The following is a 72089-nucleotide window of genomic DNA, read 5'->3' as shown; positions in this document are numbered from 1 at the left end:
TCTTTCTCTCTCAAACTTCTCTGTAAAGAACTATGTCACTGGAAATAGTCTCAAATCCCTACTTTAGTTTCCTATGGGAAAGAAATTCAGTTAGCAATAGAGGAATGATTATTTCACAATAAATGCATTTGGTTCTGATTTTCATGTTGTTATATATACTTGTACAGTAAACCCCTCTTTATGTGTCATTGATCTTATCTAATCATATGTTCATTCTGAAACTGTTCAAAATTATGTCAGGACAAAATTGTTCCTTAGTTGTCAGGCTTTCTTTCTCCCAAGCCAATCAGTAGGGGTGGAATTATTGCCCTCTTGCAATCACATAACTGCTACATAATAAGAGTCATTTAGAAAGCTCTTGGGGGACTGCCTCATGTGAGTTTCACTCGATGTACACCCTGAGACAAACTGCAAGAGTGAAGAAGCAAAATGGGGGTGGGAGGAGTGGGGGGAGAAAAATTCGATAGCAGGCAAAGTTCCCACCATGGCCTTCCAGCATACTCCTACAGGGGAACTCAGCCATGTAAATAACATATGAGGTAAGAACTAGATTTTCCTGCCTCACTGGCATCTTTAAGCTTCATAATTGGGCACTCCATGGATATAGGTGGTCAAGGGGCTCCAGTCACCTGAGAGTAGCCCCTCAGAAATGGTGAAAGGACTGGAAGAGATGCCGGTGAGACGCCAGCAGTATCTAAAACAGAATGGCAAGCTCAGGGTCTGCTGGTAGGCTACAAAATGCTATTTTATCTAATATGTCAACATCTCCAAACATTTATACAAAGAGGGAGGAAACACTAGGAGAAGAGGCAGTAATGATCCCTGAATTTAAAAAATACTGTGCAAAATGAAATTCAATAGAAAACTTCTCTGCAGGTCTTTTATGAGCTTCCACTAAGCCTATGAACATTGTGAGTCAAACCACAAAACTCTTTTTATTAGGGTATCTCTTGGGAACATTCTATGAGATACAGTTTGGGAAAGGATCTACAGAACAAGCGGCTGTTAAAGTTTTAATATGACATAATCAGATCAGGATTTAATGTATGAAGGGATTTATCAGTATAAGAGAGATAAGAAACATTGAGATCACTTTGCATCCTGCAATAGCTAAAAGAAAAATGTAATGAAATCATGAAATAATTAAGTAATGTAGAAAACATAGGAAGAAGTATCCTGGGATTACTTTTATCTGTTTTTATTGAGATATAAGTAACATGCAGCACAGTATAAATGTAACTAGACTTGCATATATTGTGGAATGCTTACTACTTCTCCAGTGCTTATGACAACAACATCATATCATATTATATCATATCATGTAGATACATTCATCAATGTCATGTAGTTACAAAAATAATTTTCTTCTTATCTAGCGCACTCCTAGGATCTAACAATTTAACAACTGTCAAATATATCATACAGCAGTGATAACTGTAGTCACCATGACATACATTATACCCCTAAAATTAAATTATCTTATTATTAGAACTTTTTACCTTTAACCAGCTACATTTGATCTCCCTACATACACCCCTAATTCTAAAAACCACCAGTCTCATCTCTTAAAAAAATAGTAGTAGGCACGATAGAATACTACTCAGCTATCAAAAAGAAACTTTTGCCATTTGCTGCAACATGGATGGTATATATACACACAAATGTGATATATAGATAGATAGATAGATATGAATATGTATGATATTTTATGTAGAGTCTATATATATATATGTATGCATTATATATATATGAGATGTTTTGAGAAAGTTTCTTAAGAACAAATTGTTGTTAAAATTTTTAGCTTTCAACATGACATAATCAGGTCAGGTAAAGACCTACTATATATTATATATATCATGATATACATGTGTAGTATATATATATCTCACATTTCTTTTATCCTTTCATCCATTGACAGACATTTAGTTTGTTTTCATGTCTTAGTTATTACAAATAATTCTGCAATGAGCATTGTGTTCAAATAATCTCTTCAAGATACTGATTTCCACTCCTTCAGATATATACCCAATACTGACATTGTTGTATTATATGAAATTGAAATATCTTGCAGTTAGAATTGTCATGACTAAAAGAAAAATGAGATAGTAAAGACATGAGAGATTCTGATGTCTGTGACTCAAGTGACTCTATAAACAATGAAGCCATAATCATGATAGAGAATTTATGAAGAAGATTACTTGGGAGGTAAAGTTAAAGTTTGAAAACTACATAAAAATTTGTGGTAGACAGCTGAAGCTAGAGGCATGGAGTTGGGATCCACAAGCCCTGGAATGTGTATTAGTCTACTCAGTCTTTCATTGCAAAGTACTAAAGACTAGGAGGCTTGAACAACAGACATTTATTTTATCGCACTTCTGGAAGCTGAAAATCCACGATCAAATTGTCGGTAGGTTTGGTTCCTCATTCGGCCTCTCTCCTCAGCTTGTAGAGGGCATCTACCTTCTTGCTGTGTGCTCACATGTAGTCAATTAATGTTTTCTGGCATATTAAAGATAGCTGTAAACTTTTAGATCACTCTTCCATTTGAATTTGGACTACCCTGTGATTTTGTTGCTGTGCTCAGAATAGATGAAATGATGCTATGTCAATTCAGAACTTACCCTGAAAAGGTCTGGTACATTCCACCTCCATCTCTTGGTAACTTGACCTGCTTTGTGAGAAAGCTAACTTATATGCGTGGAAATCCTGAGACTACTTGGGAAAAGAGAGGGACTCAGCCGAGTCTAACCTTCACATTGACTCCAGCAGGATAGTGAGTATAGGAGTGAAGACATCCTGGACACTAGTAATCTCTGAGTACTATTTGGTATAGTAGCCACTGGCCACATGTGACTACTGAGCGTTCAAAATGTCATTAGCCCAAATAGAGGTGTGCTATAAGAATAAAATATATTAGGTTTTAAAATATATATGAAATAATTATCTTAATATTTTATATTGATTTTATGTTTAAGTGACAGTACTTTAGATATATCATATCAAACAGTATATACTACTAAAATAGTTTCTACTATTTATTATTTCAATGTGGTTATTGGAACACTTAACTTATAATTGAATATAATTGAACAGCACTGCTCTAGACCATCCCACCCATCTAACAAAATCCTCTAAGAGGCCCTAGAAGATTAACCACTCAGATGAGTTTTTCCTAAATTCTCTACCTACAAAATCTGTAAGATATAATAAAGTCACTGTTGCCTTAAGCTACTGCATTTTGAGTGACTTGTTACATATTAATTAATGACAAAGTATAATGCAGAAAAAATGGTAAGTAACTTAGTAATTAAACTTAACATTTTTAGAATTTAGAAGGAAGAAATGTTGTTGGTCTTAGTAACATTTTCACCTTTATATTTGATGCATTTTAACTTAATGCTTTACTTTTTCTTCAAACTAATTATTTGTAGCACCATGAAAACTCTATTTAAATAACTTAAAGTTTTATTTTTGAAAAAACAGCTAATAATTCCTTTAATTAATAAAGAACACACATACATAAAGGAATAAAATATAGACAGTTACAAGCAATTTTTTTTAATTTTTTTGTATTTATTTATACAAGAGCTGGGATATAGGTCAGAGGCATGGGAGGATGAGAAATTCACCAGAGACAGAGCGGGGAGCAGAACAGGCAAATGGACCAAAGACACTGCTGAGGGGAGCAGTGGGCGAGGCAGGGGAGGTCTGCCACGCCATGTGGGTTTCTCCCTGGCTGACCTGGAATCGGACCCACGCTGCAGAGGCTGCGGACAGCTTCACAGTGTGGCGCTCAACCCGTTGTGCCACTGGGGAGGCCCTACAAGCAATATTTTATTTAAATACCTCTAAGTGAACAAAGCAGGAAATCCCATTGCTAATTTATTGATTTCAGTATCTGTATTAATATTTGCCACAATCAACTGACATATCAATAGTAATCATTGTCTGTGATTCTTAAGTCAGAAAGACTGATATTTAAAAGCCAGCCATAGCGTTTTGTAACTAGGCGTTACTAGACAAGTCATGTAAGTTCTATGAAACTTAGTTTTCTAGACTGTACAATAAGAATTACTACATTAATTAGAGATTGAGTTTATTATGAGAATTAAATGAGCAAATGTATGTAAAGGACTAATCTCAGATTCTGGCACACACTAACACTCTGCAAGTGGGAGCTCACATGATGATACACATAGATAATCTGTATGAAATTCTAAGTATTATATATTAGTTATGGTGCAATTATGAGATCTCTAGTTATTATGAAAATGTCATAAATTTGACCTGTTGCTAATCTCTTAAATGAGCAGATGGAGCAGCATGCATAATCCTCCTAGTGCTCAGTAGTTGCAGAGTGAACACAGCATCCCACTGGACATGTAAAGATTAAGTTACTTAGCTATGCAGATTCCTTTCTCTCATATTCCCTTCCTCCTCCTGCCCCCCCCCCCAGATGTTTGGCAACTTGCCAAAACCATCCAAGTCCTTCTGGACTGGGAAAAAAATGAATATAGAGGAAGAGGAAGCAGTTTTAGTGATAGCACCACAGGGAACAAGCCAATAAAAAAGCAGGAAACTCAGCACAAGTCTGATTTATGTCACTGTTTCCCCAGCAATCAACCTCATTCTCCTAAAACCTCAACAGGCGCTCACGCGCGCACACACACACACTCATTGCACAGTCATGCACACACATGTCTACTCCCATTAGCTTTCTTTTCCTGTTCTCACTTTTCAAGGTCAAGCATTTTGTGAAATCCCCTTTTTATTTCATTTTCCTTCCTGTCTCTCTGAAAGAGCTTCATGAGGGAGTTTGGAAGGAGTTTCCTGAGGGCTCATGGATATGGGAATGTGAAATCTTACACCACATCATTTCCCTGATGGTCACTGCCTTTCTACCAGTAAACAATGATCAAGCCTCTGTTTGAGTCGCTATTGGGAGGGAGAGAAATAAAGAGAGAGGGGAGAGGACAAGAAGAAAGGAAACCAACTTAAAAGCAAAACATTAACATGGCCTTCCCTTTTTCAATAGCTGGGGGCAATCATAACAGCTTTTTTTGTTTGGTTTGGTGTCTGCCCAGAGATAGAACAATGCTGAGCAGGTTCTCTGAGTGGGAACGCAGGAGAAGCAAGTTGAGAATGAGGACTTTGGAACTTGAAAGGGCAGGCTTGTTTGGCATCCAAAAGTAGTTTTTATTAGAAATGGAGGCATTTCCTCTAAGAAATTATGTCTTCATTATATTTTCATGACACCTCAAAAGTAAACCAAAGGATGTGGTGTAAACTGCCCTTTGAAAGGAAAGAACAAATTGTTTACATCAAATCTTTTCCTGAAGTGCATCGTTGACGGCTGCACACAGGTCATCAATGTTGTCCAAGTCCCCCTACCCCCAGGGCCTTGGGACAAGGGCACATTCATTCAGTAGCCCCAGTGTGTGACTGTCCTCATGCTGTGTGTCCCTGCACAATGATGAAAGCCGCAGTCACAGCATCTGTCCTAATAAGTCCCTAGCGCAGCCAGCAGAGGACACTCACAGGAAAGCAAGGCCATCTATGCAAGAGTTTGTTCTCAACAATGACATGAGTGATGTCACAAGACCATATATGCAAAGTGAAACACACGAACAAACTCTCACCATAGATAATATAGCCAGAAAAGTTTTTGTGGAAGAAGGGGAATTTTTTTAAAAAAAATATTTATTTATTTATTTAGTTAGTTAGTTTTATTTATGCATACAAGAACTGGGGTGTAGGCCAGAGGTACAGGGGGTGAGAGGGTTAACCAGAGAGAGTGGGGAGCAGAACAGGTGGATCTACTGAGATATACTACTGAGGGGAGCAGCTGAGGAGACAGGAGAGGTCTGCTGTACCATGCGGGTCAGCTCCTTGGCTTGGGGGAGTAATAACATATTGGTGATAGTGCTGAGACTTTACCCCTAAGAGACCAGGGAGGCTGGAAAAGGGAATATTTTAAGCCAAGAAAAAAAATGTAAAGTAAATCTTTGTGTGCAGCTGTTGAGCCCCATAGATGTAAAATCTGTGTTGTTTTTTATTTTTTAAAGTATACTTTTTGAGTAGGAGACCAAGTTGGAGTCACAACTAATTAGTTCTTCATTGTGTTTTCTGTTGCCCTATAAGATGTTAGTTCTATTACCACAAAAGAATAACAGTAAATTATAATGTACTATTGTTCAAATGCAGCAGATTCTCAAATGATGTCAATTCAATCAATGTTGCTTCATTATAACATTGATGAGAAAAAAAGCAAGCAAGCCAATGTTGAGCAAGAGGACTTATTTGAGCACCAACATTCATTACAGTTTCATTGGCTTGAAGTAACAATTCTCAAGGACACATCGGTGACATTAAGTGAAGACATTCTATTATTATTTTTTTAATCAGGTGTACCTGGCCTGTGTGTCCAGCAGTGTGCCTGGAGAAGCACTTTGCACTTTATGCAAAATCAGTAACTCAATTAGTCATCTGCTTATGAGTGAACTATGAGTGCATAATAGGTTCCTAACAAAGGGTCACTGCATAAGTGAATAACTTGGATATACTTGTATTATAGCAGCTACTGCACTACTATAGACAAAATACTTTTTCTCTGGAAAGTGTGATCATTTCTCCTTGGGCGAGTAGCCTCTGTTCTCATGTTCTTTGGACACAGCAGCACCAGGTAAGTACCACTTCAGCACCTGCAAGTTTGCCTGATGAGAGTCAATCTACAAACCCAAGGAAGGCAGTGGAGCTAAAATGTTAGAGCAACTTGAAGCAGCAGATTTGTCATTTATAGCGTGATTTTCAGACACATTGCTAATTATGTCAAAAAAAAAAGCTGAAATTTGCTTGTTTAACTGATTTAAGTATAGAATAAACCAAACAGCACCCTTTTGGTGTTCAGCATGAGCTGATCAGAAATACAGTTGTGGAAAAGAAAAGTCACCTGGGCAAAACATATTAGGTACCCTGGCAAAGGATTTGATCTGTCTAGGCTAAGTGACAGATTTATCCACAATGGAGCAATCACTCTTCAATGACCTAATGCCAATTAATACTCAAATCATGTGATTCCCCCTGCACTGATCAGCCTATGGAGCACACTTTAAGTTAGTTTTGGGGTCCCCTATCAAAAATCTATAGCTGAAGGAGCAGCAAAGCAGAGAACCTGAATATCCAGTATCCTTGGCAATGGGCTTCACCATCTCCTGAACTTGTTTGATGTGAATTTGTTTTTTTTTTAAAGATTTATTTATTTATACAAGCACTGGGGAAAAGGCCAGAGGCACAGGGGGGTGAGAGAATTCACCAGAGACAGAGCAGGGAGCAGAACAGGCAGAAGGACCGAAAGCACTGCTGAGGGGAGCAACGGGCGAGACAGGAGAGGTCTGCTGTGCCATGTGGGAATCTTCCTGCCTGGCCAGGAATCGAACCGGCACTGCAGAGGCTATGGACAGCTTCATAGCACTGCACTCAACCCACTGCACTACTGGGAGGCACCAATGTGAATTTGTTTGGAGAAATGGATCCACCATGTCTGTGCTGATGAAATAAACAAGGATGTTTTTAAAAAAAAATAAAAATAATTAAACCAATCAGCAAATATGAGTATTGGATCATAGAGCCAGCAATTTGCATGGCTTACCAGGGGGCAGACAACATCCTCTGGGATTCAAACAATTTATACTTACAAGCCAAATTAAAATGATAACTAGCTAATTATTGAAAAATGACTGCAGATATAGGACTCCTGGGCTCAATGGAGTATAATATTTAGAAACAAAACTTTAATTCTAGACAACTTAAAAATTGTGCCCCAGTTTTCTAATTTCTAAATGGGGTTACTTAAATTGCTGTGCTAATGACTTGTGAGGATTAATGACTCAATTTCTGTAATTCAGCTCAAATAAGGGCCTGGCTTACATGTTTTCTATTATTATCACTTTTTCTTTTATTTAGAAAAGAAAGTAACCAATATATACATAATAGGTTTTAAGGAAAACTTTAAGATATATGATTCTGGGATTATAAATTTAAATTCATAAATAGATATAATAAGGAAAAAACTAAGTTGCTAAAATTTTCTGTTCTCTTTGGAATTCAAAATTTTTTCCAAATGTTGTGATATGTGAAGGATTTTCTATGTAATAATACGTTTGCCATGATAAAAAGTTCTCACATTAGTCATTTGATTATGGATTAACTTCAAATGTAGTAGTTTCAAATACATTTAAGATGTAAGCCATTAGTCTCATACCAATCAGATTTATTTTTCAAGAAGGAAAATGTATGTTTTATTCTTAAATCTATTGACTAATATAGATTTAAAAAATTAAACATGTAATTGCAAGTTGCACTGCTTTTCTGTTCTTCCATTTCAAAGTATCAAGAGGGCTAAAACTGACAATGAAATCAAAATAAACCATAAAGAAAGTTCTTAATTAGATTCTTTTTCCCACATTGAAATCCAAGGGAGAAAGTCATATTCAGAGTTGAGTAGCTTGTAATAGAAATTATCTCTGTGAGAGAAAAAAAGTTGGCAGGATTATCACCTGGTAATGAAATGAAATGAAAGAAAGTGAATCTCATTGATAAGCAGTAAATAGGTATGTTATTAGAATAAGAGGGGAGGGGAAAGGACAGCAGTCTTAGCAGATACAAGCAGGATTAATGAAGCCTTACAGCAGCAAGAGAAAAAAAGGAGAAAAAGCAAACATTCATAAACAGGAGTCAATCAATTCTAACCAGAGAAACTTGAAAGCATCACACAGTGGGGCGAGAACTCCAGTGCTCTGCACCCTCCTCCCGTCATACCTCTTGTGTATTTGTGCATTGGATAATTAAGGTTGTAGGTGCAGTCAACTCTAAAAAGAAATAGATGAAGGGAATTAAATATTTGAAACTCTTGCTCATTCTTCATTCCTTCCAAACATTTTGTATAGCATGGAATAGAAGTCTGGATCCTGCCCCAGAATGTAAATAAATAGATAATGTTACAGGTTTAAATACAGTATATTCCTTCATGAATAAAAGAATAAAGATGATATTAATCTTTTATTTTTTCTTTTTGAACTTTATATTAATTTGTGTTTAGACAAAAAGATATTCAATAGAGCTTTTCATGTTCCTGTAAACTGCAGTGTCCAGATCCATAATATACTGTAAATACCTAATATTCAGTAGGTGTGGGAAAATGGTTTTGCCATAACCAAGAAGATACCTTATGTCTTCCTGAAATTCATACACACACACACACACACACACACACACACTCTAGCAACTGAATGTTGATACCATGTGACACTGAGTCTTAGCCAGCATATACCCCTACTGCATCCTGTGGGTTCAGTTACTCTTTGCTTTGGTCTGAGGTGATCTACTTGTGATATGGAATGAAGCATTTCCCTCCACCTGTCAACTTTTTTTTTAAAGATTTATTTATTTATTTATACAAGTGCTGGGTACAGTCAGGAGCTCAGGAGGGTGAGAGAATTCACCAGAGCCAGAGCAGAGAGCAGAACAGGCAGACTGACGAAGAAGTACGTTGCTGAGGGGAGCAGTGGGCGGCAGGAGAGGTCTGCGTGCCATGTGGGACCCTTGCCCGGGTGGCCGGGGATGGAACCGGCACTGCAGAAGCTGTGGGCAGCTTCGCAGCCCAGGGCTCAACCGCTGCGCCACCGGGGAGGCCCATACCTGTCAACTTTTCTATAACCCTCATTTCCTGATTTCTCTGGTGCAGCCAAAATTGTTGGGGAATAGCTCTGACAAACCATTTGTGTACTGGTATGCTCTTAGAGAAGATCTTCCCGGTGCAAAAATTCATAAGGGGGAATGAAATAGGGACCCCAGCCTAAGCTCAAGTCATTGCAATGGCCCTGCCATCTGAGCAGTAGGGCATGAGGGCTATGTTGACCCCAGAAACCTTAGCCTGCCACCTGTGGGCAGCCCCTCCCCCAGTCCCAGTGACTGTAGTCTACTGGCAGGTGCACACCATTCTGAAATTGGTGGACATTTCGCTGCCTGAGGCCTACTAAATCTAGGCCACAGGTTACTGGATAGCTCACCCCAAATGGTGTCCCCAGTGTCCAGTAGTCCAAAACAAAGGCTGATGCAAGATGATACTGTCATGTTAACAAGACCCTGGAGCTGATGGCATACCATTAAGCAGTGGACCAAGACCAAGTCACTGGCCCCAGCTTGCACTGCCTGCAGGAAGCTCCCAGACTACTCCAACAGTGACTGTTATCTGTGATGAGCATTGTTGTTTTCCCTGCCTCACTACCTCAGGGCATGCAACCCCACCCAGGCTGTAGCAGCAAGGAGCCAGTCCCAGGGGCTCCAAGAGTGAAGGCAAATCTCAAGACCCATGGCTCCTGTTTTGGGGCCACTGGGAGTACCACTGGGCCGCAATGAGGCAGTTCCAGTGATGCAGCTTCCGGAAGCCACAGGGAAGAAGGCCAACAGCATATTAGGCTAATTTTGTGGCTTTCAGTGGGCAACATGCCCTGTGGTCACTGGTACCCATGTCCCAACACTGCTACAGGACCCCGAGCATTATTACAACCTCACCCCGGAGAGGTGCCGGGTGCAGTGTCTCTGGTCCACTCAGGCTGGCTCTAGCCATGGCCCCACTGAGAGGTTGGCTCTAGCAGTGTCTCCCCAGAGCCCACCAGTCCATAAGCCTACCCTGACTGAGTGCAGGTCCATCCTAGAATGGAATTATGACTATGGCCAGGCACCAGGGTTTTGCCTTTTGAATCTGGAGCTAGGGTCATGAATAGACAAATCAGGTTTGAACTCAATGGACCAATGATGTTTGAATTCACCAGTTACATTCAAGGTGGTGAGTTCATTATGTGGATTGAAAATGGAGTGAGTGGATTGGTGCTTAGCCAGCACCAATCAAACAGTTAGGATTGAAAAATGGTCCAATCAGACTAGTAAGGTGGGGACCCTAACGAGGCTACAAGCAGGGCATTAGACAGCTTGAGTGATTCAGCAGATGGCCACCAAAGAAGAAGGATTCAGCAGACTGCCTCTGAAGAGAAGAGCATGAACATTCAGCAGACAGCTTGCAAAAAAAAAATGAATCAAGCAGACAATTTCTCTGTGATTCAGGATTTAGCAGACCACAGCATACCCTGAGACCTTCACAGACTTCACAGACCTTCACAGACTGCAGACCTTTGCAGACTCTGAGCCCTTTGCAGATTTCCAGACCTCTATGGACCTTTGCAAAAACCAGCCACTGCACCTGCCTCCAGTCCAACCTCTGACATTGACTGACAAGAGCTCCATTAGCCTGCCTTGGTGTCTCAAATTTCTTATGCTATTGGCTTATGCCACTCACTCACAAAGAGAGGTAATACTGGTGACTCTGACACCACTTCCTTTTGACTGGTGCTAACAGCACTGCTGACAAGTGATTGGCACTCTGTGTCCAGTCATCTTTGAGATTTGTCCACTGCTTCTGATTGTCCAGCACTGTCCAGTCTGTCATCTGGTGCTGTCCAGCCCAGCCTTCAGATTGTTGCTGAGGGTTGCTACAATGTCACCTCAGCAAACCAACCTGTGAGCATGTCCAGCTGCCACTATGTCTTGGTCTTGGTCTACTGCTTAATGGTATGCCACCAGCTCTAGTGTCCTGTTGACATGATAGCACCATCTTGCATCGGCCTTTGTTTTGGTCTACTGGACACTACAGACACTATCTGGGGTGAGATATCCAGCTACTTGTGCCCTTAGAAACCCTTTCCTTTTCTCTAAATCTCCAGTTTGTTAAATAAACCCTGTTGTTGGGCTTCCCTGGTGGGGCAGGTGGTTGAGCACTGCACTGTGAAGCTGTCTACAGCCTCTGCAGTGCCGGTTCGATCCCCGCCAGCCTTGGAGCAACCCACATGGCAAGCAGACCTCTCCTGTCTCTCCCGCTGCTCCCCTCAACAGTGTATTTTATCAGTCTGCCTGTTCTGTTCCCCGTTCTGTCTCTGGTGAATCCTCTCACCCCCTGCATCTCTGGCCTATACCCCAGTTCTTTTATGGATGAATAGATAAATCTTTAAAAAAGTAATAAAAATAAAAATAAACCCTGTTGTTTTTGCACCCTAAGCCTGAATGATCTTGCAATTGTCAGTGCACATATGAGAATCCATTGACAGTGACTTGTCCACCTTCTTGGCACTGTTTTAAAGTAAGTTAATAAGTGTTCCTGGAAGAATACTCACTAAGCTGTTTAAACCAGGCATGCTTTGAGTGTAAACCTCTGAATAGCTCCAGATACACAGGAAAAGGCCTAGAAGACTCAATGCAAAACAAGCATGAGGTCATCTTCAAATGCTTTACTTCTAAAAGAGGAAGTATATCTTTTTCTATCTTTAAATGTGCTATACACAAAGCACTATTATCTATAGTGCCATACTATTTATTTTAAACACACAACACACACAAAAACACACACAAATATTTTGCCTATCTAAATATACATCTTGGTCAAAAATATAAGAAATTGAGCTAACCTTTCTTTTTAGCAAATTACATCCTCTGGCTTTCTATGACTAAGTCTGAGAGAGATCATATTGCCATCTCACAAGGCAGCTTTTGCCCTTTGCATGCCAGCATACCGGGTGGTATGTGCTGTGTGTACAGAAGGAACTCCTTTGATGCCATGAATACTAATCTCTGTTCTGGCTTCAACATCGCTCTTCTGGCCCTGGTAGAACTCCATGCCATATGGTGTGCTGCTCCCCTGGGCTCTGAGTATGGGGTTATGGCTATGGCCAGGGAAAATGTTAACAGGCATTGCATGGTGATGACAAGTTTACAGAGGCATGGTGTTTAGAATGTGATAGTGACAGATGGTTGTCTAAAGGACTCTGAAGGAAACAAAGGATATCCTTATCCCCCTGGCTCCCTGATGTCTTCCCCTGAGGGTCTTTGTGAATGCCTTTTTTTCTTACTCCTTCATTACCCACTTTTAATCTGACATCGCTTTGGGTTTTTTTTTCCCCCACAATTCCCTTTGCTAGTACTGCACTATTTATTACAATGCCCACTAGCTACTTGTGGCTATTTCAATTTCAATCAATTAAAATAAAACAAAATTTAACTTCAGCTCAGTCACACTAACTATATTTTAAGGGTTTAAGAGTCACATGTGGCTAATAGTGACTGTAGGGGACAACAGAAATTCATGCTGTTTACAAATAAAACTATTTCTCAAGCTTCAATCATAATCCACACTATAATCAACAGGGTCTTGTTTCTTATAATGACATTCTGTCTCTTCAATCTATAGCCTCTGTCTTTCTTCATTCCCACCCACATCCTGCACTGATTAATCCAGTCTACAAACATTTTCTCAACCTTTGAATTGTTGCTATTCAAAGAATTCCTGTTTCAATACATTGCAGTATCACTCAAGACCAAGTTCATGGGCAACGGTTCAAGAAGTTTTAGCTATGCTTCAAGGATCATGATATTGGGGCAGATAATAATTAAAATATAATAATTGAAGAGATCGTTTCATAGCAAGATAGAGAGGTCATAAGTATTCAACATTTAATAAGGAATCGACTACATTTAGATTCTGCAATATTAAATTATCTTTAAGGTTAAAATCCTTTTAATTTCCTTTGAATAATTATTGGAGCACTGCCATTCCAGGAAGGAGCAAATATACACACAAATAATAGCCAGTGTTAATTGGATGTATAATAGAAGTCAGACATTAGTAACCACAAGATTATCTCTTTTAAATTCACAGCGATCTCCACTTCATAACAAGAAACTAATGCTCAGGGAAACAACAGAGCTAAATGACAAACACAGCTTTTAAAAACACAACCTTCTTATGCAGGAGCTCAGGTCCCTAAGTACTATGTAATTTTTTTGTTTCTATGAAGTGCACTTGGTTTTTCCAGTTATGTTACATGTTGTCTCCTTTAATATTCCTAGCAGACTCATGAAATAGTCTGTACCTCACAATAGTTCCTAACAGTACCTGCTGAGCAAAAAAAAAGTGTATTTTATTATTCTTCCAACTTGCAAAAGAGCTAACTGAAATTCAGGAAGTTACATGTCCAGAGTCATAGAACAATTAGCCAGAAGTGTTGAAATTTAACTTAAATATTCTGATTTCACTAGTGTTGACACCTACTTTCATTATTCTCAAAAGCAAATGGATAAATATATAAAAATAATAGGTGCTTTTGCTGTTTTTTTTCCCTAAAGTCTACAAAGATTTCTGGTTTTAGAGAAGATAGTAAGCTGCACAAGCTGCTGACTTCTCCTAATCCACTCTGGAGAAACCACAAAAACGAAAGGGTCAATTAATCTCTGAATGCAACATAAAACCATGGGGACTGCTTAGTGAAAGAGAAAATTTGACTTCTTTTTGGAAGAGAAATGGTGACTTAGTCAAAGTCGATTGCCAAAAAGGCCCTGCCCCTCAAACTCAAAACCTTCTATGAGAGAGAGCAAGCTGGGATTTAAAACAGTGACTTTTCCAAGCCCCATATCATCTGCCTTTGGTAACAGAGAATTGCTAGGGGGATGAGATGGGAAAGGGGAAGGACAATGGAAAGGGGAAAAATAACATTAGGAAATATAGCCACCTGGGCCTCCTTGACAGTGCAAGGCCTCCTTCATAGGGGTTAAGACGCAACCTATGAATCTAGTCGCAGCCACTGCAGCACGAGTTCAATCCCCGGCCAGGGAACTATGAACATGGCGCAGCAGATGTCTCCTGATTCACCCGCTGCTCCCCTCAACAGTGTATTTCAGTAGATCTGCCTGTTCTGTTCCCCACTCTGTCTCTGATGAATCCTCTCACACCCCCCCACCTCTGGTCTTTACTCCAGTTCTTGTATGTGTATATATATATATATCTATATATATATATATATATCAATAAATCTTAAAAAAAGAAAACTAACCACCAACAAGAAACTAAATTATCAAGTATTACAGAATTATTTAACAACATGTAGTAGGAATTTCAAGTAAATGTAAATAAATAGATTCAGTGATTTTTCAAAAAAGATACTAGAAAAAAGAGACAACCCACCTGAAGTAATACATCATTTTGCTGGAGTTCCTGAGTGTGAAAAATGTTACTATTGAAACAAAGAACATAATATATAGTTAAATAACAGAGAAAATAGGACACACCATGCTGGAATATACACTTAAGGAACTCGCAGGACTAGTATCAGAAAAAGATTGTTGGAAAGAATGAGAGAAATGTCAAGAGATAAGGCAGAAGTGAAAGTGTCCATAGGTGTCTAATAGAAGCTGCAGAAGAAATGAACAAAAAGGGGTGAGGTGTAGAAGAAATATGTCCTTAAAATTTCCCAGACTTGAATAAACACTGCTGAACAGGATAGATAATAAGCTTCAACTGTAGACACATTGAAGTAATAGTTAAGAAAATCAATGATAATTTTATATAAATATTTTATTTTATGTTATTTATTTTTTTTATAGAGGCATGTTTTATTTATTTATTTGTTTGTTTGTTTATACATGCACTGGGTACAGTCAGAAGCGCAGGAGGGTGAGAGAATTCACCAGAGCCAGAGCAGGGAGCACAGCAGGCAGAAGGACCGAAGTACACTGCTGAGGGGAGCAGCGGGCGGCAGGAGAGGTCTGCGCGCCATGTGGGACCCTCCTCCGGTGGCCGGGGAGCAGCCGGGGATCATCGAACCGGCGCGGCAGAGGCTGCGGGCAGCTTCGCAACCCAGCGCTCAACCGCTGCGCCACCGGGGAAGCCCTATATAAATATTTTAGAAAAGAAAAAGATATTGGGCCTACTTGGTGGTCTAGGGGTTAAGTCTCAGTGGTTATCACCTGGTTAACAGCCTGAGTTCCATTCCTGGCCAGGAAGCTAACCCACATATGGCACAGCAGACCTCCCCTGCCTCACCTCTTGCTTCCCTTAGCCGTGTATTTTAGTAAATCCACCTGTTCTGCTCTCTATTCTGTCTCTGGTGAATCCTCTCACCTCTCCCCACACACCTCTGGCCTGCAGCCCAGTACTTCTATGCATAAAAAGAATTAAAAAGAAAGAAAAAGGAGATCACTTCCAAGAAATATACTATTTCACAAAATACAACTGATAAAAATTTCAATCAAATCTTCTGGAAAGTAACTGTCTAATATGCCTTTTCTTTTGTAAAATATTTTAGAAAATCAAGTTACTAATAATAAAGCAATTGAAAAAGTCACAGATGAGAACAGGTTGATGTACTCGAGCTAAAATATAAGTACAACATTTTGTATTTTATAAATACAGAATACATATACTTGGGCAATCAGAAAGCAATTAAAAATGTTGATTATACATTAAATTACACAGAAATGTCAATACATGAAAAAGAATCAATATCACATAAAATAAGGCCTTTTAATATAATCACACAATAAAATCATAGAAATAATTGACAGCAGTTATTTGCAAAAACTCACATGTATCTGCAATTTAAAAACAAACAAATATAAGTGCATATAATTAAAAACACTGATTTAATGAGATCTCACAAGGGAAATTTTAAAAATATTCATCACTGTGATAATGAAAATTCAACATGTCTATTTGTGAGAAATAGTCTAAAAATTAGATAAAAGGAAATGTATAGCTTAATTTGTGAAACAAAAAAAAAGAATTATGAGGAAAAACATCAAGGCAAAAAAGGCCAACCAAATAAAGATAAAAAAGAAGAAAGAGAATAAAATTAAAAGCAAAAAGTTGAAATAGAGAACAAAACCACAACAATAGAAAAAAGAAAACAAATATTGTATGCTTTAAAGACTACTAAATTAGAGAATTTTTTTTTAAAAACAGAGAAGTTACATAAACAAAGCAATTACAAAAGGAATTATTTAATTAGATTTGTTATAGTGATGCTAAATTATAAAGAAATAATCATTAATGAACAAAAAGAATTAAAGAAAGTGAAGTGCTGGTCAAAACCTGTCTTCACACTCTCACTCCCTCCCTAGTTCTCAAACTAACTGCCAATACTGAATGGTTTTACAATTGAGTTGTACCAATCATTCCAAGAGCAGATTATCTTCTACCACTCCAAGGCCGGTGGAGGGGAGAGCCACGAAATTTATTTTATGATGCAACTACAAGAACAGAATTGGAAGAAAATAATTTTGCATGGCAATTTCACATAAATGCAAACATCTAAGAAATACACTAAATTATACAATCTAATAGTTTATGGAAATAATACATCATGCTAAGTTTTGCATTTTGTCAATTTGTCAATCAGTATGCTTTACCATTTTCTTAGTTTAAGACTTATAAAAAATACATTGAACATCTGTCCTCTGATCATCTACCACATTCTAAGTTCTGCTAGGCAAACGCAGCCTCAGGGTAATGGCCCAATGCTGCCCTCAGCTAACCCACCACCAGCATTTTCAAGAGCTAATGATGAAATGTAAAAAGTGAGAATTCTATCTCTGAGACTTAGTGAGCTGGTCATATTGTCATGAACATACTATCCTTTTAATCTATCACGGTGGCAAAATTTAGATATTTAATAATAGGAAGTCATGGCCAGAATATGGGAAAGAAAATACTATGAATTGTAGATGGACATAAAAATGGGTTTAGCTCAGCTAAAGAAAAATCTAAAATTACTTGGAAAAATTAAGGTGGATAGAACCTAGCAATCCATTCACAGCTCTATCCTAAAGAAATTCTCATTCAACTCTATCATGACACATCTAGAATATTCACATCTAGAATATGATTATGGTAGCAACATAATTGTTTATCAACAGGAGAAAATATTATTAGTGCAATGTGTGTGTTCAGTAACATACTTTACAATCAGAAAAATTAACTCATTTTACTTGAAGCAGTATGCTAGATCAAAAAGATTTGATATGGAAAAAAAGAAGAAACAACAAAAGGAGATGGATGGCACAATAGTTATGCATGTTTTTAAAACACATCTACAGGGCCTTCCTGGTGGTGCAGCAGGTTGAACACAGCACTGTGAAACTGTCCACATCCTCTATATTGCGGGTTCGATTCCTGGCCGGCCAGGGAGATTCCCACATGGCGCAGCAAACCCCTCCTGTCACGCCCACTGCTCCCCTCAGCAGTGCTTTCAGTCCGTCTGTCTGTTCTGCTCCCTGCTCTGTCTCTGGTGAATCCTCTCACCCTCCTGTGCCTCTAGCCTGTACCCCAGCTATTGTATAAATAAAAAAAATAAATCTTTAAAAAAAATAAAAAAAAACACATCTACAATACCATGACAGTTTTTGCAGCTATGGTTACATACATTTGCATCAACACAAGGAGGATGAACCGGGGAGAGGTGTGTTAAATACATTAAGGTGGAGATGTGAAAGGGAAAAACAAAAATGTAATGAAACAAAAGGAGTGTTTGCTGAAACATATGACAAAACTCTGCAATATGGTTAAATCAATTCTGTGCCCCTGAGGTCCAAAAATGAAGTTAAAAAATAAAGTAAACCTCTAGTACAGAAAGGTATACATCTTTAAGACACAAACAAGGTGGCACCAAATGGTTGCTCAGGGCAGGGCGTCTGGAACAAGCCTTCTGGGGTGAAGCCCAGCTTGGCAAGGGGAGTAACTTCCAGCTTCAGGTCTCAGTCTCCTTAACTGTGAAAGTCAGTTGATGATAGTACCTATGACACAGGACTTTTTGAGGGCAAAAGGAGTTTGTATTTGTAAGGCAGAGGATCCCATGGAGTAGAGAGACTAAAAAGTGTTCAGTTATTTTTTACAGTCTTTCTTAATAGAAGCACTGGTAGCACTTCATCATGTGTGAAAGCAGTTACACAATAGTTTACTGGAAACTGACTACAATTCAGATCCAAAAAAAGCACAGCCATTGAAAAAATGATTTGCATGATGCATTTCTGAACCTTCATGATAAAGAGAACTCAATTTGAGAAGGGAATTGACATATTTCAATGAATCATCATGCTAAATATTTTAATGTTTGTGTAATTTGAGCCCTTACACTGCAGTCACAATTCTGCTGCAGAAGACTTGGATATGCAGAGACACAGCCCTGCAGGCGTGTGTGTGTACTTCTCTGGTGAGAACCTCTGGAGATAAGTCTATCCCACACATCTTGTCTCTGTCCATGTCTTTTTTCCTCCTCAGACATCCCAATACTTACTCCACAATTTTTCCCTTCCTTCCACGCATCACATTGAACCTAGCTCTTAGCTTGACTTCTGCTAGGGTCCTACATTGCTCTAGTGATAATTTCATCCTGTGACCAGCCAGCTCTGTTGCTCGGAATCTAGGGGTCTTTCCAAAAGCTTTCACCTGACTGTGAGGTGACATAATTTCCATTGTCTTTGATTTTGTTTGGTTTTGCTATTTATGGAGGATCTGTTGCTACAGCAACCACAAATGTAAAGGTATTTATCTACCTTCAAAAAGTTATAGTTCGAAATCTGAACCACCCATTTTAATCAATAACTCTCTTTTCACACACTCCCACCAATATTTTTCAGAGAACACACTGGTGGTGCAGTAGTTAAGATCAGCATGTGAGTTGCATGAAAGCAGCTAAGAGGGTGGGGGACATGATTCACTTTATTTCTCTGAGAGTCTGGATGCCCACCATGGGGACAATGGCGATCATAGAGTAACATGGTGATCGTTTGATACGGCAGATACTGGAGGGAATAAACTCAATGTATTTTTTTTCAAAAATCTTAAAGTAAGAAAGTATAGTATCAGTGTACCCATTCATGAAGATGTTTTGAAACTTCAAATTAAAATATTTCTTAATGGGCCTCTGTGGTGGTGCAAGGGGTTAAGCAGCACATTATGAAGCAATCCGCAGCTTCTGCAGCATGAGTTTGATCCCCAGCCAGCCAGAGAGAAACCCACATGGTGAAGCAGACCTCTCCTGTCTCGCCCACTGCTCCCCTCAGCAGTGTATTCCAGTCAGTCTGCCTGTTCTGTTCCCGGCTCTGTCTCTGGTGAATCCTCTCACCCCCACCCCACATCTCTGGCCTGTACCCCAACTCTTGTATGCATAAATAAATAAATCTTAAAAAAATTCTTAATTAGAAGATACAAAATATTTTGGATTCACTAGTTTTGTAGCCTTGCCACTCCCAAATGTGGACTTGAGTCTAGTGACATATGGTCCTCACCTAAGGAATCAGGATCTTTTTCAGCAGATCCCAGACTATTGTATATGTCAAATTTTGTGAAATACTGTTCTATTTTTATTTCTTTTGAAGTGGGTTTTCAATTTAAACATTTAAAATACAGGAATTTGAGAATCTAGACTATGTTCATATGACAATGTGAAAGGAGTTCATACTCATCTGAGTATGTCATGAGTTCATACTCATGACAATGTGAAAGGACTTCAGAAACATCTGTGTGTTGTTGAGAAAATATGTCTGTGTATTAGTTTTTCTGGCCTCACCATTCCTGCCCATGTGCCTGCTGAGACTCCTGGGTCCATAAGCACAGTTTCACAGGGTCCCTTCCATCATCAGGGGTTGCTAATCTAGTTTGTTAGTTGGTCTTGAAATGTGGAATGGGAAGAATCTGTCTTGGAAGATTAGGAAAAAGATGAGGAAAGGAAAGGAAAGAACAGAATACCTCCTAGGTGAGGTTTTTGAGAAGAACTAGATGTGGAGCATGGAGCATGAAGGAGTGAAATCACAGGTGTCGAGGCATTCCAATCTCCGCTGCTCCTGCACCAGACGAAAGGTGTGGTGGTCACCGAACAATGGTGTGTAGCCGGTCATGGAAGCAGAGGGCAAGAGAGGAGAATGACAATGAGTATCCTGCCCTGGAAGGCAAGGCTTGGCAGATCTTTTGAGGACTGCCTGGCAAACACCCATGAGCAGTCTCTGAGTGCTCCCTGTCCGCAGGTAGGCCAGCTGATAAGAGTTGAAACTCATGCCAAAATAATAAGCTGTGACACAGACCAGACAGAGAATGAACTCTGAGGGTGCAAATCTTCTCTCAGGGTTGAAATACAGTCAAAGAAATTGCACTGTTATACTTTAATTGTGGTACTCTAACCCCAGGCTAGGAATCATCTAACTATAAATTGAAAAACACACTTAAAAGGGTTTGGTACTAGTCAGTAAAGTAGACAAAAAGTTAATAATTCATATCCTAACTTTAATATATAGTGCTATTGATACATATGTATATGAATACACATCCTTTATAAATACATGTAATATACAATTCCTACAGATATGTTCATATATAACACGTGTATATGTATCTATACATGTGTATGTACACATCTATACATACATGTGTGTATGGTTATATGCATATAGCTTTAATTTTTGTTACCTTTTATTCTCAAGATTTCCCCAGACTTTAAACATTTCAGAATCCTGGCCACTGCTTATCCACCTCACAATATGCATCTTATATATGTATTCCACAAGATGCCTAAATCTTTTTTTTTTTTTAGATTTATTTATTTATTTATACAAGCACTGGGTAGAGTCAGAAGCGTGGGAGGGTGAGAGAATTCACCAGAGCCGGAGAGGGGAGCAGAACAGGCAGACTGACGAAATACACTGCTGAGGGGAGCAGCGGGCATGGCAGGAGAGGTCTACGTGCCATGTGGGACCCTCGCCAGTGGCCAGGGATCGACCTGGTGCTGCAGAGGCTGTGGGCAGCTTTGCAGCCCAGCGCTCAACCGCTGCGCCACCAGGGGAGGCCCAAGATGCCTAAATCTTAACATAAACCTTCCTTAGGCTCTCAAGTGCATACTTATGGTACATTAGAATATTTTCAATCCAATAATCAGAAAAGTTTTTTTTTCCAAGTATATGGCACTAATATATTTATATATTAGTCAGTTACTATATTAGCTATATTTATATAATTATATATTATTACCTTCCTGTTACAGATAAGTAAAAATACTAAGCTAAAATTTGTAACATAATCAAATGATCTCTGAAAAAGATACATTTAATTGACTTTTAATTTGTTTCAAATTGAAGATTTCATCTTAAAATCCAAATAATTCTGAGAGATTAAATTATAGATATGCCACGCTTGAATTGAGATACTTTCAGATAATGTAAATCATTCTGCTTTTAGATCAGTTTCAATCCTGTCTCTCTTCATTATTGAAGGAAACACACTTTGCCCCTTCACCTCTTATCACAGCTGGTCAGGATGGCAGTAGTTGCTAGGGGTGACTGCAGTTGTTTACTTCTTAATGTCATATGTGCAGTCAGCAGTTTTTATTTTAAATGTTTATTGGAATATCTTAAATTTGAATTCTTCAGCCTGATCACTCTGTGCTCCAAGAAAGGGATCATGTAAGATGTAAGAATACCCTTCTCAACTTCTTTCATCTTAAATTCCAAATGGATTAATTTTCAAACTATAAAGAAATTGGTCTATCACTTCTAAAAACTGTATTTCCCAGATTCTCACAGAATATGGTCACACAGTGTTGTAATGTTGCTATTATTCTGTGATAACCTATTATTTGACTCCATATTGTAGTGGGTTTCATATGTTGTATCTGTGGTATAGTTAATGTACAGAAAGCTATTACTGTCCCAGAAGGATAAAGTGGACAGGTTGTCTCTTCTCATTACTGCCTATGATTCTGACATGAGGTGTCAGGATATTCCACACTGTCTTGTGAAACATCTATAAAGATGATCATTATTGTTGCAGCTTAATTCTGGCACCTTACAATTAGCATTGAGTGAATACAAATGGTGTTGGAAAACTAAGTAGCCACATTCAAAAGAATGTGTGTTGATAATACCATACACAAAAAATAAATTCAAAATGGATTAAATCTTGAAAAAGTAAAATACATAGACAAAACAGGTGATGCACTCCACAATATCAGATTTAGAGATGTCTTTGAGAGCTCAATCCCAATGACAAAGAAAATGAAAGCAAAAGTTAACAACTGGCTCTACATCAAATTAAAAAGCTTCTGCATAGGGCCTTCCTTCCCGGTGGTGGCGCAGCGTTTGAGAGCTGGGTTTCCAAGCTGCCCGCAGCTTCTGCAGCGCCGATTCGATCTTTGGTTGTTCCTCGGCCTCCTGAGGAGGGTCCCACATGGCGCGCAGACCTCTCCTGCCGCCCGCTGCTCCCCTCAGCAGTGTACTTCGGTCCTTCTGCCTGCTCTGTTCCCCGCTATGGCTCTGGTGTATTCTCTCACCCTCCCGGGCTTCTGACTGTGCCCAGTGCTTGTATAAATAAATAAATATATCTTTGGGGGAAAAAAAAAAGCTTGTACACAGAGCAAGAAAATAATAGCATAATGAAAAGATAACCTATTGAATGGGAGGCAATATTTCCACAATATACATCCAATAAGATGTTAATATCCAGGGAATATAAAGATCTCGTGCAATTCAAAAGCAAAAAAATAAAATAAAATAAAATAAAATAAATCTAAATAAAAAATAGAAGTTCTGACTATAAAAATCTCCAAATGTGGGCCTCCCCTGGTGGTGCAGGGGTTGAGCGCTGGGTTGCGAGGCTGCCTGCAGCCTCTGCAGCGCCAGTTAATCCCCCGCCACCGGCAAGGGTCCCACAAAAAAAAAAACAAACAAACAAACAAACAAAAAATAATCTCCAAATGGAGCAACAGTCTCATGAAAAAAAATCGTTCATCATCACTTATTAGGGAAATGAAAATCAAAATCAAAATGAGATTCTCTCATACCTATCAGAATAATTTACATTAAAAGACTAGCAACAACAAGGATTTGCAAAGGTGTGGGAAAAAAATGCTTATACATTGTTGGTGGAATGTAAATTGGTTCATCATTTTGGTTATAGTATGGTGCTTCCTACAAAAAAAAAAAATTAGAAACACCAAATGATCCAGCAATCCCACTTCTGAGTATCTATCCAAAGAATGTTAAATCATTAGCTCAAAGAGTTATATGCACCACGATGTTTATTGCAGCATTATTTAGATCACTAATCTAGGGAGGAAACCTAAGTGCCTATTGATAGATGATTGGATAAAGAAGATATGCTATATATGCATAATGAAACATTATTTAGACACACAAAAAAAGAAATTTTGCCAAATGCAAGAAAATAGAAAGAACTTGAGGGAGATACGGTAAATGAGTATTGGATGATTTCATCTATATATCAAACATAAAGAAACAAAACAAATAAATATAGAAAACAAAATCAAAATAAACAAGTGGACATCAACAACAGTACAGAGTTTACCAGCAAGGAAGAAGTTGACAGTGGTAACAGGGACAGAATGAGTGGTTCTGTGACAAGACTTCTTGACAGAAGTGAGGCAGAAGAGCAGCCAACTAGGGCCAGATTAGTGACTAGGAAAGGGCTCACAGAAATTTCTTACACTTTGAAAACTCTCCATGCCTTTATCTGGGTGACACAGGAGTGAAAATTTACTGAACAATTAGGATGACTGCCAGTTGCCAGTTCCATGTGTAAGTTATGCCTCAATAAGTTTTTGTTTTGTTTTGTTTTGTTTTGTTGTTGTTGTTTTTTAGAGATTTATTTATTTATACAAGCATTGGGTACAGTCAGAAGCGTGGGAGGGTGAGAGAATTGACCAGAGCCAGAGCGGGGAGCAGAGCAGGCAGAAGGACCGAAGTACACTGCTGGGGGGAGCAGCGGGCGGCAAGAGAGGTCTGCGCGCCATGTGGGACCCTCCTCTGGTGGCTGGGGAGCAGCCGGGGATCGAATAGGCACTGAAAAGGCTGCCTGCAGCTTCGCAACCCAGCGCTCAACCGCTGCGCCACGGGGGAGGCCCGCAATATGTTTTTAAGAAAGAAAAGCAAATCGTTATCTAAATAGGGGTGTGCCCTCTGAAGCTCATTCCCCACAAATGGAGCAACATGAATAATGCAGAGGACATTTAAACATACTGAAACAACTGAAACATACCAGGAAAGGGTAACAGTATCATGTGACATTACTGAGGTCTACAATGATGTAAAGGGAGAAGGGGAGAAGGCATAGCAGAACTTCCACCCTCCTTCTGAGTAGGAAGTCACCTAAGACAGGAAAACATTGTCTCCATGGAGTCATAGAAGTATCCAGACATAACCGTAATCTCATTATCAGCAGTCATCATCATCTTGGAGAAGTCTCCCTTTCTGCACATATGGTAGTGCACAACTTTGTGTAACCAAGATATTGATCATTCTTAAAATTACACCAAAGCCATGATTGAATTAAGATAATCTACCTCTAATCTAATTGCCTCTGATTTACTCTCAGCTGCAAAATAAATCATTTTTAGATGCTCTTAGAAATATTAAAACTTTTCATAGTAGTCTCTTATGGTCCTCTGTATTTATGAAATGTTTGTGCAAAAGAATGAAACTAGATCACATCTCATATATTATACAAAAATTAGCTCAAAATTGATGAATGACATAGATGGAAGACCCAAAACCATAAAATATATTGAAGAAAACTTAGGTAAAACACTCACAACACTAGTTTCACTGATGTCTTTGGGGGATTCTTCTCTAGCAGTAAGAGAAACAAAACTGAATGTAAACATGTGGGACTACATTAAACTACGAAGCTTCTGCACAGCAAAAGAAACTCAAAGTGAAACAAAAATACAAGCTACTGAGTGGGAGAAAATATTTGCACATCATGTATCTGACAAAGAGGCTAATATCCAAAGATCTACAAAGACTCATAAAATTTCACAAAATAAAAATATATACCCAGTCAAAAAATGGGCAGAAGAGCTAAATAGACACTTCTCCAAGGAAAATATACAATGGCTGTCAGGCACAAAATGTTCAACATCACATGTCATCAGGGAAATGAAAACCTAAACCATAATGAGAAACCATCTCATACCTGTGAGAATGGTCCCTATCAAAAAGACCAGAATAAACAAGTGTTAAAGAACAAACCCTGGTACAGTGTTGGTGGGAACACAGTACAAACCCTATAGAAACCAGTATGAAGTTTTCTAAAAACATTAAAAATATATCTATCATGTGATCCAGCAATTCCACTCCTAGGTATCTACCCAAAGACTGCAGGAACACTAATTTGACAGTGCTTAAGTTCTCCTTTGTTCATTGCAGCACTGATTACAATAACCAAGTCATAGCAGCAATGTTAAGTGTCCAAGGACACATGAATGAATTCGGAAGATGTGGTATATATCTATATATCTATATCTATCTGTCTATCTATCTATCTATCTATCTATATATATATATATATCTCACGATGGAACACTATTCACCTATGGAAAGAAATAAAGTCTTGCTATTTGTGACAATATAGATGGAACTAGAAAGGATTATGTTAAGTGAAATTATTAAGAAGGAAAAAGACAAATATCAAGTGGTTTTAGTCATATATAGAACACAGAGAAACAAAACAAAGGATCAGACAAAACCAAACCAAAACAAACCTTACAAATCTGACATGATAATTGAGGCTGACACAGCCTGAGGGAGGAGAGTACAATTGACTATAGTGGAGAATTATGAGTGCTAGATGATGGTGTAGTGGGGTCGTGTGCATCTGAGGAGGCATGAGCCTATTCATCTAAACCACATATAGTATTATAAATGTTGCCTCAATTAAAAAAAAAAAACCTTAAATATTTAAAAGAACACACACAATTAAAAAACACCTTAAATATTTAAAAAGAATACACACATATTTACTAGAATAGGAAAATTAGTCTATGATAAGAAAGAAAATCAAAACAGTGATGACTGACACTAGCAGTACTGGAAGAACAATCTACTGCAAAAGTTAATGCAGGTACTTTCTGGTGTGATGCCAATGTTCTACATCTTGATAGAGGTTCAGTTCGCAAAATTAAAACTATCCAGATGCTACACCTAAGATATATGCAACTTAAAGTAAAGTATATCTCAGAAGCAAAAATAGTTGAAAAATATTGAGCACATATTAATAACATGCATTCTGAAGCAGTTAGCAGGAACTGTGCTGATGTTTGTAACTATGAAATTTGTTAAGGGAGAGAAATTGAAGAATGGAAAAATAGATGGGTGAATAATAAATGATGAACCCTAAATATAGAATTTATGTTATCTGTTTATGGGTGTTCACTATAAAGTTATTTCAAATGTTATGTGTTTGAAATGTTCATAATAAAATGCAGGATAAGAGAGAATATAAAGAACAACTTTATTCTAATACTTTAGAAACTCAGAGAAAAGTATGCATCACTGTAAAACACTCAATCACAACAAACATAAGAAGAAATGAAAAAGTCTGTGTACCTTTCTATTACCCCCAAATTTAATTTATTTTTAAAGATCTTCCTACAAAGGAAATTGTAAGTTGAGGGAGAGTGCAGAAAAACACTCATGCTTATGTGAGCATTTGATTTCATTTACAAGTGGCACCATAACAGTTGAAAAAGAGAATTTTCTCAATAAATTGATTTATGTAAATTGGAAGTATACAGTGTAAGAAACTGTGTTAAGCTCTAAAGCATTCCAAACAATACACTCAGTTCCAGAGAACTACATATCTAGATGTGAGTTGTAAAACAATAAGATTTCTAAAATATAATAGGAAAAGATGTTTCATAACCTTGTAGTAGACAAAGATTTCTTTTATAGTACACTAAAACATCCCCCATATTTGAAAGAAAATAGGAATAAATTAAAATGAGAAACTTCTGTTTATCAAAAGGTACCTTTCAGAAAATAGTACTTCATGCCATGGAAGGTTTCTTTTTTTTTTTAAGTTTTTTTTTCCTATTTATGCATAGAAGAACTGGGGTGAAGGCCATAGGTGCAGGGAGTAAGAGGATTCACCAGAGACAGAGTGGGGAGAACAGGTGGATCTACCGAAATACACTGCCAAAGGGAGCAGAGGGTGAGACAGGAGAGGTCTGCTGTGAAATATGTGGGTTAGCTCCCTGGCTGGGGATCAAACTCAGGCCTTCCCAGAGATAGTGCTGAGAGTTAATGCCTAGGCCACAGGAAGGCCCAAATGGTTATGAAGAAAGACTATTCAAGGGACAAGACTGCAGAAGGAAGTCATGCAATCCCTTGATGTTTAGGGATTCACCAATTAGAGCTGATTTAAAACCAGTTCCGTAATTATATGTTGGAATAAAAGAACAGTCAATCTTTTCCTCTCTTGAAGACCATTAGTCATCAAGGAAATGCAAATTTGAAACCATTCCCACAAAAATGAATAAAATTAGACACCAACATAACCAATGTTGACAAGAGCATAGGACAACTAAAACCCTCTTATAAATTGGTGGGATTGTAAATTGGTACAATCACCTGGAAAAAAAAAATTTCAACAATTACTGAAATATGCATACCTTATAACCCAATATTCTATTACTAGGTGTATCCTAAGTTTGTCCCAGCTTACTCCTTCCAGTAAGTTTCTAGACCATAATTTAAGGAGTGGCATCCAGGCATGCACCCAACTGTCTCTCTCATGTAGAAAACAAAGCTGAGAGATTAACAGATTAACACAAAAGCCTGAAGTAAAAATACATAAGATAGAAAAAATTAAGGACATAAACTATGGAAAATTTATTCATCATTAACTCCTTTTGGCAACAGCAGTATTCTACTGGGTGTACACACCACATCTTTTTTTTACCAATCATTCATACATGGACACTTAAGTTGTTTCCATTTTTTGACTATGGTAGAAATTGCACAGATATCTTTTCAAATCAGTGTTTTCATATTTTCTGCATGCACACACACACAGACACACACACGCCTAGAAGTATAATTGATAGATTATAAGGCAATTCCATTTTTAGTTATTTTGAGGGACCTCATACTGTTTTATAAAGTGGATGGAATTTGTTTTGCTAAATGAAGTAAGTCAGAAAGAGAGAGAGAACTACTATATGTGTGGGAGGGGCAGTGGATTGTGGTGTTGGGGCAGAGGGTTATCAGAACTCAGGTGGTGAGCATAAGATGGACCTGAAAACCAATATATCCTAGCTAAAAAACAAATGGCTCTTAAGCAAATCTAAAAGACAAAGAACAAAATGGGACAATATGTTTGAAACATATAACACATCCATAGAGCTATTCCCCCTAAAGTATAAAGTATTTTTATCAAGGAGAAAAAATGTATAACAGTCATGAATAAGTAATTCATACAAAGGAAAAAAAGATGGTCATTAATAATAAAAAGAAGTTGAATCTTACTCATACAAAGAAGAAAAGCACATTAACATGTTCATTTTCACCTATCAGACTAGCCAAATATCATGTGTGGAAATAATAGGATAGGAATTACTGAAGGGAAATAAGAATTTCCTGTGACTTGAATGGGAGTTTTACTATCTACACTGTCCGGAGCCGCTGGTGCATGCGCCGTGTTGCGCATGCGCGCGTAAGTTAGGTTTCGATTCTTGTTTCGCCTTTGGAGAAACCACTGCATTTCCGGTAAATCACATGGGACTGGGAGGGACTATGGGAGGAGCTACGAGGGTATAAGAAGGGAACCATGGGAGAGAGCGGGAGAGACTGCGGAGACTGCTTAGAGGATAAGGAGAGAGGCTGCAGAGACTGCGTAGAGGATGAGGCGAGGAGACCTCGAGGAGACTGCGGAAAGGGTACTGTGTAGAGACTTTGAGAGAGGATACTGAGAAACGTACTGAGAGAGGAGCATAGAGAAGACCAGGGAAGGTAGTAGGACAGGGAAAAGAAAAAACATGTAAAAGTAGGAAAAGGAAAAAGGAAAAATAAAGAAGCAACCGCTAGCGGCAAGTTGTCTCAAGCCCCTCATTTCAATCCTCAGCCCTTCTCTTTCCGTGCCTCCGAATCCCACGGGTCGGGACACTACACTCTGTGGAAGACACATTAACATTATCAAATTACAAAAGCATACACCTTGGACCTTACAATTCCTCTTCTCAAAATGCACTCTAGAATTATGTCAGCACGTGAAAATAGTGGCAGACAATTTATTCATGGCAGCATCGTTAGTAAAAGAGAAGATTGGAAACAACCCCAAGTGTCTGTTTATAGATAAATGATTAGCTACATTGTAGCACAGCCATAAGAAATACCATGAATATTAAAAAAAAAAAAGAATGAAGAATATCTTCATATTGGTAGACAAGGAGGAAAAGGAAATTGATACTGACTTTTATAGCTACAAAATATCTTAGTAAAGACAAAAAATTAATAAAACATATTTATGTTCTTTTATATCCTTTTGATATTTGAACTATGTGACCTTTTAAATCTATTTATCTATAAAGTGCAAATAATTCTAAAGGACATTAAATAAAAGATGATGAATATGTTTCTATTAAAAAAATAAAAATTCTAAGGTTACCAGTATACAGGACTGATTGATGGAAATTATAATAAATGAATATTTTGTCTCATTAACATATTAGATGTATGTATAATATTACATGTGTGACAAGAAACATGCACAAAGCATTAGTTAATTATTGCCATATGTAAAATGGTAGTTACTAAAAGCACAGGCATAGGAACATGAGAAAAAATAGAACATTGGATTTTTGGGTACTTCTAGAACCCATGAAAAGTATGTATAATAGACCTGGAAGAAAGATTGCAGTCATGTCACAGAAACCTTGAAATGTAAAACTAGGTGTGAACTGGATGGTTTTCCATGGAGCATTTGCATAGGTGGCCTGACAAGTTTCTAGAACAAACTTAAACATGGTCCCTTAATTCTCTTATTGTTTTAATAAAAATGTAATGTTTCCATCTTTTTGATAAGCACTCAGGGAATCAAAAATCGGTGCCTAAGTACTTTCAATACATTGCCTGTATTTTCCAAGAGTACTTCTTAACAGTAAAACCCAAGGAATGCATTATCAAAAATATTTTGAAGATGTACTAATGAGAAGTTCAGGACATGCTTGGGGAACTGATGTCAGCAACAAATACAGAACTTCCTAGATACTGTATTTCCTGGTGCTGAAGAAAAGTTGGACAAATAGTTTAACATAGAAAAGTTCAATATGAGGTGTACCCTACCATCCCCGCTCTGCTCCCTGTCCCACGGGGTGGAAAATCAGCTCCCCAAGGGCTCTAGGAGAGATCTCTGGTGCCACCTAGCGACTTGACCCCAGCACAGGCTACTGAAGGAGCTAGTGGCCAGCTGGGGAGTTAGCCCACACCGGGCCCCTTCTGAACAAGTAGTCTGAGCCCACAGGGAGAGCGAGCACCCACAGCTGGGGCAGACCAGGCGCGCAGAAGAGTGTGCCTGAGACCAGAAGCGCAGGGAGTGTGTCCCACATCACCATTTTAGAACAGGGACATTTCTTCAGTAAAGACTACCTGCAGAAGGCTTCCTCAGGAGCCAGAGGTGAGCGGGGGAAGTTCGCCCATGCCAGACCCCCTCTGGCCTGCAGTCCAAGCCCAGAGGGGAGCAGGAACCCACCGCCGGGGCAGACCAGGCGCACAGGGGAGTGTGTCCCCACATCGGCATTTTAGAACAGGGACCTTTCTCCAGTAAAGGCTGCTTGAAACTGACAGATGACTCCTGGAAGAACCAGAGGGGAACAGAGAAGCCCACCCAAGATGCCGGCAAGTCCCAACAACACAGTGTCCCAACGCATACGGCAAATTAGAAAACAGACAGTAGGGAGGAGAAGAACCACACGCAACCTAGCAACTCTCCAGAGAAAAAGCACACCACAAAAAGAAAGCCAGCCCCCAGATTGCAACGACAATAACTTGGAAGAATTTCTGAGCCTTCCAGAAAGAGAATTTAAAATTGCCGTGATTAAAAAACTGACAGAAGTCATAAAGGAAAACAATGATAAGGGAAAAATAATCAACGATCAGAAGAATGCAATTGAGTCCCTAGAGAGGGAAAACAATGGTCAGAAGAAAGAAATTGAGTCCCTAAAGAGGGAAGTCAAAGAAATGCAGGAGATCAAAGAATTAATGGAAGAACTAAAGAATTCTGGGAAAAGCAATGAAAGCAGAATAGATGAAATGGAAGAACGAATAAGTAATCTTGAAGACACAGAAATAAAAAGAACCAAAACAGAAAAGGAAAGAGAAGTACGAAGGAAAAAGAACGAAGAAAGACTTCGGGAACTATCTGACTCCATGAGGAAAGGAAATATAAGAGTTATAGGAATACCAGAAGGAGAGGAGAGAGATGTAGGAACAGAGAAAATATTCAAAGAGATAATTGAAGAGAACTTCCCAAATGTGAAGAAGGAGCTGAAAATTGATATACAAGAAGCAAGAAGAACACCAAACTTCCACGACGAAAGGAAAAATACAGCAAGACACATAATAGTAAAGCTCCCAAGAATCCAGGACAAGGAAAAAATAATGAAGCTGGCAAGAGGGAAGAAACAGATAACATTCAAAGGAAAACCAATCAGGCTGACATCAGACTTCTCCGAAGAAACACTACGGGCAAGGAGAGAGTGGAGGGACATAGTCAACAGACTCCAAGAAAACAGATGCCAACCAAGAATACTCTATCCCGCAAAGCTCTCCTTCCTCTTTGAAGAAAGAATATGGACCTTCCCAGACAAACAGAAACTCCGGAATTTCATTGCAACTAAACCCCCACTCCAAAAAATACTACAAGGAGTCCTAAAGCCAGAACCTCAGAGAGACGAATAACAATGAAAGAAGGCCAAAAAAAAAAAAAAGTTATTAAAAGAATAAATAAAATCAAAGGAAAGACAAACACAATGGCAAATACAGATGCTAACATATCAATATTAACTCTAAATGTAAATGGACTAAACTCTTCAATAAAAAGACACAGAGTTGCAGCCTGGATTAAGAAACAAAACCCAACCTTTTGCTGTCTCCAGGAAACACATTTAGCTACAAAAGATAAAAATAGGCTCAAAGTTAAAGGATGGAAAACAATCCTACAAGCAAATGGACCAAAAAAGAAAGCAGGAACAGCTATACTTATATCAGATAAAACAGATTTCAAACTCAAAAAGATAAAAAGAGACCCCAATGGTCACTACATTATGATCAAGGGGACAATACTTCAAGAAGAAATAACACTCATTAACATATACTCACCAAACGAAGGAGCACCAAAATATATCAGACAACTGTTGTCCTCTCTGAAAACAGACATCAGAGAAAACACATACGTAGTGGGAGACTTCAACACACCACTATCAACAATGGATAGATCAACAAGACAAAAAATAAGTAAAGAAACCAAAGCTCTAAATAAAGACCTAGAGCAATTGGGCTTAACAGACATCTATAGAACACTAAACCCCAAAAAAACGGAGTACACATTTTTCTCAAGCACACACGGATCATTCTCCAGGATCGATCACATACTGGGGCACAAGACAAACATCAACAGATACACCAAGATTGAAATCATATCAACCATCTTTTCTGACCATGAAGGCATCAAACTAGAAATAAACCATAAAAAGAAGGCAAGGAACTTTCCTACCTCATGGAGATTAAAAACCACACTACTGGAAGACCATTGGACTAATGAGGAGATCAAAGAAGAAATTAAAAAATTTTTTGAATTGAACGACAAGGAGGACACCAATATCCTAAATGTATGGGATGCAGCAAAAGCAGTAATAAGAGGAAAATATATAGCAATAGAAGCTCACATCAAGAAACAAGAAAGAACGCAAAGAAACAACCTAATCTCGAAGCTCAAAGATCTAGAAAAAGAACAACAAAAAAACCCCAAAACCAATAGAAGAAAAGAAATAATAAAAACCAAAGCAGAAATAAATGAAATTGAAACTAAAAAAACAATCCAAAAGATCAATGAAACCAAGAGCTGGTTCTTTGAAAAAATCAATAAAATAGACAAACCCCTAGCCAGGCTCACAAAGGAAAAAAGGGAGAAAGCACAAATAAACAGGATCATCAATGAAAGAGGAGAAATCACAACGGACACAGCAGAAATCAAAAGAATAATCAGTAACTACTCTGAACAGTTATATGGAAACAAGTTTAACAATCTAGAGGAGATGGACAAATTCCTACAACTCTACCATCACCCTAAGCTAGATAAAGAAGAAATAGAACACCTAAACAGACCAATTACAATTAGCGAAATTGAAATGGTAATCAAAAACCTCCCCAAAAACAAAAGCCCAGGACCTGATGGATTTACAAATGAATTCTACCAAACATTCAGAGACGAATTAGTGCCTATCCTTCACAAACTCTTCCAAAAAATTGAGAAGGAAGGGACAATACCAAACACGTTCTATGAAGCCAACATTACACTAATACCAAAACCGAACAAGGACAACACAAAAAAGGAAAACTACAGGCCAATCTCCCTAATGAACACTGATGCAAAAATCCTCAATAAAATTTTAGCTATCAGAATCCAACAATGTATCCATAAGATAATTCACCACGACCAAGTTGGATTCATTCCAGGGGCACAAGGATGGTTTAACATCCGAAAATCAATCAACGTTATCCAACACATCAACAAAAAGAAATATAAAAACCATATGATAATATCAATAGATGCTGAGAAAGCTTTCGACAAAGTGCAACACCCATTCATGATAAAAGCCCTTGAAATTCTTGGGATACAAGGAACATACCTCAACATCATAAAGGCCATCTATGACAAGCCAACAGCCAGTATCATTCTCAATGGTGAAAAGCTGAAAGCAATTCCATTAAGATCTGGAACAAGACAAGGATGTCCACTCTCACCATTGCTTTTCAATATAATACTGGAAGTCCTAGCCAGGGCAATAAGACAAGAGAAAGACATCCAAGGAATCCAAATAGGAAAAGAAGAAGTCAAACTATCACTATTTGCAGACGATATGATATTATACATAGAGAACCCCAAAAACTCCACAGAAAAGCTAATTCAACTCATCAATCAGTTCAGTAAAGTGGCAGGATACAAAATCAACACGCAAAAGTCAGTAGCCTTCCTATACACAAACAATAAATCTGAAGAAGAAGAAATCAAAAAGACCATCCCTTTTGTTATTGAAACAAAAAAAATCAAATATTTGGGAATAAATCTAACAAAAGAGGTAAAGGACCTATACAAAGAAAACTATAAAACACTGTTAAAAGAAATAGAAGAAGACACAAAGAAATGGAGAGACATCCCCTGCTCGTGGATTGGAAGAATAAACATTATTAAAATGGCCATCCTTCCAAAAGCAATATACAGATTCAATGCTATTCCAATCAAAATTTCAATGTCATTCTTCAAAGAAATAGAACAATTATTGATGAAATTCATATGGAACCACCAAAAACCCCGAATAGCCAAAGCTCTCCTGAAAAAAAAAGAAGGGAATGGAGGCATCAGACTCCCAGACTTCAAACTATACTACAAAGCCATAATCATCAAAACCGCATGGTATTGGAACAAGAACAGACATACAGACCAATGGAATCGAATAGAAAATCCAGAAATAAACCCACAGGTTTATGGTCAACTAATCTTTGACAAAGGAGCAAAGACTATGCATTGGAGCAAAGAAAGTTTGTTCAATAAATGGTGCTGGGAAAACTGGGTCGCTACATGCAAAAGAATGAAGCTTGACCACCACCTCACACCATACACAAAAATCAACTCAAAATGGATTAAAGAACTAGACATAAGACCTGAAACCATAAAATATATAGAAGGAAATATAGGCGAAACACTACGTGATTTGCACATCAAAGACATCTTTACAGACACATCACCCAAAGCAGTGATAGTGAAGGCAAAGATAAACAGCTGGGACTATATCAAATTAAAGAGCTTTTGCACAGCAAAAGAGACAATAACAAAAACAAAGAGAAACCCCACCAACTGGGAGAACATTTTTGCACCCAACACTAATGATAAAGGACTGATCACAAAAATCTGCAAAGAGCTGATGAGTCTCAACAACAACAAAGAAAATAATCCAGTCAAAAAATGGGCAGAAGAGCTTAAAAGAAACTTCTCTGAAGAGGAAATGCAAATGGCCAACAGGCATATGAAAAAATGTTCAACATCACTTGTCATCAGGGAAATGCAAATCAAAACTACCATGAGATACCATCTTACACCAGTGAGAATGGCACATATTAAAAAAACTAGCAATAACAAATGTTGGCGAGGGTGTGGAGAAAAAGGAACTCTTCTGCACTGTTGGTGGGAGTGCAAACTGGTCCAACCACTGTGGAAAGCTGTGTGGAGATTTCTGGACCTACTAAACATAGAGCTTCCATATGACCCAGCAATTCCACTCCTAGGTATTTACCCAAAGGACACAGAAACATCAATTCCAAAGAGCACCTGCACCCCTATGTTTATAGCAGCACTGTTTACAATAGCTAAGCTTTGGAAACAACCCAAATGCCCAAAAATAGATGACTGGATCAAGAAGATGTGGTACATATATACCATGGAATATTACTCAGCATTCAAAAAAGATAAACACATGCAATTTGCTGCAACATGGATGGCGCTGGAAGGGATCATGCTCAGCGAAATAAGCCAAAAAGAAAAAGAAAAATACCAGATGGTCTCACTCATAGCAGGAATCTAGAAAACTTAAATAAGGGACCAGGAAAATGAATAACTATAAGAAAGTGAAAATCAAAATCAACAAAAAACTATGAACCAGAGACACTTTTAGGGGGGCGGGGGCGGGAGGGGAGGGATTGGGGCCAGAATGGGGGGCTGCAATTGTATGGGGAATATAACAATAAAATTTATAAAAAAAAAAAAAAAAAAAAAAAAAAAAAAAAAAAAAGAAAAGTTCAATGTAGTGCATTTATCATTTTCTTCTCTTTATTATAGAGAAGAGCTGTGAAATATCTTCTTTTGCAGATAGAGAAAATGTCAGGAATTCAGCAACATCTTCTTAAACTTGCTTCAATATCATTTTAATAATTAGCTGTTTATATAATTCTGATAGCTACTGCCAACCAGAAAAAACAGCAAAATCATGGAAAGCCATTAAAAGAAGCACAATGAGGAGAACATTTGATTGCAGGGAAAAAAGTAGTGAGGGGTGCAGTAGGATTGTTCATGACAACATGTCCCAACTTCTCTTTGACACGACACAGCTATGGAGCATCCCCACTCCAGCCCAGTCTCTGAAAACAGGAGGAGCAAGAAAAGAATATGTGAACAGGTAATGTTTCAAGAAAGAAAGTCCCAGGGAAAATTCACAAGCTGACTTAGTAGAGCATGTACAGTTAACCATTTTACAACACAGGGGTTAGGGGCAGCAAACTCCCAAAGTCGAAAGTCAGAGTATAACTTGCCTTCCCCAAATTGAACTGAACAGAGACCAGTTCAGAAACTACACAGGGGGTTAACATTTAACCATTAAAATTTTTCTTTGTAAATATGAATTTAAAAATCACAAGACCAAGTAAAGATTCACTAGTTCAGAGAATTTATTTTGCATTTTCATATTAACTGTCCCCTGTCTCCTTCTGAAATACTGATTTATATTCTTAACTAAATTTAAAAGGATATTACAATTATGACATTTGAATAAGCAGTTGTAAAGGAGAAAAAATGTGGACCAGAAATGATTCATTCTTGTTAAATTTAACATGTCATTGGGAACGGTAACGCATTTGTAGAGGGCATTGTTCATTTCCATGTTAACCTCCCCTTCCTAAATGAATCCCACCCAAATCCAGCTCCACAGTTAGATCCTGAATGATCTAACTAATTCTGACTGGTCTAACAATTGTATCCCTGCATGACAAGAAACAGTGGTTAGGAGAGATTACAAATAGCTTCTGGAGAGAGGGTGGGGGCAGAGCGAGAAGGTGACAGTGAGAGACATTCCTTTTAGCAAAGGAGATGAAAACCTTTGCATTGTAACAGAATATCATGTGACTTGGACTAGGTAACACCAATGAGATTCTGACTCAAGGCTTCCCATCTGGAATCACTCCAGCATGCTTCAAGTTTATCTTGTAATAAAACTGTCAATTCCTACAAATATGTATGTGAAAAAACTCCAAAAAAGTAAATAACATTTCCTTCCTTGAATTAAGCCATTCTTATGGTTTATATCCTCTGATATTTTAAACTCCACTAAAAACATAACCTGTATTTAACTTCTCTAGTCTTCAAAAGATCTAGAATATTTTTACTTTTTTTTTTAATTTCTGTACTTTCTTGTTTCTTCTTTTTTTCTCTCATTTTCTGAAGTCATTTCAGTCATATACTTCTATGACAAGCTTCAACTACATACAAATTAATTCTGTTATAAAATTATGAAAACATAGATTAGTTCCCTTGAGGATTGGGTTCTAGTTCAGTTTTTAAAAAATCATGATTAGCTGTAAATTTTCTTATTTTATGTGCTCATCTTACATCCTGGTTTTCCTATGACTTGCACTACCTACTCATCAAATTTTTACCAAACTTTAGTATATCAATATCTACCATAAATTTACATAATCCTATATTACAGGATTAAGTTAGAGAAATATTTAGATATAGAAATATGACTTAGTGTCTTAAGTTATAGAAATATCTAAATTCATGAACTAAATCATTTCTTAGAACACATTGTTCTACAACTTGTATTAATGCAAAGTTATTTTCTTGAATATAAAATTTTAGATTTGGACTAAAAGGGTTAATACTATAGCTCTTCACATCTGTCCTTCAGTAGATATCTTTTTATAAAAATAAGATGTGTTTAGATAATGTGTGAACTGTTAAGATATTAGACAATTTATGCTTAGAAAAAGACTAAAAAATTCAGAAACAATCTTTAAAATGATTTGTAAATATAAGTATAAATATCAATAATAGTATTTTAAGTGTGTAAAGTACACACATAAATATATATTATAAAGTATAAAAATGACATTACATTTCTAATTGATGGCAATAATAGAAAAATCCCAGAAAAAAAGCATGTGTGTGTACGTGTATGTGTATCAGTATAAGTGTCATGTAATATGCTACTTTTTACTCCAGAAAGAGAGAAATATAAATATTTCCATACATATTGGTTGATATCTTAACAAATGATGACTGACACAAAAGCAAAATGCGTTCTAAGAAATGATTTAGTTCATGCATTTAACTGTATATTGAATAATTAGTTTGATATTTCTATGACTGTAAAATGCAATATCTGCATGTTTGTATTCTAGTAAACTATAACCGAAGGGAAAAAAAATAAAATTTCAAAAATTATTCAGTATCAAATTAATGTTAATGACAATATTTTGAAACTACTGTATATTTAATTCATAATATAAAGCCAAGAAGTAATCATTTAATGTCATTTGGAAGCAAAACTTACAACCCAAAAGTGTTATACATACAAAATCAAAGAAGCTAAATATGAAAATATCATTATGTGCACATGAAGTACTTTCTTTAAAAAAGGTATTTTAAATGGTTTTACTCTCCTTCTACTCCAAAATTATCAGGAATCTCTTTAAGGAGACAATTGGATTATACATTTAATCACTGTGAAAAGCCTGGTCAGTCTGCATTAGTATGACAATAGGACATCTGAAGAGCCAGGCTGAGTGATGTGCATTGTCTCTGCAATTTCCATAGTAATGTAGATTCAATTTCTTTGTGATATCTGAAGTGTGCAAAGTAATTTGACTTCAGGAAGCATATTAGTATCTGGATGCTCCAATTCAGGACCCAACCATACTTATTACAATAGATATGATCACCATACTCCCAAATTCCCTTTATGTGTTAAAATATAGCAGCTTTGGGAGAGGAAAAGAAAGACAAGGAAGGGAAAGTTTTCTGTAGTGCTTTTCATGAATGGATTTCAGTAAGTTAAATTCCACAGCTATCTCAATAAATAATGGACATTTAAATGCTTTGATTTTAGTGACATAACACATTTCACATTTATCGACACAGTAACAATGTAATATGCTAATGTAAATAAAATTCTTTTTGATATTTAGAAAGAATATATACTTCTATGTTTCACACAGTCAATATTCTAGGAGCAGTATGCCACCAATATAATGACAACAATAGACCAAATTTGGTTTATGGTTTTCCATTGAAAAATCCAGAGAAATGATAAACTAAAGAATTGACAAATTCCTCATGTTACAGGCCTAAACCCAAATGAGTGTGTCCTGTGCCTTCTGGGGAAAGAAGTCACCAGAGAACACTAGGTGTAGCTGAAACAAACAAGACTTTTTTGGAGTCTCATGCATGAAGGAGCCAAGGTGGGGAAGGAGAATAGGGACTGAATCTTCTAGGAGAGCTAGGAGAAGATAATAAATGGTTGGTTCATGGGGCAGGGAGGAGGAGAGCAGGGACATAGCTTATTTGGTGTTGGGCTACACCAGGGCATGCACCATTAGTTCCATTCCAGCTCACACAAAGGCTCTCTGCTTTCTCCCTCCAGAAGTTGTGTTATAGGACAGGAAGAGGGGTAGCCCAAACCCCGCAAACCTGCCTATTCTAAATGGGTTCTGCCATCCACCGCATCAACACAAAACACATGAGACTTTAATGGGAAGGATTTTTAATAAAACTAGGAAACAATACAGGTAAGGCAAAGAGTCTAGTTTCTAAATGAAGCACCCAAAGTTACCCATCCCCTCATGGGTAAAACTCCATCCAAATGGGATCAGCCTAGAACAAGGCCCCAAAGCCTGCTACAAGTCTAAAGCATCTTCCAGTGGGGACCCACAGAAAAGGGTCACAAACAACCGGACAAGCCCAGAAGGAAAAGAGCAAAATCAACATCAAGATAAAAGCTGCCATTGTCACCTCCCCTCGGATCTCTCACCCACATCTGTGTCACCCAGTCCAAGACCAAAAGACAAGCGCAGTTTCTTCACGTGTCTCTAGGCTCCACGTGCCTCCTCCAGGTCTCCTTCTGGCTCCATCCTGCTTCCTTCCTCAGTCTCTTCTGCAGCTTCTCCTCTTCCTGCTCAGCTCCACCCTCCCTTGGGTGGGGCAGGGAACCTCCCCCTTTCCTGGGGACCACCCTGTTACAGTTGGAGTAAATCATTAGTCAGGATCTAACACTTAGTCTATCACAGTACCTCGGGGTCAGTGTGGTAGGCCAAATTGTTTGAAAAGGGCTGCCAGTCCAAGAGTTATTCCACCTATTCAGAAGGCACTTGGGGCAACTCATCCTACCAGCTCACAATTTCACCTACATAAAGCAAGACGCATACTGGATGGGATTGGAATGTCTTGTAATATCACAATGCAATGATGTTCTAAATGACTACTGGATTTAGGTCAAAATCACAGGAGAAGCAAAGTTGATTAGTCACCTCTTCATGAAAAAGAGAATTATACACTCATTAAAAATAATGAATGAATGAATTGAAGCATCAAAAACAAATTTTAAAAACCTCAATTTGCAATGATGAGAAAATTCTTATTCAGCTGTGTTGTCTGCTAGTCCAGCTCTTTATTCAAAAGCTGATAAGTAAAAGAAAATTAAACAATATAATCTGCCTTTCCTGTACAAAATATATTTCAGGACAACCCACTAGTTGATGAGTACACATTTGTTGAAGAATTACAGTGAATAAAAGCAATAGGAGTGATCAAATAAAAACAGTCATTTTAGAATTTTAATGAAAGCCTGGACCTAGAACATAATAATAATCAAAGGTTACTAACACCATTGGGTAGAGGAAAATGGAAGTTTTATAAATGAATGGCTGAAGCTGACAATAAGTAAACTTCCTCATTAATCTCTCGTGACAAAAAGAATAGCCCGACATGATATGCCTCCAGATGTAGTGCATTTAGTACACAGAAATTAGCTCAAGGTTCTTGCCAAAAAACCAAACATGACTGAGCCTGTATGAAATGCAAAGGACAAATAATATGTGAAATGCAGAGGACAAAGAAATATGTTTAAGGGCAGCACTGTTGGCCAAAGACAGTGAGACATATACAGTACCAATGGCCTATATTCTTCCATAAAGAAATGAGGGTAGAAGCAGGAATTGATACACTAAAATCTCTCAATCAAATGCAATGCATATTTGTAGAAATTGATTTGAAGTAACTATGAAAAGATTTATTAGGTAATTAATAAAATTTGAACATTGTTCTGAACTTTTAAAATTACTTTTATTTTTAAGGTGTGCTAGTCTTCTTATGTTTTTAAATATCTTATCTCTTAGCTACATATATACATATATATGTTTGTGAATATATATCTATGTACAAATGGGTTACATAATTTCTACAATTTGCTTTAAAACATTAAATGTTCAGGTATTATAATGGTATACCAATAATGCTGAAAATATTTTTCTCTAAGAGATGCATGGTTAAATATTTACAAAAGAAATTATATTATTTGAAAATTTGATTTTATATAACAAGGCTGGGGGATATGGGGAAAAGTACTAGGAATATGGATAAAAATATATAGTAATATACTGTCACTGAAGCTAGGTGTTGGCTTGGTTGATTATGCTAAGTAGTGATTAATAGCAATCAACTTCAATTTTGTGCATGTCCAAATCTCTCATAATAAAAAAAAATGTAGAAATGCCAAAGAGTAATTTTAAAAACATAGAAATAATGTCTTAGTAGTATTTGCTAATCTTTAAGAATGAAAATTAATTAAAATTATTCTGCAAATGAAAAAAATTATTTGAAAAGTAGAACCTACCCTAAATTTAGATTCTTCTTTTAAGATAATGAAATATATGCTTACCCTTAATTACAGTTTCTATTACTTATGTCCTCCTTTCACTGTACCTATAAAAGATAGATTTAAAATTTACTTGTACTCCATGACAGATTTTTGTCTCTCCAAATAGACACGCATCCTTTTATTTAGAAAACACATTTCACCTTGAATTTTAAGCTATCTCCCAGTGCATCAATTAGCTATTTTAGATAATAATAAATATTTGAAAAGTAGATGACATTGGGACATATGAGTGAACATTTATATCTATTTAGAGTGAGAGGAAAATATTTAAGGAGATTAAAATCAATTTATAAAAAAGAAGATTGAAATCAACTCATAAAAAAGAATATATATGTAAGGTACACAAATGTACCATAATTTATAACATTTCTTGAAATTTTAAATATATTATGAATATATATATTTGAAGACATATGTATACACATATATGCCTATGCTTATGTATATATGTATATTATTCAATGATACATATATAATAACAGAACATATAATGAAAGAAGAAAATATATTGATAGTGCTAGAGATCAACTGAGATATTAATGGAAATGTTTCCTTATCTAAATGATAACTTAAGAGAGATAATAAGATAATATTGAGGATGATCTTGAAGATAGCCTTTTGAGATTCCAAATTTGTAGAAATAGAACATTCTCAAGGCAAAGTAAAATTGTTCTTTAGTTGAAACAGAGATTAAAGCTGAGACTCTGTCAGGGGTGATTTAGTTCTGCCCAGTGAATGGGATATGCTGTCCCTGAGGCAATAGAATTCAGTCTGTTCTCTCTTCAATTTGAACACTAGTTAGCCTGAAGCACAGTTTAGAATACTGAACCATAGATCCTAATTTATAAAGTTACTTGTAAAGCTCTTCTCAAACTGTAAGTTGCCCAGAAAATAGCCTCAGCCAGTACTCTTGGGAACCAGTCACATTGCATTTGGTTGTGCACTTCTATCCCCATATGTACAATTCTGTCATCCCTACCCATTCTTCCTCTGCCTCTCCTAGGCCCCAGTCTCTCGTGCTATATATGCTGGGTCCTGATCCTCTCAAAGTTAACTTGTTTGAATCCCACTTAATAAGAGTTTACATTCTATTAGAAAAGAGAGGATGGGAGGGCAGGGAGGAGAGGGAAGATAACATAGACACAGATTTACATTCAAACTGAGTGTAGGGTCTTCAGGAAATTGTATCACCTCCCCAGGGGATTAGCAGTGCCTGCTCAAGCCTGGATATCTGCACCCTGAGTCTGCCATATTTGTTCATCACTTCTGGGGGGACAGGGAAGGTGTTCAATATCACTATTCCTAATGTGAAATTTAGTTTTACTTTGAAGTGTATTTGGCCAAGATTGTTTCATAAAAAAAGTAAACATTTGTCTCAGGCATTCTATATTTTACAAACTATATTTTATAAATCAGGAACTATATTTTAGAAATCATCTATTTGCAAGTACATCTAAAGTTTACTTCCTTCAGGTTGGCTGCATATTGTTTATTTTTCCTATGAATAATCATGTCATGGGAAAGAAAGATACTCAACTAAGACAGTCTATTTCAGAATAAATGTTAGGTGTTTCCAAGGCTTACTCTTTAACGGTCTCTTTGGAATGTTTCTCAGAATTGAGAGTGTAATTTTCATGATCTGTGAATTCTTTGGTACTCAGTTCCCCTTTAAAACATTTCTTTGAGTAATGTATACTGTAATTAGCAGTACCTCTGTGCCTCTTTCAATAACAGTCCTTCAAATGTACATTCTGGGCATAGACTGATTTCTAGTCTACTGATTTCTAACACATTTTCCTTTTATCTTCTTCACCTTGATATGTGGACTGGGTATCTAGCTCACACTAATGTTAATGTGATCCCCAGTTACACACCTTCAATATTAAAATGAAGTGATACTGAGTGTTTTTAATGATACACCTGAACTTTGATCTTATTATCATGTCTCTGTGGGATAGTTCCTTAATCATGCCAATGCATTATCCTTATTAAGTTCTGGGCACCATTACCTTTAAACAAGCTCTGAGAAATAACCTCTGACTCCTAATGTCAGTAAATGTCAAAGTGGTCCCTTTATCCCAATCTTATCTAAATGAGAATGATTTTATTATGAAACACCTGGGCTTTTCATTCCAGACTTCTATATATTTATTATTCATGGATATCAGTATTATCTTATGACACACAAAAAAAATCTATAGCACAAAAATGGAGAAAAGAGATAAAATATATATGGGAAGTAAAACCATTATAAATCTCTCTTAGCCAATAAACTAGTGGAAAATGTATACCAATATAAGTTTTATTGTGGTCTTCCAATGTGTTAAAAGCAGGAAAGAATAGAAGGAGGAAAAAAGACAGATAGGGAGAGTAGTGAGAATCCAAATGGTTGCAATGGTAACAATTTAATTCCTGTGTTTTAGTCTCTAATCTTTGGATCCCATACTGTTTTCAAGATTATGTTCTAGAAAGTTATCCAGCAAAACTCCTTGGGGTACTCCTGTCAGCTGGCAATGCTGCCACCAGGCTCACCAGCAAAGCCCAACATCAGCCAGAGCCAGGCCCTGGTGAAATCAAAAGCGTATAGCCCACACCTGCTCCCCATCTGATCCCCAACCCTTCAGGGTTGAAAGTGAACTCTCACTTCAGGGTTGAAAGTGAACTCTCAGACTCTCTCAGCTCCGAACTTGATTTCTGACCCCATGGTTTTGCTTTTTCCAGAATATTGTATAAATGGAATTAAACGGTACATAGATATCTGTGTTTGAATTTTGCCACTAAGCAAGTGCTTCTGAGATTCATCCATGTTACCCCATTATAGGTAGTTGCCTTTCATTACTGAGCAGTATTCTATTGTTCAGATATACCACTTTATTTCCATTAACCAGTTGATGTACGGTTAGATTGTTTCCAGTTTGTGGCAATATCTAATAAAATTCCTATAAACTTTCATGTGCAGGTTTAGTATGAACATTTATCTTTATTTCTTTTGAGTAACATTTTAATGTTTATCCTTTTATATTGCATTATTTAAATTAAAATAATCTTAGTTTATAACATCGTATATGATTTAGAGGTATAGGTTCACACCTCATTTGTGTGTTACCATATCATGCCCACCACCAAAGAATCCATACTCTTCTACCACATTCCATTTGGCTCCCTTCCATTGATGCTCCGCAACCCCCAGCCACCTCTATCGAAGCCTCAATTCTACAGTCACATTTTCCAGGGTTTATTTTTTCATCCATTGAAATTGGTTAGATTGGATTGGTTTAGATTATAAAATTAGCTCTTGAAATCTTCTATGCCTCTAGCTAGTTAATCTTTCACATGACATTTTTTTTTTTTTTTTCCTTTTCTCCCAAGCCCTCTCCTCCCTCTTTCTGAGGCTGCTCTGGCTGGTGAGGCAAGTTCCAAACCAAGTCTTTTTTTTTTTTTTTTTTTTTTTAGTGACAAAACTTTTATTTTTTTATTTTTTTTTTGAATTTTTTTTTTATTGTTATATTCCCCATACAATTGCAGCCCCCCCATTCTGACCCCAATCCCTCCCCTCCCGCCCCCACCCCCCTAAAAGTGTCTCTGGTTCATAGTTTTTTGTTGATTTTGATTTTCACTTTCTTATAGTTATTCATTTTCCTGGTCCCTTATTTAAGTTTTCTAGATTCCTGCTATGAGTGAGACCATCCGGTATTTTTCTTTTTCTTTTTGGCTTATTTCGCTGAGCATGATCCCTTCCAGCACCATCCATGTTGCTGCAAATTGCATGTGTTTATCTTTTTTGAATGCTGAGTAATATTCCATGGTATATATGTACCACATCTTCTTGATCCAGTCATCTATTTTTGGGCATTTGGGCTGTTTCCAAAGCTTAGCTATTGTAAATAGTGCTGCTATAAACATAGGGGTGCAGGTGTTCTTTGGAATTGATGTTTCTGTGTCCTTTGGGTAAATACCTAGGAGTGGAATTGCTGGATCATATGGAAGCTCTATGTTTAGTAGGTCCAGAAATCTCCACACAGCTTTCCACAGTGGTTGGACCAGTTTGCACTCCTACCAACAGTGCAGAAGAGTTCCTTTTCTCCACACCCTCGCCAACATTTGTTGTTGCTAGTTTTTTTAATATGTGCCATTCTCACTGGTGTAAGATGGTATCTCATGGTAGTTTTGATTTGCATTTCCCTGATGACAAGTGATGTTGAACATTTTTTCATATGCCTGTTGGCCATTTGCATTTCCTCTTCAGAGAAGTTTCTTTTTAGCTCTTCTGCCCATTTTTTGACTGGATTATTTTCTTTGTTGTTGTTGAGTCTCATCAGCTCTTTGCAGATTTTTGTGATCAGTCCTTTATCATTAGTGTTGGGTGCAAAAATGTTCTCCCAGTTAGTGGGGTTTCTCTTTGTTTTTGTTATTGTCTCTTTTGCTGTGCAAAAGCTCTTTAATTTGATGTAGTCCCAGCTGTTTATCTTTGCCTTCACTATCACTGCTTTGGGTGATGTGTCTGTAAAGATGTCTTTGATGTACAAATCACGTAGTGTTTCGCCTATATTTCCTTCTATATATTTTATGGTTTCAGGTCTTATGTCTAGTTCTTTAATCCATTTTGAGTTGATTTTTGTGTATGGTGTGAGGTAGTGGTCAAGCTTCATTCTTTTGCATGTAGCGACCCAGTTTTCCCAGCACCATTTATTGAACAAACTTTCTTTGCTCCAATGCATAGTCTTTGCTCCTTTGTCAAAGATTAGTTGACCATAAATCTGTGGGTTTATTTCTGGATTTTCTATTCGATTCCATTGGTCTGTATGTCTGTTCTTGTTCCAATACCATGCAGTTTTGATGATTATGGCTTTGTAGTATAGTTTGAAGTCTGGGAGTGTGATGCCTCCATTCCTCTCTTTTTTTTTCAGGAGAGCTTTGGCTATTCGGGGTTTTTTGTGATTCCATATGAATTTCATCAATAATTGTTCTATTTCTTTGAAGAATGACATTGAAATTTTGATTGGAATAGCATTGAATCTGTATATTGCTTTTGGAAGGATGGCCATTTTAATAATGTTTATTCTTCCAATCCATGAGCAGGGGATGTCTTTCCATTTCTTTGTGTCTTCTTCTATTTCATTTAACAGTGTTTTATAGTTTTCTTTGTATAGGTCCTTTACCTCTTTTGTTAGATTTATTCCCAAATATTTGATTTTTTTGTTTCAATAACAAAAGGGATGGTTTTTTTGATTTCTTCTTCTTCAGATTTATTGTTTGTGTATAGGAAGGCTACTGACTTTTGCGTGTTGATTTTGTATCCTGCCACTGTACTGAACTGATTGATGAGTTGAATTAGCTTTTCTGTGGAGTTATACAAGGAACATACCTCAACATCATAAAGGCTATCTATGACAAGCCAACAGCCAGTATCATTCTCAATGGTGAAAAGCTGAAAGCAATTCCATTAAGATCTGGAACAAGACAAGGATGTCCACTCTCACCACTGCTTTTCAATATAATACTGGAAGTCCTAGCCAGGGCAATAAGACAAGAGAAAGACATCCAAGGAATCCAAATAGGAAAAGAAGAAGTCAAACTATCACTATTTGCAGACGATATGATATTATACATAGAGATTTCACATGAAAATTTAAAACAATTCCACCAAAGCTGCCAAACATCAGAGAACTATCTAATTTGTTTTAAGTGTATTAAAAAAAAAAAACTGCACTAGATGAAGCAAAATCACTCTTAATATTGTTAGCTCACATCAAAAATGTTGGTCAGGATAGTATCATGGTGATAGAAATATGACTTGAAAATAAATTTGAGTGCACTATATGTTGATAAGAGATTCTGATAAAAATTTCCTCAGACACGATATTGAGAATAGCAATCTTATATCAAACTGCTGTAAGAGAGGACAAGAACTTCTAGAATAATTCTTTGGCTTAAAATGCAGACAGACCATAGAAGTCCTGAAACGTAGAAAATTAATCAAAATTCTTTGTAGGCTATAATTCATGTGTCATTTGTTCTACTTAATGTGGCTGTTGACAATGAATGTGTAAAGCATGTTATTTAATGAAATTGAAAGATTCTAATTCTCTCAGAACAGATTTCAAATGTGTAGTGATCTAACACATTTCATTTACCAGAGCCATGGTTCCAATCACCTTAAAACTTGGCTCTGATAACCAACCAGCCGATGAAGCAATACAGGTATGTATAGAGTTAGACAACATATTTTCTTTATAATTATGTTTAAATATTTTAAAATGTCATGTATCATTTGTCCTAGATGTTCATGACTATTTAGTCAAAATTGAATTTACCCTAAAGATAAGTTGTATATTTATTAATAATGCCAGCTGGCCTTTAAATGCTTCTGTCTGTGTAAGTATTATGAGAAATATCTTTGAACACTGAATTCATGTGGCCTCTTAAAAAGAATTAACCTTCTAAAAAGTCACTGATCGTGCCTCTGCCTGCATCACCTCATGCTTTCATTCAACTACTCATTTTATCTTTAAAGTTGATTCTTTGCTCAAAATGTGAAACAGACATGCTAATCCTCAGTCCTCTGGACTTTGAAATTTATGTTCATAATTGATGTCCCCAAGAGAAGTCTGGAATTTGCAGATTCCTCATTATAACCAAAGAAAATCATGGGCTACATCTTGCAAACTCTGAAGCAGAAATATCAACAACCTTTGCCTACATCATAACTTTTTTTTTTTTAAAGATTTATCCATTTATCTAAACAAGCACTAGGCATAGCCAGAAGCCTGGGAGGGTGAGAGAATTCACCAGAGCCAGAGGGGAGAGCAGAGCAGGCAGACTGCTGAAGTACACTGCTGAGCAGCGGGCGGCAGGAGAGGTCTGTGCGCCTTGTGGGACCCTCGCTCGGCAGCCGGGGATCAAACCGGCACCGCAGAGGCTGTGGGCAGCCTCACAACCCAGCGCTCAACTGCTGCGCCACGGGGGAGGCCCAACGACATCATTACTTTCAGAAGGTGAGGCAAGCCAAGAGTCAATCCAGCAGACAATAATCTTCACTATGAGGTCGCATCACAAGAAGAAAACTATGTATTTTTTTCAACTTCTCTCATAAATCATCAAGCATAAGGAACAAAGTTAGAAAGTCAATGAATAGTGTATACTATTGACATATTTTCTAGCACTTAATATTTGTTGGTTAAAGTAGAGAGCCTAGCTGTCAAGTTACTCACTATCATATGGTGATGACAGATTCCTGTATGTTTAAGTAGCAGCAATACAATGACCTGTTGAAGAAGACAAAAAAAAAAATCTGTATTTCCCACAGCAAAATTTATTTCTACCAAAGTATCCTTGGAAAAATATTTCCATTAAATTAGCACATTCCTAAAGCACAGTTATCTCATTATCAACATACTTTTCTTCATTAAGAAGATACTTCTACCTAAAACTACAACCTCTGAACCATCTTGTAATGTCATTTAAATCACTTCCACTAATTAAAGTACAGCCACAAACATGAAGAATTTATGTTGGCTTAGAGAATACATCCTGCCAAATGTTATAACAGCACTAACACTGACATATTTTCAAGCAAAAAAAAATGCTTTTCACTTGTAATTTTTCATATTTGTTAATGTATTCAGAGTTGATTTTGTTCAAATATGTTAAAATTTATAGATGATGAAGTCCTGGGCTACTTAAGAGATTTATTCCATTCTCATGGTTTTATTTTTAACAAAAACCTGAAAAAAAGCATTTATTTATTTTCAAACTAGTAAGTTTTCAATATAGAAATTTAATTTTCAATAAACCTCTTGTTAAAAAAAATCTGCTATTAAATAACTAATTATAACTGAGTATGCTATAATTTTTATTGTTATTATATTTAATGCATATTTAATGTATATTTAATTACAACACTTTCTGGCCAGAACACTGTAGAATTGTATTAAACTTCTTGTGATGAATTAAACTGGGAAATAGTTTCTTGTGTCTGCTTTTATGTCTACCTGGAAGCGCTGGAAAAATGATAAAGTTTCTCTTTTAAATGTTTTTGTACTGTTCACAAAGAATGATGTCATGGTATAGGTCAGTAACAACAATAATAATAATAACAATAATTAATAATGATGAATAAGAGGAAGAAGAAGATGGAGAAATAATATAACAATGAAAAAGAAGAGGAAGACAAAGAAAAAAATCATGAAGATAAACAAAAATCTCAAAAAAATAAATTGGAAAAAAATCATATATCAGGGTTCACATCAATCAGATTAATTGATTGATTGGTTTGCATCATTTATGTCTTTTTTAGCACAAGCTTGCTCTGAACATGACGTACTTTTAGAAAAAAAACCTAGGAGTGGGTTTTGACTCTGACATTAACGAGAGTTTTATATTCTGAGAAAATGCACTTCTAAGAGAAAGGGTTAGAACTTAACCATAGATCACATCAAAAGAATTTAGCCAAGATGCATGCAAAGTAATTTTGTTCCAGAGTTAGCAGTGCTCTCCGAGAAAGCCAGAGTCTTTGGTGTTCTGTTATATTGGGTGTCTGGCTTCTTTCAAACAACAAAATCAGCGAGAGCAGTGTTCTTTACATTTTGAAGGAAACAGCACTCACACTGACCACAGGGACATTATTTGAGTCCAAAGTTCATTTTAAATAAATATGTATGGTTAAGCAAAATTATTTGACTTAAGTCAACAGACCGACACATTGTGTGGAGAGGGTGCAGAATAATACCCTGTCATAGCCTGTGAGGTGGAACAGCCCAGTATTTTGTTTGGATAGGAGGGATGCCAGTGACCCCAAAGCCGTCACAGTTCACTTGTCCCTGTTATGTAATCCAGAATACAGCCCACATGGCAAAAAGAGACTGGTAATAAATAAGGGCTTAATAGTTCTGCAGTAACAGAAGGGACCATTTAATTAAATTGTAAATACTACAGAATACAGATTTGGCTTAGCATTAAATACGGATTAGGCAACAAATAATTAAAAACAAATTGTGTGACTTTATATATTTGGTTCTTTAAAGCTTATTTTAACTTTACACAGATTTTCCTTATTTGATGTAAGAGATATTAAATAAATGTGGAAATTGGAAAATTCTATTTGCCATTCAACTGTGAACTCAGGACTTTGAAATCAGTTTTTTTTCTTAAAAAATTCAAAAAGAAGGACAGAAGTGTCCGGGAAATGGTCATGTACTTCGTAAATTCCCTCATTCCCAAGCTACAGTGCCTTAAAATCCAACTTTTTATGATTATATGAAAATAGTCACGGTGGAAATGCTAAAACACTCTGGCATCCTCATTAACCATAGCAAGTTTTGGGAAAGGAAAAATTTCCTACCAAGTCAGTTCCAATTTATCGTCTTTCTTTTGTGGAATACTTGCAAACACATTTAGCAAGTTAGTTTTGTTACTATGGTGATACTCTCAACCATTTTAAACCCAATCAAGGTTTTCCCTGGTTTCTTGTGTTTTGGAGATGATCAGAGTTTGCATAAGGCAAAACTTTTAGTCATTGGACATACTCTACAAAGCATATAGGACACACTCTACAAAGCATCAAGGAAAGTACATTTAAAAAGCAGTGTCAGCATTCACCTTTTTTCAGAATATGATTCATATTGTCTTTTAATTCATCTTGCTTCTCACCACCACCCCAGCTCTGAAGGCAATAGAAAAACTGCATTGGTGGCTGTAAAGTTATATCTGAATCATTGGCCAGCAAAGGGAAACCACATGTTCAAACTGCTTCATTCTAGAAATTCTATTTTGCAGAGTCACTCACCTTGTCACTCTTCTTGATGGGGGTTTCATAGCTCACGTGGTTTTGTATTAAAAAAAAAGTTGGGGAGAGTGATAGATTTAAGGAAAGAGCAAGGAGATAAGCTTCCAGGAAAACCAGCGAAGGGGTTGGATATCAGAGGTGTGAGCTTCAAAAAGGCAATCAGCTAGATGAGTCTCAACAAGGCTTTATTTATATTTTTAAGATTTATTTATTTTTTATACAAGAACCGGGGTACAGGCCAGATGCGCGGGAGGGTGAGAAGACTCACCAGAGACAAAGCAGGGAACAGAACAAGCAGACTGACGAAACACATTGCTCAGGGGAGCAGCAGGTGAGACAGAAGAGGTCTGCTGCACCATGTGGGATTCTCGCCGGCCGGCTGGGATCGAACCCATGCTACAGAGGCTGCGGACAGCTTCACAGTGCGGAGCTCAACCGCCTGCACCACAGGGAGGCCCTCAACAAGGCTTTATTCAACAACAGAAGAAACAACCAGAGAGTGCATTCATGGTGAAGGCCATGGGCAGGTCTCCTTGCCTGCTGTCCCCACTAATGAACTATAACCTCTGAGAGCCCCCCCCCAACGCACCCCCACAGTTCCACTGGAGAAGGAACCACTCGGAGAACGCTAAGTATTATGGGTTCTGTAGTTTGCTGATCTGCACTGGTGTGGAATTCTCTAGTCTCACAACCTCATTTAATTAAGTTTCTGGATATTAACACTGACAGAAGTATGGAAAAAGGGCTTAAAGGTGGTAGGTTTTCAACTGATTTTAAAAAGTCCATGTTGGACAGGGCTATATATTAAATGGATAAAAGTAAGGGCTATTAAGACATTCTGCCCTGGTACATATAAGCACTGAGCACAGATAAAATAAGCTCAATAATTCTTAAATGTTATTTCAAAATGAAAGATATAATGGAAAGATTGGAGAAATGAAGGAAAGAGGAAAATTAATTCCATTGTTTACTCTTTTTTAATCACATTTTCATTTGCAGACACTTTTGCTGTTTTCGAAAAGAACTAGTTTCTGATGCACTTTTTGCACCCTCCCCTCTTCTGTATCCTCTCTAAATGCCTTCTTTTGCCATATAACATTGTTTTCTTTCACACGTACACCTTTAAAGATTTTTATGATATTTTTTAAAGGCACAGTAAGTACTCTGCATTTTCATTTACAAGGCTCTGGGTTATAACTGTCCACTCACACTATTTTGATCATTTGGTGAGACCTTGAGGAATGAACATACAAATGTTTTTATAGCACAGCTATGTTCTTAATATCATATAAAAATTGTAGTATGAATGTTTTTGCTTTCGTATTTTTCCCTTCAGCTAAGTGAAGATAATTGAAGTAAAAGCATTCAGATTCTTTTATTACAAAAACTTGTGCTTTAAAATGGCTTTCAAATCTTGAGGCAACAGGACACATTCATTATATATTTTTTAGATTTCAATTTGTCAAAAAAAAATCTAAAACTGCATCTCCACTAGGAATATGTTACGAAGAATGGACTTGAAAATATATAGAGAATCTGAAATTTGAGGTTTCAGGAAAGTCCCCTTTAATCAGATTTGGCCTGAAAACCATTGCACTAACCTTAAGAAAAAAAGCAGTATTTCCAAGAATCAACTAGAAAAAGAACATCTGAAAAACAAAATGTCTCAAGTGACACAGTTACGTGTAGACTAAATGAGAAGGGGAAAATGATAGGTAATCAATATCAAGAAAAAACACTTTAAAGAGAAATAAAAGAAAGAGAGAAAAATGAAAATGAAAGAGAGAATATATGGAAATATACAGATTGTGGAGGGGGTAGGGACAGGGGCAAAGTGTAAATGCACACAGAAACTGGAATAGTAGAAAGGAGAGTGAGAAAGGTCATCACCGGATGTTTTGTGATTGCTACATCACAATATTTCCATGCAAAGGACTACTGATTCATGGTTACGCTCCTCTTTTTATAAGTCTAATCTATTGGTCTCTCTTCAGAGGTTCTTGGTTTTGTTGTTCCACACAATCTCTTTTGTTAAGTCTGCAAAACAGAAAAATAAAATCTCACAGAATTAATCAATCCTGTTTACTTAGAATCACAGCATGAGATTCTCTTTCCCTTTATGAATAAATGGCCAAGGGAAAATGATTTCATCCCAAAGGGGCACAGATGGATAATTTTATAAAACTCAAATCTAGTCTTCTAGTTTGGATTCCCTAAAACAGAAAAGCCTTAGATGCATGTGATACAGAAGTAGACAGGGCCACAAAGAGGCCACAGGGCAGGAGGCCAGATGGAAGGATCAAAACAGCCGCCCACATGCCCAGGCTCTGAGACTAGAAAGCCACCAAAAAGCCCCAAAAGGCCAAAAGGCCAAAAACCCGGGCCTCCCCAGTGGCGCAGTGTGTTGAGCGCAGCGTTGTGAAGCTGTCGGCAGCCTCTGCATTGCAGGTTCGATTCCTGGCCGGCCAGGGAGATTCCCACATGGTGCTGAAGATCTTTCCCATCTCACCCGCTGCTCCCCTCAGCAGTGTCTTTGGTCTGTCTGCCTGTTCTGTTCCCAGCTCTGTCTCTGGTGAATTGTCTCTCTCTCTCCTGCACCTCTGGTCTGTACCCCAGTTCTTGTATAAATAAAAATATAAATCTTAAAAAAAAAAAAAAGACCAAAACCAAGAGCTGTAGCCTAACAAAGGACAGTGCCAGATAAGAGGACAGGTCACTCTCTGTGGGTTCTCATCTGTGCATACAACTGCAAGAGACCTCAGGCTCCAGGAACAACAACCATGGGGTTTATTTTACAAACAGGGGAAACAAAGAGCTTACTGTATCCACAAGTGGTTGCTGCCTCACCCAAATAGCAGCGATGGTCACCACCAGTCACCAGGAGTGCTGGACAGCACTAACCAGTAGTGATGGCCGCTACTGATCCCACAGAAGCGGTGTCAGAGACACCCAGTGTTAACAGCTCTTTGGGAGTGGTTGGGTTATGCCAGCAACAAATAGCTCTTTGAGGCACCAGGCCCAGTGCCTTTGTTGCTCCTTTCAGGCAATGTCAAAGATAGGACTGAGGCCCAGTCTCTGACAGAGTCCTCCAGCTTCTCTTTCCCCCTCAGAGGTCAACTACTGGATGATTCTTTTCCTCTTTTTTCAGAGGCAAAAACGGAGTCTTCCACTTCTTTCTGGTTTGGGGGTTGGCGTCTTCTCCCTTTCTGGGCTGGGCTTGCGTCATCTCTTCTTCTTCTCCAGGGACCCCGTCCTCTTCTCTCAGGGCTAGTGTCATTGTATCTTTTTTCTTCGGGGCCTCCCCCAGCTCCCTCCAACCTTGGCTTGTATCCTCTTTCACCCACACATATGATTGGACCATTTAGCATCAAATTGCTCATAGCTCACACCTGATCAGTCCATCACAAAATGGCAGTTACTGAGCTCTGAGGAGCAACTGCCACACTGACTTGTGGTGGGGCAGCAGGTTGATAGGACACCGCTGCTCCTGCTGGCCCCCACCACTGGGGCAGCTGGGTTCCAGTAACACATGTAGTTTATAAGATAGAGAAGTGAATTTGCAGGAGGAGCTGGACAAAGAAGGAAGATAAATAAGTGTACACATTTAAGATTGAAGCTGTGGAGATGCCCCTGGAGATTTTCCAGCAAGACTGGAGGACCAGCTACTTATCCACAAGATGCTGCCTCCTGTGACCTGAGAAGGTCCTGAAGAGTTTTCCTCCCCTGAATTTCTCAGCTCTGTCTGTAAGTGAGCTAAAAAGGAGTTCAGTTACTGGACCTCCCTGGTGGTGCAAGGGATTAAGCACTGCACTATGAAGCAATCCGCAGCCTCTACAAAATGTGTTCGATCCCCAGGTGGCAAGGGAGAAACCCACACGGTTGAGGCAGACCTCTCCACTGCTCCCCTCAGCAGTGTATTTTGGTCAGTCTGCCTGTTCTGTTCCCCACTCTGTCTCTGATGGATCCTCACACACACACCCCCTCCCGCATCTCTGGTGTGTACCCCAGCTCTTGCATGCATAAATAAATAAATTAAAAAAAAAGACTTCAGTTCAAGAAATGAACAGCAGGGCCTCCCTTGTGGGGTGAGGGGTTAAACACAACACTGTGAAGCTGCTCACAGCCTTTGCAGCACGAGTTCAATCCCTGGCCAGGGAGCTACCCATATGGCACAGCAGACCTCTCCTGAATCACCTGCTGCTCCCCTCAGCAGTGTATTTTAGTTGATCCACCTGTTCTGTTCCCTACTCTGTCTCTGATGAATCCTCTCACCCCCAACACCTCTGGCCTGTACCCCAGCTCTTGTATGCATAAGTAAATAAATCTTAAAAAAAAAAAAAGAAATGTACAAGCAAAAAGGCCTGTGGCAGAAAAGAAGACCTACACAGGGTGCTGGAAGTGCTACAGGCAGGGGATACATATAGTTCATAGCTGCAAATAAAATCTGAAATACTTTCACTGACCCTTTCATGACTCACATCTGCTCATATGCTCCCCAATATTTTTGTCACTGACCCTTCAGTGTGGCAGTCAGCATAACCTGTAGCAAATGTACAATAAACAGTAGAACAAAACATAGCTTTCACTGATGCAACTTGTACCAAGGTTAACAATACCTTTGTCACCTCCCTCCTCTATACTACTCCCTTCTGGATTTCTCTCCCTTACTCTTGGCATCTAACACCTTTAATTAAGTACAATCTAAATTTGTGGAGATGGAACTCACCGGTTTTGTAAGTAGGGTACTGAGAATGATGATAATGGAGTTCGACTGAGTTTCTAATCTTTGTTCTCAGACTTGTGTGTTTTAGCAATAAGGGACACAGTTACAGAGATCACAAAATGTTATTAAATATTTAGTGCAAAAATACCATTCTGAAGGACAAAGTCACCTCTAAAACTGTGCCATCCTAAGCTGGCTTTTTAACTGAGTTTTGATAAGTCACTCCAGATGGTATATTATAGAACCAGTGGGTCCCAAGTTTATGTGCCCTCTATTAAACCTCCACTACTGTAAAGTCTTTCTGTGGTCTAAGGTGATGTCATATAAAATCCCATGTCAGTAAATCAAGCATTCTCTTAACGTAAAGGCAATAGTGCTATTCTACAGGACATCCAAAAGATTTCTTTGTTGCCCCTAAAAGAACCTTGCAATCAATAGTATTACAGAAAGCAAGCAAGCTCAACCTTAGAATGTATAGCTGCGCCTCCTCTGCAAATGCAAACTGCTTTTGGTGACCTTATTTCTCGGTATAGAAAAGAACACATTTGTGACAACAGTGGTCTGATCCCAGTACCAGAGGCTGTGCTCATCTCTTTGAGTAAAGAAGCCATCTGCACAGCAGATCTAATGGGGGTCTCACATTTGTAGTTTTTGTAGTCTACCATGTAATCCAAATGATTTTTGTAAGGAATATGAAAGTGAATTGAATGAGGACAAGGGAGGGATTACCATATCTGAATCCCCAAGTTATTTGAGAGAAGACTAAATTCTGTCATTATTGCTTCTGTTTAACTGACTTGGCTGTTATAGGAGATCTCAAAAATCTCTTCTTGACTTTTCTTATTATAGATTATTACTACATAGGATATGGAACAATGCGAGCTGCTAAGTATATTTATCCCAATTATGCAAAGAAGGAATTGCCAGAGTAGGTATGTGAACCCATTGGACCCTCAATGAGAGAGACAGGCCAGCAGTCCACTTACCATGTGTTATTCCTAAGCCCTACCCTAGCTACAGCTAGGTTTCAGATTCCCTATTGTGAGTGTCAGAGCAAAACCTGTATGGAAGAACTCTTGAAAGTTTAGGTGTTCTGCTTTCCCTAGAATGTTGTTATTCTTGTAGAAGACTAGAAGTCCACTTGTTAGAACGTAGAAATATTTATGTTAAATGCTAGTGGTGACAATTCAGGTCCTTCTTCAAAAAGAGCCAGTTTCCCTTTTAATTTAGAGATCTGAGTTTGAAATAGCTCAGATAGAGAAACTGAGTATGACATGTCTATTTTTTAGTACAATTACTTGGCACAGCCCTTTCATCTCTAGTGTATTTTTTCTAGTTATACATTCTAATGCATATGAATGTATGTCACTCATGTTACGATATTATTTTAGATAATTTTTTTATATTTAACTAATGAATTTCCCACTAGTGAATGTAATTTCAACCTATTTCAGGAGTTTGAGCAACAGAAGACCATATCTCCAAACTAGGATGAAGGAGAAATTTGGCACCTTATGAAAATAAAATATACCAATAATGCACACGGCCCATTTAACTTTACAATTTATTTCCTGGATAAATAACTTCATTTTTCCCCAGACTTCAATCCTGTTGGATAAGTATTTCAAACAGTAACAGAATGGAATAGTTAATAGAATTTCTGAAGCTCATAGTAATGAAAACAATTTCTGGGCTTCATACCCAGTTACACTTTTGCGTATTTTCATTATTCCATATTTCAATATTAAAAAGTCGACAGCTGACCAATTTCATTTAAGCACAGGATTGTATTAGGGAACTTTTTATAAGGACAGACAATTTAAGCTCTTTGATGTGGGGTGTAAATACATTTTTCAGCTCTAAATATGCCCTACAACTTTCTCATTTAACGATATTCAGCTTTTTGCATCTAAAGATAAATTAAAAGGTGTAATAAAGACAGTTTGGCTGAAAATATGGGAATCATGAAACAATGTAATTAGTTGTAAAGAATTATTTAAAACAGTAGAGTAGAGGGGATAAGAAAAAACTTGATAAAGAAGTCATAATGAACTAGCAGGGAAAAGATCTGGAGGTCACAGTGACTAGTTGCTTCCACATACCAACAGGGCTATGTATTTATTAAATTGTGGCATTAAACAGAAGATTAGTAAAATTGAAATATTGAAACTAATAATCGTGAAGAAATTAAAACTTGTCAAAGAACTATCCTAAAATATCCTCTAAGTACAGATGGTAAGTTCTATAAAACCTCAAGGAACAGATAAATCTGATTTTCATTAATGTGTTTCAGAATATCAGAAATTATTTGAAGTTTCTAATTTTATTCAGAACCTGATATTAAAATTTGGTAAAGCCAGGCTAAGAAAAAATATGGCAACTTTGCTTGAGTGTAGAAAGTATACAAAAATTTAAATAAAATATTGATGGATTGCAACATAAACATTTAGACTGATTGGAAACATAACTTTATCTATACCCCTTCTTTGTCCTTTTAAAATGATGGATGATAAACATGTTTCAGCAGTGACTAGAGGTAAAGCTCCTGTTGCTTTTACAGAAAGCAGAAGTCATCTTTAGGTTGCTCAGAACTCAAGTAATGGGATTAATGCATCATAAATTCTGCCTGGCGAGGTCCCAGAGAGAAATAAATTCAAGGTATGTATATAGAGACAGAAGCATTGACCTGATGTTTTCAGTTTTCAAATATCCTGAAGTTTCAAGAAAGACATGGGTGTAGCAGAGAACCATAAAATCAGAAAATATCATGGGGTTGGTGAGTGCCACCTCTGTGGGCAGAGTGCAGTTATAAAACTGACTATGGTACTTCCTTATTGGAAACTTGAAACCCATCTGAAGGTGCTACCATGAGACCTCAAATGGTTACAATATAGCAGGATGGAGTTTTAAGTCAAAATTAAAAATGATTATAGAAAATGGCATTTGAGTTTATGGACACAGATTATACTTACAGAATTAATAAAATAACTCTAGCTGTTATTAGGAATAAAAAAGCATAACTACTATGGTATACATAACATACTACTCTAATTTTTCTTTTATAAGAACAGCATTTAGAAATCAATTAATATAATTCTTCATATTAGTCTTTGAAGAAGGATAAGATCATGTTCACTTAAGAAATATTTCAGGGGCCTCCCCAGTGGCGCAGAGGTTGAGCACTGGGTTGCGAAGCTGCCCGCAGCCTCTGCAGCGCCTGTTCGATCCCTGGCCACTGGATGAGGGTCCCACATGGTGTGCAGACCTCTCCTGCCGCCTGCTGCTCCCCTCAGCAGTGTACTTTGTCAGTCAGCCTGTTCTGCTCCCTGCTGTGGCTCTGCTGAATTCTCTCACCCTCCCATGCTTCTGACTGTACCCAGTGCTTGTATAAATAAATAAATAAATAAATCGGTCAGTCCCTAGAGCCGCAGAAGGCGCCACCGCTGGGAGCACGGCGGCGGGAGCACGGGCCAGATGCCAAGATTTATTTATTTATGGACTAGGGCGGAGCAACATGGCGGTGAGGAGACGCTGCGAGTAAGATCTCCCATTAAAAAAAGTTAATAGGGAGGAAAAGCGGCAGGTCCCAGTGAGAACTGGGACACGGAAGATAAACGGGTGAAGCCAGCAAACTGCCTGAAGAAGAAAGTGGCCATAAAAGAGGACCAGAAGGGAGGAAAGCGCAGAAACCTGCTCCCCTCCCCCGCCACTGAGTAGAAACCTGCTCCCCTCCCCCGCCACTGAGTCAGCACTCTCCACCGGCAGAGAGGAGGAAAAAAACAAACCAAAACGACCAACAAGAACAAACTATGCAGCAAGCGGGACTGTGAGTTGAAAGGAACTATTGCAGCCACCACACCCCGTGAACGGGAGCTGCGGAGATCCCTGCAGGATTCGCCGCGGAGGTGAGCTCCAGGCGCCATTAAACAGAGACCCTGCCCCCCAGGAGGAGGCCAGGACCAGCACACAGCCTCAGGCCACCCACTAAGCTTGCTCGGAAAAGCGGTGAGCTGGAAAAGCAAACATGGATCAGGATTGGGAGAGCGCGGAAAAGCAGCGTGGTTGAAAAGCAAACGTGGATTGGGATCGCGGCTGCCCAGGTCCCTGCGCCTGCGACCTAGGCTTGCAGGGAGACACGTGCGAAAACCCTCACTGAGGTGAAAGTGCCTCACTGAGTATCCAGGAACCAGGCACCCAGGCAGGGAGCGGGGTGCAAAAGAGGCCATTTTGTGGACACTGAACTGGGCTACAGCCCGCGTCCTGGACCTGAGGGCTTTGGAACTGAGATCCGGGGCACAAAATTCGGGGCGTGGGTTCTCCACGACGGTGGGGCACAAGGCAGACAGCACCCCAAAGCCGTTGAGGTTTACACTACCATAACCGCTCTCTTTCCTGTCCCACCGGGTGAAGGAAAAAAAAAACAAACAGCTCCCCAAGGATTCTAGGAGAGTTCTCTGGTGCCACCTAGCGACTTGAAACCAGCAGAGGCTCCTGGAGGAGCCAGTGGCCAGCTGGGAAGTTAGCCCACACCGGGCCCCTGCCGACCAGTAGTCTGAGCCCACAGGGGGAGCAAGTACCCAAAGCCAGGGCAGACCAGGCACGCAGAAGAGTGTGCCTGAGACTGGACACGCAGGGAGTGTGTCCTGCATCGCCACTTTAGAATAGGGACATTTCTTCAGTAAAGACTGCCTGCAGAAGACTCCCTCAGGAGCCAGAGGTGAGCCCGGGAAGATCGCCCACACCAGAACACCTCTGGCCTACAGTGCAAGCCCAGAGAGGGAGAGGGAACCCACCGCCGGGGCAAACCAGGAGCACAGGGGAGTGTGTCACCACATCGGCATTTTAGAACAGGGACCTTTCTCCAGTAAAGACTGCTTGAAACTGACAGATGGCTCCCGGAGGAGCCAGAGGGGAGCAGAGAAGCTCACCCAAGATGCCAGCCAGTCCCAGCAACACAGTGTCCCAATGCATACGGCAAATTAGAAAACAGACAGTAGGGAGTAGAAGAACCACACTCAACATAGCAACTCCTCAGGGAAGAAGCACAACACAAAAAGAAAACCAGCCCCCAGATTGCAATGACAGTAACTTGGAAGAACTTCTGAGCCTTCCAGAAAGAGAATTTAAAATTGCCATGATTAAAAAAATGACAGAAGTCATAAAGGAAAACAATGATAAGGGAAAAATAATCAACGATCAGAAGAATGAAATGGAGTCCCTAAAGAGGGAAGTAAAAGAAATGCAGGAGATCAAAGAATTAATGGAAGAACTAAAGAATTCTGAGAAAAGCAATGAAAGCAGAATAGATGAAATGGAAGAACGAATAAGTTCTCTTGAAGACACAGAAATAAAAAGAACCAAAACAGAAAAGGAAAGAGAAGTACGAAGGAAAAAGAACGAAGAAAGACTTTGGGCACTATCGGACACCATGAGGAAAGGAAATATAAGAGTCATAGGAATACCAGAAGGAGAGGAGAGAGATGTAGGAACAGAGAAAATATTCAAAGAGATAATTGAAGAGAACTTCCAAATGTGAAGAAGGAGCTGAAAATTGATATACAAGAAGCAACAAGAACACCAAACTTCCATGACGAAAGGAAAAATACAGCAAGACACATAATAGTGAAGCTCCCAAGAATCCAGGACAAGAAAAAATAATGAAGCTGACAAGAGAGAAGAAACAAATAACATTCAAAGGAAAACCAATCAGGCTGACATCGGACTTCTCTGAAGAAACACTATGGGCAAGGAGAGAGTGGAGGGACATAGTCAACAGACTCCAAGAAAACAGATGCCACCCAAGAATACTCTAACCACAAAGCTCTCCTTCCTCTATGAAGAAAGAATAAGGACCTTCCCAGACAAACAGAAACTATGGAACTTCATTACCAATAAACCCCCACTCAAAAAAATACAACAAGGAATCCTAAAGCCAGAACCTCAGAGGGACGAATAACAACGAAAGAAGGCAAGGAAAAAAAAAAAGATATTAAAAGAATAAATAAAGTCAAAGGAAAGACAAACACAATGGCAAATACAGATGCTAACATATCAATATTAACCCTAAATGTAAATGGACTAAACTCTTCAATAAAAAGACACAGAGTTGCAGCCTGGATTAAGAAACAAAACCCAACCTTTGGCTGTCTCCAGGAAACACATTTAGCTACAAAAGATAAAAATAGGCTCAAAGTTAAAGGATGGAAAACAATCCTACAAGCAAATGGACCAAAAAAGAAAGCAGGAACAGTTATACTTATATCAGATAAAACAGATTTCAAACTCAAAAAAATAAAAAGGGATCCCAACGGTCACTACATTATGATCAAAGGGACAATACTTCAAGAAGAAATAACACTAATTAACATATACTCACAAAACGAAGGAGCACCAAAATATATCAGACAACTGTTGTCATCTCTGAAAACAGACATCAGAGAAAACACATATGTAGTGGGAGACTTCAACACACCACTATCAACAATGGAGAGATCAACAAGACAAAAAATAAGTAAAGAAACTAAAGCTCTAAATAAGGACCTAGAGCACTTGGGATTAACAGACATCTATAGAACACTAAACCCCCAAAAAACGGAGTACACATTTTCTCAAGCGCACACGGATCATTCTCCAGGATCGATCACATACTGGGGCACAAGACAAACATCAACAGATACACCAAGATTGAAATCATACCAACCATCTTTTCTGACTATGAAGGCATCAAGCTAGAAATAAACCATAAAAAGAAGGCAAGGAACTTTCCTACCTCATGGAAACTAAAAACCACACTACTGGAAGACCACTGGACTAATTATGAGATCAAAGAGGAAATTAAAAAATTCTTTGAATTGAATGACAAGGAGGACACCAATATCCTAAATGTATGGGACGCAGCAAAAGCAGTAATAAGAGGAAAATATATAGCAATAGAAGCTCACATCAAGAAACAAGAAAGAATTCAAAGAAACAACCTAATCTCGAAGCTCAAAGATCTAGAAAAAGAACAACAAAAAAAACCCAAAGCCAGTAGAAGAAAAGAAATAATAAAAACCAAAGCAGAAATAAATGAAATTGAAACTAAAAATACAATCCAAAAGATCAATGAAACCAAGAGCTGCTTCTTTGAAAAAATCAATAAAATAGACAAACCCCTAGGCAGGCTCACAAAGGAAAAAAGGGAGAAAGCACAAATAAACATAATCAGAAATGAAAGAGTAGAAATCACAACGGACACAGCAGAAATAAAAAGAATTATCAGTAACTACTATGAAGAGTTTTATGGAAACAAGTTCAACAATCTAGAGGAGATGGACAAATTCCTACAACTCTACAATCACCCAAAGCTAGATAAAGAAGAAATAGAACACCTAAACAGACCAATTACAAGCAGTGAAATTGAAATGGTAATCAAAAACCTCCCCAAAAACAAAAGCCCAGGACCTGATGTATTTACAAACGAATTCTACCAAACATTCAGAGATGAATTGGTGCCTATTCTTCACAAACTCTTCCAAAAAATTGAGAAGGAAGGGACAATACCAAACACGTTCTATGAAGCCAACATTACACTAATACCAAAACCGAACAAGGACAACACAAAAAAGGAAAACTACAGGCCAATCTCCCTAATGAACACTGATGCAAAAATCCTCAACAAAATTTTAGCTATCAGAATCCAACAATGTATCCATAAGATAATTCACCACGACCAAGTAGGATTCATTCCAGGGACACAAGGATGGTTTAACATCTGAAAATCAATCAACGTTATCCAACACATCAACAAAAAGAAATATAAAAACCATATGATAATATCAATAGATGCTGAGAAAGCTTTCGACAAAGTGCAACACCCATTCATGATAAAAGCCCTTGAAATTCTTGGGATAGAAGGAACATACCTCAACATCATAAAGGCCATCTATGACAAGCCAACAGCCAGTATCATTCTCAATGGTGAAAAGCTGAAAGCAATTCCATTAAGATCTGGAACAAGACAAGGATGTCCACTCTCACCACTGCTTTTCAATATAATACTGGAAGTCATAGCCAGAGCAATAAGACAAGAGAAAGACGTACAAGGAATCCAAATAGGAAAAGAAGAAGTCAAACTATCACTATTTGCAGATGATATGATAATATACATAGAGAACCCCAAAAACTCCACAGAAAAACTAATTCATCAATCAGCTCAGTAAAGTGGCAGGATACAAAATCAACACACAAAAGTCAGTAGCCTTCCTATAAACAAACAATAAATATGAAGAAGAAGAAATCAAAAAAACCATCCCTTCTGTTATTGAAACAAAAAAAAATCAAATATTTGGGAATAAATCTAACAAAAGAGGTAAAGGACCTATACAAAGAAAATTATAAAACACTGTTAAAAGAAATAGAAGAAGACACAAAGAAATGGAAAGACATCCCCTGCTCATGGATTGGAAGAATAAACATTATTAAAATGGCCATCCTACCAAAAGCAATATACAGAGTCAATGCTATTCCAATCAAAATTTCAATGTCATTCTTCAAAGAAATAGAACAATTATTGATGAAATTCATATGGAATCACAAAAAACCCCGAATAGCCAAAGCTCTCCTGAAAAAGAAAGAAGGGAATGGAGGCATCACACGCCCAGACTTCAAACTATACTACAAAGCCATAGTCATCAAAACTGCCTGGTATTGGAACAAGAACAGACATACAGACCAATGGAATCGAATAGAAAATCCTGAAATAAACCCACAGATTTATGGTCAACTAATCTTTGACAAAGGAGCAAAGACTATGCATTGGAGCAAAGAAAGTTTGTTCAATAAATGGTGCTGGGAAAACTGGGTTGCTACATGCAAAAGAATGAAGCTTGACCACTACCTCACACCATACACAAATATCAACTCAAAATGGTTTAAAGAACTAGACATAAGACCTGAAATCATAAAATATATAGAAGGAAATATAGGCGAAACACTACGTGATTTGCACATCAAAGACATCTTTACAGACACATCACCCGAATCAGTGATAGTGAAGGCAAAGATAAACAGCTGGGACTACATCAAATTAAAGAGCTTCTGCACAGCAAAAGAGACAATAACAAAAACAGAGAAACCCCACTGACTGGGAGAACATTTTTGCACCCAACACTAATGATAAAAGACTGATCACAAAAATCTGCAAATAGCTGATGAGACTCAACAACAACAAAGAAAATAACCCAGTCAATAAATGGGCAGAAGAGCTAAAAAGAAACTTCTCTGAAGAGGAAATGCAAATGGCCAACGGCATATGAAAAAATATTCAACATCACTTGTAATCAGGGAAATGCAAATCAAAACTACCATGAGATACCATCTTACACCAGTGAGAAAGGCACATATTAAAAAAACTAGCAACAACAAATGTTGGCGAGGTTGTGGAGAGAAAGGAACTCTCCTGCACTGTTGGTGGGAGTGCAAACTGGTCCTACTACTATGGAGAACTGTGTGGAGATTTCTTGACCTAGTAAACATAGAGCTTCCATATGATCCAGCAATTCCACTCCTAGGTATTTACCCAAAGGACACAGAAACATCAATTCTAAAGAGCACCTTCACCCCAATGTTTATAGCAGCTCTATTTACAATAGCTAAGCTTTGGAAACAACCCAAATGCCCAAAAATAGATGACTGGATCAAGAAGATGTGGTACATATATACCATGGAATATTACTCAGCATTCAAAAAAGATAAACACATGCAATTTGCAGCAACATGGATGGCGCTGGAAGGGATCATGCTCAGTGAAATAAGCCAAAAAGAAAAAAGAAAAATACCGGATGGTCTCACTCATAGCAGGAATCTAGAAAACTTAAATAAGGGACCAGGAAAATGAATAACTATAAGAAAGTGAAAATCAAAATCAACAAAAAACTATGAACCAGAGACACTTTTTGGGGTGTGGGGGGCGGGAGGGGAGGGATCGGGGTCAGAATGGAGGGGTTGCAATTGTATGGGGAATATAAAAATAAAATTTATTATAAAAATAAATAAATAAATAAATATATAAATCTTTTAAAAAAAAGAAATATTTCAGAATATTGATAAAATGTTACTCTTCATTTATTACTAAAATATTTTTTTTAGGAATGGCAGGGTATTCTTTTATCATGATCAATAAATCATATTTAATTATGCTTATTATTTGTAAAATAATATTATCTAAATGAAAAATATAGAAAAAAATACTACTGTGAAATAAGCATATACTACAGGAAAATAAAGCCTTAGAAAGCTCTTCTTAAATGTCTAAGGCATTTTTTAATAACTAGATTTTCAGAAATTTATTTTTCAGAAATGTTATGCACATCTTTAAGAGGAAGTAAGAAGTTGGCAAGAAAATTAAAATTCATATAGAGGATAAAAAGCACATGTTCTGAAAAATAAGGTGAAGGTTGCCTTTTCAGTTATTCAAACATATTATAGGTCTCCCCCGTGGTACAGCGATTGAGCGCTGGGTTGCGAAGCTGCCATCAGCCTTTGCAGCACCAGTTCGATCCCCGGTTGCGGGGCGAGGGTCCCACATGGTGTGCAGACCTCTCCTGCTGCCTGCTGCTCCCCTCAGCAGTGTATAGTCAATCTATCTATTCTGTTCCCCGCTGTGGCTCTGGTGAATTCTCTCACCCCCCGCCCCCGCGCTTCTGACTGTACCCAGTGCTTGTTTGACTAAATAAATAAATCTTAAAAAAAAAAACAAGGAAAACCATATTTAAAAAAAACATTATAAAGCTATCATAATTAAAAATATGTTGCTTTTTTATAGAAAGATAAAGATTCTAGAAGTTCAAACAAATGCACACTGACACACAATACACCCAAACACATTTTATGATCTGGTAACTGTGTCCTTCAAATAATGGAGGAAATATGTTATTTAATAAAAGGCAATTGGTAAATTGGCAAGTCATTTTAAAATATGAAATTAAACCTCTCTTTAATACCTTCACCAAAATCTAGTTCCAGATGGATTAATTATTTAAACGTTTTAATGATTTTAATTGTAAACTTACGGTAAACACATGAAAAGAAAATGGAATTTTTTTTCAATATATATGGAGGTGGAAGAAGTTCAAGAAAAATGTGACAGTAAAGCCACAATTAAAAGGAAAACTAATATCAGATGTTTTCTTCATATGTGGAATACAGAGAAACAAAAGAGTCAGGCAATACCAAACTGAAACCAGACCCTAAATGAGTACTCTCTACCAGAGAAGAGAGAGGCAAGGAGGAGAAGGGCCCAGTACTATGGTGGAAGTGGAGGGCCCAGCCATGGCGGTGGGTGGTGTGCCCTAGCATGTATGTGAAGATCTTATTTTTCTGAATCATATTCATTGTAAACCAACTTTGATTAATTGGGAATTATAAAGAATAAATAAATTATAGAAAAACTAATTTGTCTCAGTAAAACTTAAAATTTCCTTGTGACCAAAAACCAAATAACACTAAATTGGAAACGTAAAAATGGTAGAAATATTTGCAATATTACTTAACATGTGAAAATTAAAAGTTCCCACATACTTGAGGAAAAACCTGGTTATTCTGTCATCATAGTAGCCAGAAGAATTTACTTTATTATTTTTTAAAAAAAATATTGTATTCTGGTTTGTTGATTTTTTCCCTTTTTATTTTTACTCAGGTGATGTTAGTTATACTGTATAGGTTTTAGGTGTATAGTTTCCAAAATCAGTAACTAGATATATATCACCTTATGCCCACCACCAAATGTTCAGTCACCATCCACCAACAACCCATGGGTCCCCTGCTCACTATTTTTTCCTTCTTCCACTCTGGTAACCATAATTTTGTTGTCAGAGTCCAGCATTTGGAAATCAACTTGTTTTTGTTTTGTTTGTTCAATTGATTTTTTTCTTTATATTCCACAAATGAGTCAAATCATATGACATTCATTTTTCTCCTTCTAATTTATTTCACTTAGCATAATGCCTTCAAACTCTATCCATATCATCACCAATGGCAAGATTTCACCTTTTTATGGCTGAGTAGTAGTCCATTGTGTATGTAAACCATATCTTCTTAATTCACTGAATTTGTATAAACAAGGTACACTTTTAAGAGGGAAGTACAATCTTAGATCTATGCATCATTATCACATAAGCTTTGTTTGTACAACTTCACTTCTAATCATTTATCCCAAGAAATATTCAGAGAAATATGCTGCCAGGAGGGTGAATGCATACATGAATTTATTCATTTATTCAAAAATATTTGTTGAACTGCTACTATACCACGTCTGGTAACAGTATACTCTACATTCAACAAGATAGATGTTGTGGCTGCCTGTGCCTTGCATTTGGGTCATATCCTGCTTAAGAGAAGAGGCTTCCCTTTTCTTCCCTCCCAGTGGACAAACAGGCTGCATTTCTAAGTTGAGAAGTGAATATGTGGAAGACAATAAGGATATTAACAATGTGTCATCAGAAGTTTGAAAAAAGAATCATGGGATGTATTTTTTCCTGCAGCCCTGAAGTCAATTTTCTCTCTTCCTCCCATCTTTTTTGTTTCAATGCTGGTAAATTCCAATACATCTTCTACTACCATCAAGATGGCAGGCAGTGTAAGATACAATTCTTCTAACATTTTATAAGAGTTCAGTACAGCAGATGGTAACAATTTGTACTTCCTTATTCAATGCAAGGTTGAAGGTACTCACTAGCAACCGAAGCTGCCTGGTACAGCTTGATAAGGGTTGCCAAGGAGACAGGTGGCTGGTTTAATGATAGCAGATAACAGTCTTTTCAAAGGCTTCACAGAGTCACAGCAGGGAGGAAAAGTGAGGTAGAAACAAAGGAAGAATGAGATGAGTGGGTGCATTGAGAAGGTGTCTCTTCACCCTTGTATTTGCCCCTCCCAACTCAGTACTTAATGACATGATGGTAATATAACTCTTGTACGTCTGAATAGGTATTGACAGGTGCACCATGCTCCCTCACCAAGCTAATTTATGTTCTGCTTATGTCGTCCAGTGCACAATGCAATGAAAATTATATGGGTTATAAAAAAGCAAAGTGAATTCTGGAGGGTCTCATTCAATTAGTTTCTCTGCAGAATGTCATTCTGTATAAATTGATATCACCAGGAACGCATCCATCTCCCAAATCCAACCCTGAGCAAAGCTTGTGGCAAGCAGAGGCTCAGAACTCCCTGAATTTGTTCTTTGTGATGTGAGGAATTTAATTTTTATATCTCCATTTCTTTCCTTGGATTTTTATAACCTGTTTCTGAGTTCAGAAAACCCTATTTAATTAGCTAATGCTAAATGTAGACAGAAAAAAGACGTGGGAGCTACATAATCTATTAACACTGAATCTGAACAAATAAGATAAATTTCAGATAATTTTTTTTAAGATTTATTCATTTATACAAGAACTGGAGTACAGGCCAGATGTGAGGAAGGATGAGAGTATTCACCAGAGACAGAGAGGGGAACAGAACAGGCAGACTGACAAAATACCCTGCTGTGGGGAGCAGCAGGCGAGACAGGAGAGGTTTGCCACGCCATGTGGGATTCTTGCCGGCCGGCTAGGATCGAACCCACACTGAAGAGGCTGCAGACGCCTTATAGTACGGCATTCAACTGCCTGCACCACCAGGGAGGCCCAAATTTCAGATACTTTGCATACTCATTTGGGGATTTTTTTAAATCAGTCATTGAGATATTTACATAATAAGCAACTTCATATTTAACTTGAATTTTCTAATTGACTATATTGCTCTTTCAATTTGAAGAAATGAATGGACAAGTCTAATGTAATTTTTGATTTTTTTGATATATTTTTAATGGCGGTCACATTTTATATTTAATATCCAAGGCTTCCCGGGTCTGCATCTTGAAATGTTTTTTTTTTTTCACCATAGGTCACCCAAGGTTTTAATTCCAGATACAATTTGTCCCCTCATGCCTCATGAGTCAAATTCATCTCTTAAATTTTTTTGAGGGCCTCCCCGGTGGCGCAGAGGTTGAGCGCTGGGTTGGGAAGCTGCCCGCAGCCTCTGCAGCGCCGGTTGGATCCCTGGCTGCCAGGCGAGGGTCCCACATGGCGCGCAGACCTGTCCTGCCGCCCGCTGCTCCGCTCAGCAGTGTACCTCGCCACTCTGCCTGTTCTACTCTCTGCTCTGGCTCTGGTGAATTCTCTCACCCTCCCACGCTTCTGACTGTACCCTGTGCTTTTATAAATAAAATAAATAAATAAAAAATAAATAAAAACTTAAATTTTCTTGAAGCATCTGGACTAATTTCTCCAGAATACATTTGCTTAGTGGTTATAAGGAGAAAGAATCTGGACACCTGCAGCCCATCAGCCATTTAAAATAGGAAGTGGTAATGCTCAAAAATTCCAAAAGATTTTGATTTGTCTAGTTTTAGATAAGCAATAGAGAATATAATTTTTAATGATTTCATAACAAAGATTGTGATGGTCAAAATAAAGTGTCTTAAAAGTAAACGACTATATATCAGTGGGTATGAAAGTTTAAAAGAAGGGTTATATTTTATTTAAAATGCATATACAGTCAAACAGCATCATAAAAATAGCTAGGGAAACAGCTATCATAAAAATAGCTAGGGAAGAAGTACTCCCATGTCTGCCCTTTGTGTCCAAGGAGATGGTCCTTTTTGCACAGCAATTTCTCTTTTCTTTAAAACCAGAGGGGATATAAACACATTAATTCATAACAAATCACATCACAACTCTTTTATTTTATTTTATTTTATTTTATTTTATTTTATTTTATTTTATTTTATTTTATTTTATTTTATTTTATTATGTATACAAAACTGGGGTACAGGCCAGATATGTGGAGGTGGCGGGGGGGAGGGGTGAGAGAATTCACCAGAGATAGTGGGGAGCAGAACATGAAGACTGACTGAAATACACTTCTGAGGGGA

This window comes from Talpa europaea, assembly GCF_964194135.1.
Source record: "Talpa europaea genome assembly, chromosome: 3".
In the NCBI taxonomy this organism is placed as follows: domain Eukaryota; kingdom Metazoa; phylum Chordata; class Mammalia; order Eulipotyphla; family Talpidae; genus Talpa; species Talpa europaea.
This window is presented reverse-complemented; position numbering follows the sequence as displayed.